The sequence below is a fragment of the Anguilla rostrata genome, chromosome 12, assembly GCF_018555375.3.
Source record: "Anguilla rostrata isolate EN2019 chromosome 12, ASM1855537v3, whole genome shotgun sequence".
NCBI lineage: Eukaryota > Metazoa > Chordata > Actinopteri > Anguilliformes > Anguillidae > Anguilla > Anguilla rostrata.
Genome location: NC_057944.1, coordinates 7,632,138 through 7,702,754, shown reverse-complemented (window position 1 = coordinate 7,702,754; position 70,617 = coordinate 7,632,138). Strand labels below are relative to the sequence as shown.

General features: G+C 47.0%; 3 protein-coding genes and 1 long non-coding RNA gene across 4 annotated transcripts; 2 read left to right on the top strand and 2 right to left on the bottom strand.

The window, feature by feature from the left end:
- Positions 1 to 11,329: 11,329 nt before the first annotated feature.
- Positions 11,330 to 31,157, top strand: brip1 (BRCA1 interacting helicase 1). Its single transcript, XM_064303260.1, has 19 exons — positions 11,330 to 11,486; positions 12,400 to 12,525; positions 12,964 to 13,075; positions 13,453 to 13,626; positions 13,739 to 13,884; positions 16,754 to 17,059; positions 20,075 to 20,296; positions 20,942 to 21,141; positions 21,665 to 21,797; positions 22,692 to 22,846; positions 23,278 to 23,446; positions 24,490 to 24,685; positions 25,013 to 25,116; positions 26,379 to 26,538; positions 26,775 to 26,896; positions 27,571 to 27,581; positions 28,338 to 28,429; positions 28,658 to 28,906; positions 29,770 to 31,157. The coding sequence occupies exons 2-19, from the start codon at positions 12,433 to 12,435 to the stop codon at positions 30,660 to 30,662; spliced, it is 3,537 nt and encodes a 1,178-aa protein (XP_064159330.1). The 5' UTR covers positions 11,330 to 11,486; positions 12,400 to 12,432; the 3' UTR covers positions 30,663 to 31,157.
- Positions 31,158 to 35,756: 4,599 nt separating this feature from the next.
- LOC135236744 (uncharacterized) lies at positions 35,757 to 43,422 on the top strand. The gene is made up of 6 exons (XM_064303258.1): positions 35,757 to 36,195; positions 36,449 to 36,516; positions 36,651 to 36,789; positions 37,673 to 37,876; positions 38,445 to 38,599; positions 43,051 to 43,422. The coding sequence occupies exons 1-6, from the start codon at positions 35,757 to 35,759 to the stop codon at positions 43,114 to 43,116; spliced, it is 1,071 nt and encodes a 356-aa protein (XP_064159328.1). The 3' UTR covers positions 43,117 to 43,422.
- Positions 43,423 to 43,691: 269 nt separating this feature from the next.
- LOC135236885 (uncharacterized) lies at positions 43,692 to 45,022 on the bottom strand. The gene is made up of 3 exons (XR_010324696.1): positions 44,819 to 45,022; positions 44,626 to 44,735; positions 43,692 to 43,990 (listed from the first exon to the last, which is right to left on the bottom strand). It is a non-coding gene; the product is annotated as an uncharacterized LOC135236885 (long non-coding RNA).
- A 6,817-nt stretch (positions 45,023 to 51,839) lies between these two features.
- Positions 51,840 to 62,283, bottom strand: LOC135236008 (T-box transcription factor TBX2b-like). Its single transcript, XM_064302128.1, has 8 exons — positions 62,147 to 62,283; positions 61,428 to 61,880; positions 60,024 to 60,291; positions 57,983 to 58,129; positions 56,431 to 56,507; positions 56,016 to 56,179; positions 54,335 to 54,939; positions 51,840 to 53,361 (listed from the first exon to the last, which is right to left on the bottom strand). Exons 2-8 carry the CDS (start codon positions 61,787 to 61,789, stop codon positions 52,924 to 52,926), a joined length of 2,061 nt encoding a protein of 686 aa, XP_064158198.1. The 5' UTR covers positions 61,790 to 61,880; positions 62,147 to 62,283; the 3' UTR covers positions 51,840 to 52,923.
- Between the last annotated feature and the right edge of the window lie 8,334 nt (positions 62,284 to 70,617).

Sequence of the window (70,617 nt, the reverse complement as noted above, 5' to 3'; positions counted from 1 at the left end):
GGTGCATGTGTGCGTGTGTGTGTGTGTGTGTGTGTGTAGAGGGGGTGGGGTGAAGTGTGTGTCTGTGTAGAGGGGGTGCATGTGTGCGTGTGTTGTGTGTGTGTGTGTGTGTGTGTGTGTGTGTGTGTGTGTGTGTAGAGGGGGTGGGGGGAAGTGTGTGCCTCCTCTGTGAGATAGGAGCACCTTCCAGTTAGGTGACCCACGGTGATGACAGAGATTATCTGCTGTTTGTAATCAAGCCTTCTTCTGCTCCAGTCAAATCAGCCTGTTTCACTCAGCACTAATCTCAGCATTAGAGGGGAAATGGTGCTACTGCTGCCATCTATCCACATCTATCGCTGCCCTCTCCTTCTTCTCCTCCTTCCCTCTCCTCCTCCTTCTGTCTCTCGTCTCTGTCTCTTTCCCTCCCTGTGCATTTCCCAGGTGTCCTGGATAATGAGGACGCTTCCAGTGTTCATCTGCTGTTCCTCACCTGTGTTCACCTGCTTCTCTCAGTGTCACCTGCTGTCTCAAGTGTTCACCTGCTGTTCCTCAGTGTTCATCCTGCTGTTCTCAGTGTTCACCTGCTGTTCTCAGTGTCACCTGCTGTTCTCAGTGTTCACCTGCTGTTCTCAGATGTTCACTCTGTTCTCAGTGTTCACCTGTCTAGTCCTGCTTCCTCAGTGTTCACCCGCTGTTCTCTGTCACTGCTTTCAGTGCTCACCCCTGTTCTCAGTGTTCACCTGCTGTTCTCAGTGCTTCATCTCGCTGTCGTTCCTTCTCAGTGTTCACCTGCTGTTCTCAGTGCCACGCTGTCCTGTTCACTGCTGTTCTCATGCACGCTTCTCAGTGCTCACATGCTCTTCTCAGTGCTCATCTCGCTTGTCTCAGTGTTCACCTGCCGTTCTCAGTGTTCACCTGCTGTTCTCAGTGCTCACCTGCTGTTCTCAGTGTTCACCTGCCGTTCTCAGTGCTCACCTGCTGTTCTCAGTGTTCACCTGCTGTTCTCAGTATTCAACTGCTGTTCTAAGTTCCAGCTGGTTTGGGCAGCACAGCAGGTTATTTGGGCCAGCTGAGGTCCTCTGTTACCCACGGCAACCTGCCGTGCACCCCTACTCTCCTTGTCCAGTGAACCCCACCACCTGTACGGACGTCAGCGCCGGACGCGAACTTCAAAAGAGCCCATTCATCAGAGAGAGGGGGCGCCATGGCGACTCTCCACTGCTCCCGAGGACCAAACCTTCTGTCCCCAATTTAACAGGAAGCACAGCAGCACAGTGCGGCATATCAAAGGGGTGGCGTCTGGCCTGGCAGGTAGCGGCCCCGCCCTCCCGCTCTCTCACTCTCGCGCGCACGTCCGCGTGCGTGCGAGCGTCTCCGCGCGGCGAGGGATTGGCGGCCGGGGACGGCCGAGTGGGGATTTCCAAAATATATGATCGACGTACATTTAATGAGCACCGTCTTTAAAATGGAAAACATACCACGCCCCTTGGTGGCTGATCGCGGGAGGCGAGAGCGGCGGCAGCCAATCCCATCAGAGGATGTGTGGCTGTACCCAAATAGGGGAGGGGGGGGAGGAGGTAGAGGCGAATGGGAACGGACGAGTGTGGGGGGGGGGGTGGAGAAAGCGGCAGCGGCGACGGCGACGATGTCGGGTCTCATTAGTGTAGCGGCGTTGCCCCTCCCACTCCCTAAAGCGCCGCTACGCCCGCCCAATCTCCCTCCGTCCCTCCCCACGCCCCCCCTCGGACACGCTCGCCGGGACCCGAGCGAGCGGCCAATCTGCGCCCGTCTGATTGGAGCCTTCTACGCCCGTCTTCAAATTGCCTTTTCACAATTTCGAGCCCTCTGCAATTTAACCAATTTGGGGGGGGGGGGGGGGGGGGGAAGAAAATGGCCGTCGTTAAATGTTTCATTTCCTCAGGAGCTCCGGGAAAAAGAAAAAAAAAAATACACATAAATCCTCCTCATCAAATTCATTACACATCGTGACTCGGGAAAGAACGATGAAAAACAGCCGAGGAAAGAAAAAAAAGAAAAGAAAAGAAAAAGAACACAGCTTTTATTTTCATGTTCTCCTAAATATTGACGGCGGCGATGATGAAAATCGTTATGAAAATGCTATTAGCGAGAACCGCCGGCCCGTTTTTTGATTATAACCACGGAAACGAATGAAAATGAAATCATCGCGTATCCTGAATTTCGTAGAAGACTGTAGGAAATAATGAATTGCCCCTGCGTCTGGCAATCGTTGCTTTATTGTGTAGTGAACGGTTTGCGCAGAGTGTTTGCGGAGTTAGCGGAGCCCGCGGGCCCAAGCCGTCTGTCCCGCAGGGCCCAAAATCCTCAGAGAGCCTGTCTGACAGAACGTAAACCTCAGTGTTCTAATGCGGTGATGGGGACACTGTAGTGTAGGAGGCGCTGTATTAGAGATGAGATGTTAAAACAGGAGTTACGGTTTCCCCCAGTGGCCTGACAAAGGTTCCCAAGCTGGCTCTTCCATTCTGGCGACCTGATCATCCCCTAGTTTAACTGACTCGGTAATTCCTTCCCTCTCCACCAACATAACTGCGTTAAAAAAACACAAAAGAAGCAACTGATTTCCATGCAAATTAAACAAAAACAGGCACTGCATTATGTACGCTCACCCCAGCACAAAACAATACATTACTGAGCAGTCTGTAAGTATTTGGACAAAGACACAGTTTTTGTTGTTTTGGCTCTGCACTCCAGTGCATTGGATTTGAAATGCGCAACGGATTTTAAACAATGAATATGAGGTTAAAGTGCAGACTGTCAGCTTTAATTTGTGGGTATTTATATCCGTATCTTATAAAACCTCTTTTCAACTGTTGAACAGATCAAGAACACTCTCCAGCATGTAGCACAGATTTATCAAAGACTAAAGACAAGACTACATTAGCATAACCTCACAGGGAGATTATGTGAGATGCAAAACACTGGTAAGCCTCAGAAACAGTTCGATAAAAAAAAGTACATTTTAAAAACTGCAGAATTCTGGAACAAATTCTTATGGCCAGGTGAGATGAGTATTAACTTGTACTAAAGTGATGGAAAGAGAGGACTGTGGAGAGAGAAAGGAACTGCTCATGATCCAAAGCACTCCCTCATTTGTGAAACATGGTGGTGGGGGTGTCATGGCTTGGGCATGTATGGCTGCTGCTGGAACTGGCTCACTTGTCTTCACTGATGATGTGACTGCTGACGGCAGCAGCAGGATGAATGCTGAAGTGTACAGAAACGTCTTATCTCTTCAGATCCAACCAAGTGCCTCAAAACTCACTGGATGGTGCTTCATCTTGTAACAAGGCAATGGGCCTCAGTCACAAAACTTTTCTTAAATAATTCTTTTTTTTTGTTCTTAAAAATGTTTCTATGAAAAACCAATATGGGATTCATGACACATGTGCAGATCTTTGTTTTGGTGTAAATCTCAGGTTTATGAGATGATGAATGCTGGCTGTTTTTTGGCTGTATATTTTATGCACAATGTGCATGTGCATGTGATTTGCATAAGTTAACAGTCATGAACAAATACAGATAAGAAAGAAAGATGAATACTGAAATGTTCACGGAAACGTTCTTACACATAATTTGCAATCAAATGTGATTGTGTTTTGTGAATGAGGCCCAATGACTCCAAACACACTGCTAAAGCAACCAAGGAGATTTTTCAGGGCCAAACGGTGGGATGCTATTGACTGGCCAAGTCAATCACCCGACCTGAATCTAAATGAACATGCGTTCGCTTTGCTGAAGACAAGACTGCATGCAGAAATGAAAGCAACAGGAACTGAAGGAACTGCAGTACATGCAGGCCTGGCAGAGCATCACCAGGGAAGATTCTCAGTGTCTGGTGATGTCTATGGGTTGCAGAATTCAGGCAGTCATTGTCTGCAAAGGATTTCCAACCAAGTACTAAATATGCCAACCTTATTGATATATGATTGTGTTAATTTGTACAATTGCTTTTTTTTGTACAAAGGGGGGGGGGGGGTCTATGTATAAAAAGAGCTGTACTTCCTACATGGATCGCTAGATATGCATGTAAATACTGTATGTGTAAATGAAAACTAATGGTCTGCACTTTAACCTCACGTCGTTTCATCTCAAATCCAATGTGCTGGAGGACAGAGCGAAAACAACAACAACTGTGCTGCTGTCCAAAGACTTAAAGACTGCACTGCATATCCCAGCCATGGGAACGGCAGACCCGCTTTTGACCGGTCGCTGCCGACGATCTCTCATCGCCCAAGCCACTTTATTTTTGTTTTTTTTTGTCGAGAATATTTAAAAAGAAAAAAAAATTACAATCCAATTTCCTGAGTCCCCGTGTAATCGCCTTAGCCCGGCTCACGAGCATCGGTGCCGTACCTGGCTACGATTTCCTCTCTCTGTTACACAGCCGTTGCTGTAATCGCAGCGCGTTCGCTAGCGCTGGCCCGTATTGGAAGAATATGCGCACAGCGCTAGCAAAAAAAGGTGTCTTTGAAGGGTCTACTTTCTCAACGGGGAGGAAGAGGAGGGAGACCAACCCCAACAACGGGCGCAATGTCACCTGCGCCGCTGACCGCGACAAGCAGCTGTGACCCGGCTCAGCGAGGTAACACCTTGAGCATCTCCTCACTTGCAGTACATAGCATGCAGTACGTGGGGCGACATAGCTCAGGAGATAAGACCGATTGTCTGGCAGTCGGAGGGTTGCCGGTTCAAACCCTGCCTCGGGCGTGTCGAAGTGTCCCTGAGCAAGACACCTAACCCCTAACCCCTAACTGCTCTGGTGAATGAGAGGCATCAATTGTAAAGCGCTTTGGATAAAAGCGCTATATAAATGCAGTCCATTTACCATTTACCATGCAGTACATTTGATGAGGCTGTTTCAGAGGGTATCTACCCCAGAAGACTCACACGGTGTTTGAGGTGGGATTGGGGGATCGGCCAATGACTTCTGGGGCAGTTGGGGTATTGGCCTGTGGTTTTGCCGAGGGGGTCAGAGGACTGGCCTGTCATATTGGGGGTGGGTCTCGGTTAAATAAACAACCAACTTTTTTTTTTTTTTTCAAAGCATAATTGAACCGCTACATCAGTTAGAAACCTTTCTCTTCTGTCTCTTCCCTCTCTCCCTGTCCTCCCCCTCTCTCTTTCTCTCTCCCTCTTTTCCCCTCTCTTACCCTCTCTCCCTCTCATCCCATTCTCTCTTTCCCTCTCTCTCTCCCCTGTTTCCCTCTCTTCCTCTTTTTGCCTTTACTTTTACATTTTCTCTTTCCCTCCATCTCCCTCTTTCCACATCTCTTTCCCTTTCTCCCTCCCCTCCCCCCTTCCCTCCCTCTCCCTCTTCCCTCACTCTATTTTCCTTTCCTTGTCCCGGCACACTGTCCTGCCTCCATCCAGGGTTCCATCTATCTTCCTCCTCCTCTCAACTTTACACTGGAAAACTTCCAACATATGGGGACAAACACAAGACAGGGAGTGAGGCAAGGACTCACCTGACAGATAGAGTGTGTGTGTGTGTGTGTGTGTGTTTGTGTCTGCATGTGCGTGTGCATGTGTGTGTGTGTGTGTGTGTGTGTGTGTGGCGGGGGGGCGACCAGAGCAGACGCAAACACACACAGACTCACACACACACACACACACACACACACTCACACACTACCTGTCAGGTGTTGACGTGAGACAGGAAAAATGGGACAAATAATAATAATAATCCCATTTATCATATTCGTACCATGAACTGGACTGCACGAGTCTGCCCCTTGACCTCTCCCCTACGTAACCTTTTCATAAAGATCCTTCCGGCAGCTTTTCTAACCAGTTCCCCTCAGACTGGCGTGGACCGTTAATAACTCTAATGTGGAACCATATTTCACGTCGCCCTGGCCGTAGCTGCCACCGGGGTGATTGATGGCAGCACTGAGCACAATTAGTATGTAACCGCACTGAAACAAAAAAAGCACTAAAGTACATAAAACATAAAAAATGGAGGGGAAGTTAAAGGAATAGAACTTGGTAACGGGGGAGCGGGATTGGGTTGGAGGATGGGGCTGCTGCTCTCACCTGCGGGGGGTAGGTGGTGGTGCTGTTGGGGGGGGGGGGGGGTGTGCGGAGGAGGCAGGTGGTGAGGGGGGTTGCGTTCGGGGGGGAAGGCGTCGCTCTTCCAGGACACGCAGTAATTACACACTCGAGTGGCGAAGCTGCAAGGGCCTGCACGAGAGCCCAGCTGTCTCTCGGCCGCCCCCGTCACGGCGCGCCCCCCCAACCCTCAAAGGAGCCGGCGCTTTGTGTCCCGGTAATGAGATTCTCCCACACCCCGTCTTATTTACAATGCTGGGCGGGGGGGAACTCTGCTAGCGCCGCTGCCCAATTATGACTTCCCAAAATATCGGGGGCTGAAGTTGGCCTGAAAGTGGAAAGGGGAGAGTGCGGTGTGCAGATGTGAGCTGCCCTGTTGGTTTTTCTGAAGTGTTATCGATTTTTAGTTTTGCAGTGAAAAGGCTGCTTTTCACTTTCTTTGTTCTGCGTATCGTTTAAAAATGACCGCATCTTTTTCACAAAGTTACGATTACACAACGAGGGCTTTCGCCCTAAACGGATCTCGGAATCGTCTGTTGGCCCTAAGGTAACGTGGCCTCGGTTTCCGCCGCGAGGACCCCTGGTGTCTGCTCCCTGGCGATCAGTACATCCTCCTGCCGAGTCTTCTCGGTGACCTGAGTGCGCTCGTGCAGCCCTCGCGCTGTGCGAACACGCGCTGGCCGTTGTGTACTGGAGCCGCAGACAATTAAACACGTCAGCGTGGGGCGTCCGCGGGGGAGCGGGTAATGCAGCCGGCGACCTGCGCCGGGGCCGCTAAAACAGGGCAACGCGCTCGCTAGCTGATGCTCGCGGCAGAAGGGTGATGATTAAGAAGTCCGTCGCGCTGGGAACGGAGTAAATCTTCGCTTAAACTTGAATTTCACGCAACATACTTCCTTGAAATCTTTGCATATAAAATACATCCCGTTTAAAAGTCCTGGTAATGGCATCACATTGTTTGGTAATGTTGTGGGGATGTCGCAATACGGATGGAAAAATAGTTTGAAAAACCGAGGTCTAATAAACCTCCTCGGGGACATTTGATAGAAAATACGTCTGTGTGGCTCCAAGAAATGTCCAGACAGCGGGTCTGGCAACCAAACAGGAAATGTATAGTTACCGCCACGCTGATGAGAACAGGTGTTTCAGTTACTGGATTAAACAGGAGTCAACCAGAGTCTGTCTGCACGGCTACCAGCAATGTTATTCTTGTTTGTAATAGAAATTGAGACGGAATTACCTCCGAGAAGATTATATGTGTTGAAAAAACTCAATTAAATTAACTGTGAAAGGCTATTTATTTTAACCCGAGGATACGTTTTTTTCTCTCTTTTTTTTCTTAAAAAGACATTTTAGGGGAAACAGCTAAGCCAAGATATTGGCAAAAGAACAAAGGATGGAGAAGAGCTGTCAAACTCGACTGTGTCATACTGCCATCATGTGGTTGCAAGAAGAATTACAACGCCGGGTGACAATGGGAACGCACAACACTGGGATACTTGGCTCACAGCGGAATGACTCATCCGTGCGTGCGCTAAGCAACGCGATCTGTTTTCATTGATGAGCAGAGGTTCTCAAACTCGGTCCTGTGGACCCCTGTCTATGCTGGTTTTCCTTCCAATCTCATCTACCTGTTAATGCTGTTCATTTTTCTAAATTAGATGCTTTTCGTGATTTGAAGGATTATTTTACCCTCTTTAGGTACATTATGTCAGTAATACCTATGAATGCCATGAAGAATACAAGTCCCATGTTCACATTGTGGTAGTTTGCAAACGATTATGTAAAAAGAGAAAATATTTTTAACTGATCATATTATGTGACGATGAGGTGACTCAGTAAGCTCCTAATTATTAAAAATGTGGAAACCTCACCTGGCCACTAAAACGAACCACTTGATCGATAATTGCGCACTGCGACGAAGACCATACTAAACACGCAGCTTACCCTGTGTTAGTACGGTACTTTGGAAACCCGTCTTAATAAGCGGCTGCGTACTAAAAACTGCGCGCGCTGCAGTCGACCGCATATGTTTTGATTTTCAGTGGGATAGTTGTTGGTGAGCGCAATGGCAGTTAAGCAATAGGCCATGCAAACTCATACCACGCTAGTTATTTCCTGATAGTGAACTGGCTGACGAAAGACAGTCCGCATTTCTTCTTCGGACTACAGTTTAAAGTTTACTGAGGCTATTGTGGGAAGATATTTACTTCTGACTTGGTTCTGTCCATTAAGCTCATGATTTTGAAAAATAATCATTTTAAAATCAGTGTGAAGGACAGAAGGGTGATTTTGAACAGGTTCCCAGGGACCTGTCCTTCAGTGAAAAGAAAGTCTGTTATTTAGTTCCACAGAACATAAGGAGATATGAGTACATAATGATGAGAACAGGCTATTCAACACATCTAAGCATGTAATTTGCCTGCAGTCAAGAGAGTATCCAGCCCTGTGTCAATCCTGGACTTCACCTGCAGACCAGCTATTCCATGTTTTGGCAGTGTACACTCTCAAAAACGATGTGTTTTCCCACATACTTTTTGTGTTATTACTTTTTGTGTTACTTTCAACAGAAATTTGAGTCTAAGTTGTTACTTTTGCATTACAAATATAGTTTTTGTGTTTTAAAGAGAGTCTTTTAAACACAGACGCTGTTGACAGTAACACAAAATGTGTTGTCCTTGACTAGACATGGAGGTGTGTTAAAAAAAATGACACACTGATGGTGTTGTTTTTATCTCGTCTGCTTTGAGAGCGTAGGGACAGGAGTGGCTCATATAGGGGGCTGGGCTGACAGCTGAAATGCTTCACGCTTCGATCTCAGGTAGGGCACTGTTGCCCCAAGCTTGGGTGAGGTACCCTACCTGAATGAATGAATGAATGAATCATTACATTTATATAGGCTAGCGCTTTTCTGAATGCTCAAAGTGCTTTACAGTGAGGAATAGGTACTCACTTCACCCACCACCAATGTGTAGCACCCACCTGGGTGATGCACAGCAGCTATTTTGCGCCCGAACGCTCAGCACACATTAGCTAAGGTGAAGAGGGAGAGAACATTTTTTTAGCCAATTAAATCAAATTAATTAAACACCCAGTTATAATAAGCAGGACTGCCGAGGAGTCACGTTAGATTAATGAATTGTTTGATTTTTCCTGTTAATTAAAATGATTTAATAATGTAAAATGTATTTCATAAAATGGATACGACTCTCCAGCATTTCCAAACGGTGAAAATCCATAAAGCCCCATTTATTTTTTTCTCTTTTCAGGACCGCTAGAATGCATCAGCTGTCAATCAAATTAGTCAATGCAATTTTATAGAAATGAGTCAGTAAAAGTGGACACAAACTAGTGATGGTCAGAGCGAAGCTTTCCAAAGCAACGACACATTTGAAGCGATTGTGTTGGTTGACGCATCGGTGTCAGGAAGCGTTTGACACCTGCCTCTCTAGTGACATCTCCTGGTCAATAAATATGCCTGTCATCACTCTTCACATCAGTGATGAATTGAATTAGTGAAACGCTACCATTTGACTTTTGACTGTAAAATTCAGTTTTTGAATATTAATGCAATTGCCACGTGTTCTCAAAACCCTCTCCATCTGAGTCTATTCATTAAAAAAGAGTTGTACAAGTTAATCTTATAATGATGATGATGAGATGACAATAATCTTTATTGAAGTGAAATGAAAATGTGTTGTGCATTTCATGAGAATAATGTAATCATATCGACCAATGCCTCATTTCCTCTCGCATGCCTGGTTAAGGCATATTGCAACAATATTTTCTAATGATTAGAAAAGAATGTTCACCGTTTATTGGAAACAGGTATCATCCAGCTTTCCCCCAGCTCTTTGTAGAATTATGGAAAGGAAATACACACACACACACGCATACACGCACGCACGCACGCACACACACGCTGACATGCACACATGCACAAGCTGCTTAAAAATGCTAGGAGCAAAAGCCGTTTAGTAACTGTTACAGTTGCCGTGACTAAAAATAGTTCCGCACTTAAGCCCGGAGTCTGCTGAAACATCAGAGCAGAATTTGGCGACGGGAACATGAGGTTTGCTTCACCTGCAGCATGCTAATGCTGCTAATCCTGGGATTACGGACATGCGTTCGAGGTGCAATTACATCACGGAGGGTGGCGATCACCATAATTAGGGATCCCGCCTGGCACCTCCGGATAATCCCCTCACACTTCCTGTCAGGTGGGGCGGGGCTGCGGCTGCGGCTGCTTTTCCATGCCAGGGTGGAGGAGTTGGGGTGCCAGGCAGGAGGCTCACACCGCCTCCCTCCTCCTTCCTCCTGGCCTGCGGGTTCCCACGGCAACAGCGTGGGACATGAAGGGCAGCCGTACGTACTGTCGCCTTGGATGCTCCCTCTTCCTTAGAAATAGCTGTCTGTAACTAGGCACTTTTCTGCTGGCATAACATTCCTTAAGATTTTTGAGTAGATGAGGTTGATGGAACTGGCAGCTGGGCAGTGAACAGTTATAATTTTCTGCAGTAGACTGGCGTGAGTGGCATGGAGCTGGGCAACGCAGTAATCAAGACCGCTGGAGATGAGAGTGGCAGGGGAGGGAGGGATGGCCTATGACGATGTTTCAAGGGTGGATAAGGGATGGTTATACCACGTTACTGTTTTCACTATCTGTTCTAAAATATTATAATTAGTGCGTATGCGGTTCTTATTGTTCTGTTTACATACACTTACATAAGTGTTTCCTCTTTAAAAAAATTAAAAAATTAAAAAAAGCTTGTTACTGTAATTATTATTATTATTATTGTTTGTTTTGCTGTTACAGTTCTCTGTCTGGTGCTGTACAGTGCACTTGATGCTCGAAGTACATAACACAAACACCTGATTACTTCAGTAGCAAGATTTGGCTGGTAGCATGGTTAAGGTGACGTGTGTGGACACCCGCTGTGGCCATGCAAAGTATTAATTCGGTTTCCAGATCAGTTATTTCACTTCTTTCCGTGGAAGTGCATTGTTGCCACTGAAAAAAAAACAAGACCAGGCCAAAACCTAGTATATGGCTTGACCGAACCGGCCAACCAATGGTTTAACTTCATCACTCAGTGAGTCCAGTCACAGACATTCGCGTTTATAGGGCTGGCCCAAAGGGGGTGCATCCAAAAAGATTTCCTTTTTACATTTGTATCCATGGAAGGCGTTAAATTTAGGTTGCTTCGGTAATTTCCATTGGTTATTTGTATAGCCATATTTGGTTGGCTAAATCACCACGTCCCTCAACACTTTCTTAGCTCTGATTGGTTTCTAGTATTGATTTCCAAGGCGGGAATTTAATTTGTGAACTAGTTAGCTTGCTAGCTGATGTTCAGTTTGTTTACGTCTCCGTCCAGAAGCTGAAAATAGGTAATAACGTTAACAAATCGACTAACGTAAGTTATATTTTCTAGCTATAATATTAGCTTGCTATGTGCACGCTGTGCATTATACCTTGTTTGATAGCTGACTTTTTTAGTAAGTCGAAGTTAGCTAACCGCCATTGCCATCTATATGTACAGTATGTAAGTTATAGCTAAGTCTTGCTAACCTGTAGTATTTATATAATGACACAGAAAGCTAATGTTGGCTATCTGTCGTTCTAGCAGAGAAGATGTGGTACCACTTGCTAAGTTGTGTACTGTTACCGACTTTGTTTTGTCCGGGTGAACTTTGATGATTAACATTCAGCTTGCTAGCTGGTTAGTGTAGGGTGCCGAGATGACATGTCTGGCTAATGTGTCGTTTGTAGTCTACAGTGTGTATTGATCAACACTCAACGAATATCATATGTGATAAACTATTGGACAAAGCTCGCTAACATTGTCAACTGCCTAAAGAAAAAATGCTTGTTGAATATAGCTTGCGATGAATATCTAGACACAACATAGCTAGCGCTTCCTAGCCAACCAAATCTCGCGAGCTGGATGGCTGGCTTCCAATGAACGTTTCTTAAAGCATTTCCTGCCGTATTCACCGTCATTGTTGACGTAATTTACTAACAAAGTGCCCGGATGCCCTCCCTTACAGCTGGAGGCTAACGTTATAGTGTCCATACTTATTTTTAAGAAAGTTCATTTCGCGAGCTAGCCATCTTGGAGAGTTTACCTCCCAGTTAGCTGAAATTAAGGTGGCTAACATCAATATTTATCTATATTAGTTACATTCTTTCTGTTCATATTTCAGCATCTTAGTTGAGTTACATTTTATGTTAGAGTACAATATGCAATATACTTAAATATGTTTTCTATATATATATTTTTATTCCCAAATTAATAATTCAGATAACATCCCTGTACGTTCTCACAGCCTGTTTCCACTGTGGTGTGTCCTGCGGTTGCCATGGCTGCACCCTCAGTGGAGTACACTATTGGTGGGGTGAAGATAGGCTTCCCCTGCAAGGCGTACCCCTCCCAGCTGGCCATGATGAACTCTGTAAGGACCCTCTTTTTTGCCCCCCCCTCCGCCTTGTGTCTTTTGAGCTGTGTCATATGTTACTAATGAGTAGCACATAGTCACAGACAGTCAGTGGGCGCTGAAAAGAACACCACATTTGAACTTTTAAGTGAATGTGTTTATTCCAAGCTCACCGTGCCTTTAACTCTTTAAGGTGTGAGGTCACAAATGTGTTATTAGAATGTTGTTAACTGAACATTCTAATGCTGATGTCACAATCACAACTGGTAGCTGAAAGCAATGGAGTTCTAGAACACTGTCTCTGAATGTTGAAAAACATTCCAAATGAAAACCTGCTCTTGCAAGGCTTGAGGTAAGTGTCAAACCCTCCCAGTACAGACGAGCCTGTTTCCAGCTGTGTCGTGGGAAGGGTGTTGTTGTTGTTGGGCTGACCTCTGTCGCGCGTGTCCCCTGCAGATCGTGCGGGGCCTGAACCACGGGCAGCACTGTCTCCTGGAGAGCCCCACGGGCAGTGGCAAGAGCCTGGCCCTCCTCTGCTCAGCCCTGGCCTGGCAGCAAGCCCAGCACGGTACCGGCACCCCCGTCATGTGATCACTTCTCTCTCCCCCTCATCATGTGATCGTCTCTCTCTGCCCTTGTGTGTGATTGGAGCGTGCGGAGCAGTGATGACCTGTGATTGGATGGTGCGGAGCAGTGATTGCCTGTGATTGGAGCATGCAGAATCATAGTGGTTTGTGATTGGAGCGTGTGTTGCAGTGATGGTCTGTGATTGGCATGTGTGGAGCAGCGATGGCCTCTGATTGGCTGGTGTGGAGCAGTGATGGCCTTTGATTGGCAGGTGTGGAGCAGTGATGGCCTCTGATTGGCTGGTGTCGAGCAGTGATGGCCTTTGATTGGCGGGTGTCGAGCAGCAGTGTTAGTGACGCCTGTGCACGCTGTGTTTAGCTAAAGCTCAGGAGGACGGCAGCCCCAAGGAGGCGGGCAAGAAGCCAGACATGACCACGCCCTGCCAGTGCGCCTGCCACGCCACTCCTCCCAGAATTCCCAGCGTTCCCGAGCCGCGGCCGCCCGTCGTGGATCTCACAACCCCGGACAAAAAGGAGGGGGGCGCTGCCGCAGGTCAGAAAACCTGGACCGGATCGGCCATCGTGGATCAGCACCGACCCTTTTTTTAAATGTCTCTCTCTATGACTTTAGTTTCCCTTTTTAAAATTTGGTTTGTGGGTCACAGACGCCCCTCCCGAGGAGTACACGCCCCGAAGAAGCTCCCTGGCGTCCCGCCTGGCCCAGAAGGTCCAGGCCTCACTCGCCGCCGAGGATGACGACGACTTCCTGCCCGACAGGAAGCGCGTGCGCACCCCTGCCGCAGATCAGAAGGTAATGGCGTGTGTGCCAGTCATCTTCTCCTTTTACAACCCAGTGTCCTTCATCCCTCCTGACTGTTCCAGGATCAGTGTATTCTGCCCAGTCACAGTCCCATGCATTGTGTGGGTAAAGATGTAAACTGACCCAGGATCAGTGTATTCTGCCCATCCGTCCCAGGGCAATAGTGCTTGGGAATATGTAAACTGGACCCAGGATCAGTGTGGTGCAGACCAGTCCACAGTCCCTGCACTGTGGGGTAGAGATACACGACCCAGGATCAGAGCTCCGCCCCCTCCCTGCTCTCTCACGGTCAGGAAGCTGAGGTGCTTGGAGAAGGCGCTTGGTGGTACATGGACTGTAAGCGCTTCCGAGGTTCAAGAGCCTCCTCTCCCGAGCCGTAGGCTGGGGTTGTGTCAGCTCAAGCACCCAGGCCCAGCGGCGGCGCCCTGACTCGCACCCTTCGATGCTGTTACACGCAGCCTCCAATGAGCAGGTGAGGTACCTGCTATCGCCGCTTTAATTGTTTAATTGTTACGTGCTGTGTAACGATGAAAAGCAGCAGATGCTGTGGGTCCATGGGACCTGAGCTGTAGACCCCTGGAGTCTGTGTAAATCAGGAGTACTTATGTTTGTCCAGTGGGGGGCAGCAGAGTCTGCTCTGGCACAGAGTGTTTTGTCAGTGTTTGCCTGTGCCGGTTCTGACTATGACAGCAGAGCAAATAGCAGCTTAATATCTTTCGCTACCGTCTAACATTACTGATGCATCTGATTTATAGACCTTAGATCCTACTTGTCAATTAGCACTTTTGGATCTGTTGATATGTCTCAACCCCTTTAAGGAACACATTTTTTTAAAATGATTTTTCAACATTCTAAGTCAGTCTTCTTGAACTCCACTGCTTTCAGTCACCAGTAGTGATTGTGACATCAGCATTAGAATGTTCAGGCAGCAACATTCTAATCACGTACTTGTGATCTCACAGCTTTGTTTTTAGTTGGAAAGCCTGCATTTGTATACTTTTAATGATAAAATTTTGTTTTTCGCTTCTGTAAACCCCTCATATATGAACACCCCGTTATGGGAGTGAGACGGCACTTTAGGCAGAACCTTTAAGCAGGTGCAGTGTTGGAGACTTCCTGGTTATAACGCACTGGGTTGAATGTGTGAGTCTGCTCTCCTCTCTTGCTCACAGCTTACACACTGCTGGTGACTTGTACAGTGGAGCAGGTGGGGGGTGGGTTTGTTACAGGTGATCAGAGGGTGTTTCTTACAATGGGGGCCTGTGGGGGGGGGGGGGGGGGGGGGGGGGGGGTGAATCTGCTCTAGTTTTTCCTGTCATTTGACCTCCCCTCCCAATGCTGAGTGACAGCCTGAATGGTTCTTTGAAGTGAACTCCAGTTTAATTAAGAGCTGCACTGACCTCCCTGCGCACCTGGGGGAGTCACGGGTAGGGTTCACCTGCTGCTGACCGGCCGGGCTGTGTGTGTGTGTGTGTGTGTGAGTGTGAGTGTGTGTGTGTGTGTGTGTGTGAGTGAGTGTGTGTGTGTGTGTGTGAGAGTGTGAGAGTGTGTGAGTGTGTGTGTGTGTGTGTGTGTGTGTGTGTGTGTGTGTGTGTGTGTATGTGTGAGTGTGTGTGTGAGTGTATGTGTATGTGTATGTGTGTGAGTGTAAGTGAGTGCGTGTGTATGTATGTGTGTGTGTGTGTGTGTGTGGATGTGAGTGTGTGTGTGTGTGTGTGTGTGTGTGTGTGGATGGAGTGTGTGTGTGGTGTGTGTGTGTGGTGTAAGTGATGTGTGGTCTGTGTGTGTGTGTGTGTGTGTGTGGATGTGAGGTGTGTGTGTGTGTGTGTGTAAGTGAGTGTGAGTGCGTGCGAGTGTGTGTAAGTGAGAGTGTGAGTGTGTGTGTGTGTGAGTGTGTGTGTGTGTGTGTCTGTGTGTGTATGTGTCTCTGAGCAGGGTGAATTTCAGTGCTGGGGGCTGCAGTGTGTCTGCCACTCTTAAGAGGCCTCATCCTGACCCTCACTTTAACTCTAACCCATGTGTCATTACCCCCCCCCGCCACCCTAACCCATACCCCCCCTCTGGGGTGGTCTGGGACGTGGACCCACGCTCCGCAGGTGAAAACTGAGACGCCCGGGTTATGAATGACTTCTGGAAACTTCTGAAGGGTTCGGGTAGCGCTCTGTTGCAGTTATTGATGTGTTATGAAGCTGTGAAGGACAGAATGTACAGGAGCTGAAGTGGCTTTGAGGGGCATTTACGGGACACTGGGGGGGGGGGGGTGGCAGTGTTGGGGTGGGTGGTGGGTGGGTGGGGGGACAGACCCTCTAGGAGCTGGGTGGGGGGGGCAGACCCTCTAGGAACTTGGGCTACTCTGTGGGGGTGATCTCTAAAGGGGGCCATTGTGAAAGACTGGGGGAAAATGAGGTATTGTACTGCGGTGTGTATTAAGGGTAATAATGAATATTGGCCTGGATCCACAGGCGTGGATTAACCCACTAAAGATTCTGTTCTATGGAGATCTTCATTGAATTTTTCTTTTAGACTCGGACTTGGCTTAATCCATGTCTGGGAAACCAGCCCATAACGTTTGTAATGCAAAACTATAGTATTTCAGAAAAAGAATACAAAGCCAATTTTTTCGGATTAAAAAAAGTAATTTTTTTTTCATTTGCCAGCACAGCGTTGTTGTTTAGTCTTGTTGGGGTTTATGAACAAACGTTATGAGTTTTTCCGTTTTCAGCTTACGGTGTACGGCTGGATGACAAACTTGATTAACCGACAAAATGAAAAAAAATGACCAGTAGATTAGCAGGCAAAAAAAAAGCAGTGCAGCCGTAAATGCCCCTGACAGATCTGCCCCTCTCTGTGTTCGGCACAGGCCCCTGCGGCCTGCTCGCTGTGCCCCTGCGCCGCCTGCCCGGCGGGGCGGAAGGCGCCGGAAAAGGGCAAGGACCAGGAGACGGAGGGCGGGGCCACGAAGAAGAAGAAGAGCGTCCCCAAAATCTTCTTCGGGACGCGAACCCACAAGCAGATCGCGCAGGTGGCCCGGGAGCTGAAGCGCACGCTGTACTCCGGCGCGCCCATGACCATCCTGTCCAGCCGCGACCACACCTGCGTCAACCCCGAAGTGACCGCGCGCCCCAACCGCAACGAGCACTGCAAGGAGCTGCTGGACGGCAAGAACGTGAGCTGCCCCGCCGCGGAGCCGCCAACGCGCGCGCTTCAGCGGGGTGGGGGAGGGGCCTGGGACAGGGAACAAACAAAACAACAAACGAGTGCGTTTAGCGGGGTGGGGGAGGGGCCTGGGACAGGGAACAGACAAAACAAACAAACGTGTTTAGCAGGATGGGGAGGGGCCTGGGACAGGGAACAGACAAAACAAACAAACGTGTTTAGCAGGATGGGGAGGGGCCTGGGACAGGGAACAGACAAAACAAACAAACGTGTTTAGCAGGATGGGGAGGGGCCGGGGACAGGGAACAAACAAAACAAACAAACGTGTTTAGTGGGGTGGAGGAGGGGCCTGGGACAGGGAACAGACAAAACAAACAAACGAGAACATTTAGCAGGATGGGGAGGGGCCTGGGACAGGGAACAGACAAAACAAACAAACGTGTTTAGCAGGATGAGGAGGGGCCTGGGACAGGGAACAAACAAAACAAACAAATGTGTTTAGCAGGATGGGGAGGGGCCTGGGACAGGGAACAGACAAACGAACAAACGTGTTTAGTGGGGTGGGGAGGGGCCGGGGACAGGGAACAAACAAAACAAACAAACGTGTTTAGTGGGGTGGAGGAGGGGCCTGGGACAGGGAACAGACAAAACAAACAAACGGTGTTTAGCAGGATGGGGAGGGGCCTGGGACAGGGAACAGACAAAACAAACAAACGAGTGTGTTTAGTGGGGTGGGGGAGGGGCCTGGGACAGGGAACAGACAAAACAAACAAACGAGTGCGTTTAGTGGGGTGGGGGGAGGGGCCTGGAACAGGGAACAAACAAAACAAACAAACGTGTTTAGCAGGGTGGGGGAGGGGCCTGGAACAGGGAACAAATAAACAAACAAACGTGTTTAGCAGGGTGGGGGAGGGGTCTGGAACAGGGAACAAATAAAACAAACAAACGTGTTTAGCAGGGTGGGGGAGGGGCCTGGGACAGGGAACAGACAAAACAAACAAACGTGTTTAGTGGGGTGGGGGAGGGGCCTGGGACAGGGAACAGACAAAACAAACAAACGAATGCGTTTAGTGGGGTGGGGGGAGGGGCCTGGAACAGGGAACAAACAAAACAAACAAACGTGTTTAGCAGGGTGGGGGAAGGGCCTGGAACAGGGAACAGAAAACAAACAAACGTGTTTAGTGGGGTGGGGGAAGGGCCTGGGACAGGGAACAGACAAAACAAACAAACGTGTTTAGCAGGATGGGGAGGGGCCTGGAACACAGACTGAACAAAACAAACAAACGGGTCTGGAATGGAACGAAAAAAAGAACAAGCACATTTAGCGGGACGGGGAGGGCCTAGAACAGGGAACAAACAAAAACAAACAAGCTTGTTTCGTGGGATAGGTAGGGCCTAGAACAGAGTCTACATTTCGCCCACTATCAGCGCACGGCTGGGTTAAGCAGAGAGCAGAGACCGTGCCATCATCAGCGTCGCGACTCACAGTAGCGCTCTTCACACGAGTGTCCTTAATTTTGCGAGCCGTAGTGGGTGCAGAACGGAGATCTAGGATGCGCTGCCTGAGAGTGGACTAGAAGGCGTAGAGCACTAGCAGGTAGATTTTCGCTGTGTCCGACTGGCCTCTTAAGTGGGCCACGCCCTCTGCCCACGAGAGGTCGCTAAGGAGGACCCCGCCGCCCGCGGGGTCGAAGGTCAGCTCCGCTGTAACCGGGGGCCTGGGAGGAGTCAGACGCGGTCCGGCGAAAGTGTTTGGGCGCGCGGGCAGGTGCAGGTCGATCGGAGCTCGACGAGTGCGTTTTCGGTGGGACGCCTGCCCTCCTGAGGGGGCCGTCCGTAAGCGTGAGCCGGGGGGGGGCGGGGGGGCGTTTTAAGAAGGCCTCAGGGGGGGCTCTGACTGACGGGCGGAGGCAAGAGAGCCCCGCTCACCTTGGGATCACCAGCGACCTGTAACCGGACCCCCCCCCCCCCCCCCCCTTAATAGCGCAGTGGCCACGGGTGCCAGTTATCCCCCATTAATCCCCCATTAAACCCCCGATCGGTCACCCAGAGGTCTGCGCTGTAGCCTGGTGTCAGAGGCTCACCTTGGCTTTGTCCTGTCGGGGAGGTTGGGGGGGGGGTATTCCTTTGGTTCCCAGGCCGCCTGAGGGAAGTAATGAGCCTCGGTTACTCGGTTACACCCCACCCCCCCGCTGCCCCGCCCTGTCTGAGGGGTGTGCTCTTCTATCACCCGACATCCACACCTGAGCTTTAGTCTTTTAGAAAGGACTTTGCTCTTTTAAAAAAATGTGTATTGACACCCCTGAGCTTCCCTCTTTTTAAAAGTGTGTATGACAGGTGTGTGTTCCCACCCCTGGGACCGATGACTAATTGCTTTGTTTTACTAAGAAATTGCTGTTCAGTTGTGTCACTGAGTAGTGTAATAACTTATTGTGTCCTGTGTATAGTGTGAGTTGTGCTGTTGAGTTGTGCCACTAAGTAGTTTAATAACTTATTGTGTCCTGTGTATAGTGTGAGTTGTGCTGTTCAGTTGTGTCACTGAGTAGTTTAATAACTTATTGTGTCCTGTGTATAGTGTGACTTGTGCTGTTGAGTTGTGTCACTGAGTAGTTTAATAACTTACTGTGTGCTGTGTGTTGTGTGAGTTGTGTCACTGAGTAGTTTAATAACTTACTGTGTGCTGTGTGTTGTGTGAGTTGTGCAACTGAGTAGTTTAGTAACTCTAGTCCATGTGTGCTGTGTATAGTGTGAGTTGTGCTGTTGAGTTGTGTCACTGAGTAGTTTAATAACTTATTGTGTGCTGTGTGTTGTGTGAGTTGTGTAACTGAGTAGTTTAGTAACTCTAGTACGTGTGCGCTGTGTATAGTGTGAGTTGTGCTGTGTGTAGCATGAGTTGTGCTGTTGAGTTGTGTAACTGAGTAGTTTAGTAACTCTAGTACGTGTGCGCTGTGTATAGTGCAAGTTGTGCTGTGTGTAGCATGAGTTGTGCTGTTGAGGTGTGTAACTGCGCTGTTGCTATGCGCAGGGCCAGACGTGCAGGTTCTACCACAGCGTGCATAAGATGCAGGACCAGAACACGCTGCAGTGGGTGCACGGGCTGCACCAGGCCTGGGACATCGAGGAGCTGGTGCGCCTGGGGGGGCGCCTGCGCGCCTGCGCATACTACGCCGCCCGCGAGCTCATGCAGGACGCCAGCATCGTCTTCTGCCCCTACAACTACCTGCTGGACCCGCTCATCAGAGAGAGCGTGAGTCTGTGTGTGTGTGTGTGTGTGTGTGTGTGTGTGTGTGTGTGCTTCTGCCCCTACAACTACCTGCTGGACCCGCTCATCAGAGAGAGCGTGAGTCTGTGTGTGTGAGTCTGTGTGTGTGTGTGTGCACTTCTGCCCCTACAACTACCTGCTGGACCCGCTCATCAGAGAGAGCGTGAGTCTGTGTGTGTGTGTGTGTGTGTGTGAGTGAGTGAGTGTGTGTGTGTGTGTGTGTGCGCTTCTGCCCCTACAACTACCTGCTGGACCCGCTCATCAGAGAGAGCGTGAGTCTGTGTGTGTGTGTGTGTGTGTGTGTGTGTGTGTGTGTGTGTGTGTGTGTGTGTGTGTGAGTGTGTGTGTGTGTGTGTGTATGTTATTTTCTGTGTTTGTGTGCGTGTGTGTGTATGTTATTGTGTGCGTGTGTGTGTGTTAGGGTTAGGGTTAGATATTTAAGTGGAGCATTTATACTGTGTATTTGTTTGTAACACTTTGTTGCATAAAACTGATGAACTTGTAGCTCAGCCTGATGAGAGTCAGAAAGAGGTGTGGCTGTGTCTGCTTCCGATTGGTGCTTTCCCAGATGAGACCCACCCCTAAATGTAATGGTGATGGGCCCGGCACCCCGCCCTGTCCCCCCTGCAGATGGAGATCAACCTGAAGGGGCAGGTGGTGGTGCTGGACGAGGCCCACAACATCGAGGACTGCGCCCGCGAGAGCGCCAGCTACACCGTGGAGCAGGGCCAGCTGCTGGCCGCCCGCGACGACATCGACGCCATGGTTACCTACAACGTCCGCCCCGCCCACCACCAGCCGCTGCGCGCCTTCTGCTGCAGCCTGCTCAAGTACTGCTGCACACCTCACCCTTACTCACACACACACTTACACACACACTCACATACACTCACTTACACTCACTTACACACACACACACGCTTACTCACACACTTACACACACTCATTTACACACACACACACACACTCACTTACACACACACTCACACACACTCTACACACACTTACTGACTACTACCACACACACTTACACACACACACACACCACTACACACACACACTCCACTCACACACAACACACACACCACTTACACACACTTACATCACACCTACACACACACACACACTCACACACCTTACACACACTTACACACAACACACACAACACACACACTTACACACACCTACCACACACACCACACACACTACACAACACACCCACCACCACTTACCACACACACACACACACACCCTTACTCACACACTCACTTGCACATGCACGCACATACTTGCACACACACAGTCACTCACACACACTTATGTGGCTGTGTTTGTGTGTATCCCATGGTGCAGCTGGGTGCAGGACAGCTGCAGTGCTCTGCAGGAGAGGGAGTATGAGAGCTCCTGTAAGGTGTGGACTGGGACAGAGGTGCTGGGGATCTTCCACGGCCTGGGAATCACACCTGCCACCTTCCCCATGCTGCAGGTGAGTCCAGCCGTCACACACACACACACAGGCCACAGGCGTCAGCTCTGTGACATCACCACTGTGGGAGTGTGTGCATGTCACTCTGTGGGGGCGTGTCTCTGAGTGTGGGCGTGTCACTCTGTGTGGGCGTGTCTGTGAGTGTGGGCGTGTCTCTGAGTGTGGGCGTATCTCTGAGTGGGCGTGTCACTCTGTGGGCGTATCTCTGAGTGTGGGCGTGTTTCTGGGTGTGTGTGTGTCTCTGAGTGTGGGCGTGTCTCTGGGTGTGGGCGTGTCTCTGGGTGTGGGCGTGTCTCTGGGTGTGGGCGTGTCTCTGCGTGTGGGCGTGTCACTCTGTGTGGGCGTGTCTCTGAGTGTGTGCATGTCACTGTGTGGGCGTGTCTCTGAGTGTGTGCATGTCACTGTGTGGGCGTGTCTCTGAGTGTGGGCGTGTCACTCTGTGTGGGCGTGTCTCTGAGTGTGAGTGTCACTCTGTGGGTGTGTCACTCTGTGTGAGCGTGTCTCTGAGTGTGGGCGTGTCACTCTGTGTGGCGTGTCTCTGAGTGTGGGCGTATCTCTGAGTGTGGGCGTGTCACTCTGTGTGGGCGTGTCTCTGAGTGTGGGCGTATCTCTGAGTGTGGGCGTGTCACTCTGTGTGAGCGTGTCTCTGAGTGTGGGCGTGTCTCTGAGTGTGGGCGTGTCACTCTGTGTGGGCGTGTCTCTGAGTGTGAGTGTCACTCTGTGGGTGTGTCTCTGAGTGTGGGCGTGTCTCTGAGTGTGGGCGTGTCACTCTGTGTGGGCGTGTCTCTGAGTGTGAGTGTCACTCTGTGGGTGTGTCTCTGAGTGTGTTCGTGTCTCTGAGTGTGGGCGTGTCACTGTGTGGGCGTGTCTCTGAGTGTGGGCGTGTCTCTGCAGAAGCACCTGGCGGCTGTGCTGGAGAAGGAGGAGCGGGTGGGCGTGGTTAACGGGCGGGAGGACACGGTGCAGGTCCCCACAATCAGCTCCCCAACGCAGGCCGTGCTCAAGAGCCTCTTCATGGTGCTGGAGTTTCTGTTCCGCAACAACTGCAGGTGAGCAGCCATTCATACCCTGTCCCTCAGTCCTGCACACACACACACACACACACACAAACCCAGTTATACCCTGTCCCACAGTCCTACACACACGCACGCACACACACACCCATGTATCCCCTGTCCCTCAGTAACCCCCATTTATACCCTGTCCCACAGTCCTGCAGACACACACACGCACACACACACCCATTTATCCCTGTCCCACAGTCCTACACACACACACACAAACCCATTTATACCCTGTCCCACAGTCCTACACACACACACACAAACCCATTTATACCCTGTCCCACAGTCCTACACACACACACACAAACCCATTCATACCCAGTCCCTCAGTCCTGCACACACGCTCTCTCTTGCCCTGGCTGTTGTGTTTGAGTGTGCGCTGTGTGCGGTTACTGAGAGGGGGCGCTGTTGCGCAGGTTTGCGGAGGACTACCGCGTGGCGCTGCAGCAGACCTATGCCTGGACCACGCAGCCGGACCTGCCCGACGCCCACGGCTTCTTCGCCCGCCCCCAGCGCCGTCGCCGCAGCAACCGCACCAAGACCCTGGTGCACACGCTCAGCTTCTGGTGTCTGAACCCTGCTGTGGTGAGCTCATGGGCCGCTGACCACCAGGGGGCACTGTGTGTACATGCGCGTGCGTGCGTGCGTGCCTGTGTGTGTGTGTGCATCATGTGTGCACGTGCGTGTGTGTATGTGTGTGCATGCTTGTGTGTGTACATAAACGTTATGCACATGGAAAGTGTAATAATACGGATGGGTATGTCTGAGTGCTTATGATGTTTGCTTCTGTGTAGATGTATGTACAGGTAGCTGTATTGATTGGTCTGTAAATGTAAATGCCTGTAATGTAATGTCTGCCTCTGTGCCTGTATTGATTGATCAGGTCTGGCTGTGTGCCTGTATTGATGGATCAGGTCTGGCTCTGTGCCTGTATTGATTGATCAGGTCTGACTCTGTATCTGTATTGACTGATCAGGTCTGGCTCTGTACACATATTGATGGACTAGGTCTGACTCTGCCTGTATTGATTGATCAGGTCTGGCTGTATGCCTGTATTGATTGATCAGGTCTGACTCTGTATCTGTATTGATTGATCAGGTCTGGCGCTGTACCCGTATTGATGGATCAGGTCTGGCTCTGTGCCTGTATTGATGGATCAGGTCTGGCTCTGTGCCTGTATTGATGGATCAGGTCTGGCCTTCGTATATGTGCGCCTGTATGTATGATTGATCAGGTCTGGCCTGTGCCTGATTGATGGATCAGTCTGGCTCTGTACCGTATTGATTGATCAGGTCTGGCTCTGTGCCTGTATTGATTGATCAGGTCTGACTCTGTATCTGTATTGATTGATCAGGTCTGGCTCTGTGCCTGTATTGATGGATCAGGTCTGGCTCTGTACCTGTATTGATTGATCAGGTCTGGCTCTGTGCCTGTATTGATTGATCAGGTCTGGCTCTGTGCCTGTATTGATGGATCAGGTCTGGCTCTGTGCCTGTATTGATTGATCAGGTCTGGCTCTGTGCCCGTATTGATTGATCATGTCTGGCTCTGTGCCTGTATTGATGGATCAGGTCTGGCTCTGTGCCTGTATTGATGGATCACGTCTGGCTCTGTGTGCGTTTGGGCAGGCTTTCTCAGACCTGACTGACTCGGTCCACACCATTGTCCTGACCTCCGGCACGCTGTCCCCCATGGGGTCCTTCTCCTCCGAGCTGGGCGTCCACTTCTCCATCCAGCTGGAGGCCAGCCACGTCATCAACAGATCCCAGGTCAGTAGGCGAAGCAATTGTGATGTCACAGGTGAGTGTGGGGTCGCTTGGCACTGATGCGATTGTGATGTCACAGGTGTTTGTGGGGGGTCATTTGGCACTCATGTAATTGTGATGTCACAGGTGTGTGTAGGGGTCATTTGGCACTGACGTGATTGTGATGTCACAGGTGTGGGTGGGGTTGTTTGGCACTGATGCGATTGTGATGTCACAGGTGTTTGTGGGGGGTCATTTGGCACTCATGTAATTGTGATGTCACAGGTGTCTATAGGGGTCATTTGGCACTCATGTGATTGTGATGTCACAGGTGTGGGTGGGACATGGGGCGGGCCTCAGGGTAGCGGAGAGCTGTGAGCACAGGCTGTGCGAGGACTGGCGGCAGACGTGCGCACCTTCCAGGACGGGTGCGTGCGCCCGCGGTGGCGCCTGCTGTGGGTGTGCCAGACCGTGGGCCACGGGGTCCTCTGCTTCCTGCCGTCCTACAAGGTGAGCCTGACTTCCTGCTCCTGTCTGGCAGTCTGTCCTGCCAGAGGCACTGCCCTCAGCACGGTGCCAAAAAATAAGTGTAAAAGAGGAAGACAAATGATAATGTCGAAGAACACGAGGTAAAAAAATAATAATAAATAAATACATTTTTTTAAAGCGACAGTGTTTTAATGAGAAGTGTAGCACGGACGGAGTGTAGCACAGTGGGTAAGGAATGGCTTGTAACAAAAGGGAGGTCGATTCCGGTAGGACATGCTGACTGAGCAGTACTTACCTGCTGTCAGTCATACGCTGATAAGTCAATGTAAATGCTATGAAAGTGGAGCGCTGGATAGAGCGTTGTAAATGCTAATGTAAAGAGCAAGCGTTTTGGAAGGCTGGGTCTGGTGACTGCCATCTAACTGACCCCAAAAATTCAAAACTGAGTGACCTGTGTTGTAAGTTTTATTAGAGATGTTGCTCTAACTTTGGTAGCCCTTTGTTAAAGAAAAAAGACAAAACATTGTAATTACTATTGTTTGTTAGTTTAATTGGATTGTGAAATGTGTTTTGTTTCAGTGAATTTAATTTTCATGTTCGTGCGGAGAAAATATAGTGCCTGTTAAAATGTCCGAGTGTCTAAGTGCATTTCTTCATCCACCGACGGACTGGTATAGCAGAAAGTTAGTTTCAGACCCTGTCTTTTCCTGTGCATTTGTGTTTTTTTTGTTTGTTTTGTTTGTTATGGGCTGCACTTCCATTCAGTCCCCACTAGGTGGCCCTGTAGACCACAGTGTACAGCTGGCTGCTTGTATTGGCATTATGGCGTTTTTTCTGAGCGTTCAGAACACAAGATGAGAGAGGCAGTTTGTGTGATCTGGCGGCAGTCACATGATTATGGATTATGGTACAATAGTGATTTCTCCCCAATGTTTTGATCTGTATCTCAACCCAGTAAAATTGAGCTGTATTGTGTTGTATGTACTTCGCTGTGTAATACAATGTGATTTTAGTTGGCTGCTGTGTCCTATTGCTGCATACAGGGTATATGTGTGTGTGTGTGTGTGTATATGTATGTGTGTTTGTGTGTGTGTGTTCATGTGTGTTCGTGTGTGTATGTGTGTATATGTATGTGTGTTCATGCGTGTATAGTGTGTATTTGTGTTTATATGTGTACGTGTGTGTATGTGTGTGTTTATATGTGTGTGTGTATATGTATGTGTGCTTATATGTGTGTATAGCGTGTATTCGTGTTTATATGTGCATGTGTGTGTGTGTGTTAGATGCTGGATAAACTGCGTGATCGCTGGACTAACACAGGCCTCTGGGAGAAGATGGAGGAGCGGAAGACTGTGATCACCGAGCCCAGGGGGGGGGCCAAGGGCGACTTCGACGAGCTGCTGCAGACCTACTACAGCGCCATCCGGAGTCCGGGGGACAGGGGTACAACACAGGGGCTCAGGGGGGAACAGCAGAGTCTGGGGGACACTCAGAGGGTGGGGGAGGGCTGGGGCGGGGGAGGGGGGGACGGGGTACATTACAGGGGCTGTGGGGGGGGCAGGGGTACATCAGAGGGGTTGTGGGGGGGGGGCAGGGGTGTGGGAGGGGTATTGTGGGAGAGGGCAGGTGTCTTTATTGCCTGTTACGGTTGAGTGTTTACGGTGGCGTTGTTTGTCCAGAGGGGGCGCTGCTGATCGCTGTGTGCAGGGGGAAGGTCAGTGAGGGGCTGGACTTCACGGATGACAACGCCCGCGCCGTGGTGACCATCGGAATCCCCTTCCCCAACATCAAAGACCTGCAGGTGAGAGGCGGGACGCACTGCCAGAGCTCCGCCCCCAGCCACGCGTCTGATTGGACACTCACGCAGCCTTCACCGGAGTGGCGGCTGCCTCTACCATCAGGGGGTGGGGGATGAGGGCCTGTTAGCCTCTTTCTGTGCGGTGTGGTGATTAGTGTGTTTGTGTGTGCATGTGTGTGTGTGGTTGCTTGTGTGTGAGGGGGTGTGTGTATTGGTGCAGTGGCTGTGGCTCAGGTGTACTGATTGCTGTGTGTGTGTGAGAGAGTGTGTGTGTGCGTGAGTGTGTGAGAGAGAGAGTGTGTGTGTGTGTATACGTGCAGTGGCTGTGGCTCAGGTGATTGTGTGTGTGAGTGTGGTATGGCAGCTGAGTGAGTGCGATGTGTGTGTGTAGAGAGGTGGTGTGTGTTGTATTGGTGTGAGAGGAGTGCGTGTGTGTGTAGTATGGGCGTGTGAGGCTCAGGTATGAATGCTTGTGTGTGTGTGTGTGTGTTTGTGTTTGTGTGTGTGTGTGTGTGTGTGTGCGTGTGTGTATAGGTGCTGTGGCTCAGGTGTATTGAATGCTGTGTGTGTGTGTGTGTGCATGGATGTGTGCGTGGTGCAGTGTATGATGCTGGTGGTGTGAGTGTGTGTGTTGTGTTATGTGTGTGGCTCGTGTGTATTGATTGCTGTGTGTGCAGGTGGAGCTGAAGTGAGTATAATGCGCCTGTAGGACGGTGTCCTGCCGGCGTGCGTGTAGAGATCAGGCTACCGCGATCGACAGTGGCACTGGGAGGACGAGATGTGCTGTGTGCTAATCTATGCTATGCTGAGCTCTAGTGTATGATTGCCTGTGTGTGCAGTGGACTGATACGTGAATATGCAATGACCACGCTACTGTGACACGCCCGTGGGTACTCCTGCCTGACGCGCGGCTCGCTGTACGACGATCCAGTGCCTACTACGCTGCACTCAAGCACGGCACTGGTGCAATGACTGGTACCGCTGCTGACTGCTACATGCTATGCTGTACTGCTTACTGCTATGCTAACTACTGCTACTGCTACTGCTAATGCTATGCTGCACTGCTACTGAGCTGCTACGCTGCTGCAACTGCTTCTGCTGCTGCAACTACTGCTACTGCTAATGCTAATGCTGCTACTGCTAATGCTAATGCTACCACTGCTACTGCTGCTAATGCTAATGCTACTGCTGCTACTACTACTGCTAATGATAATGCTACTGCTGCTACTGCTATTGGTCCTGCTACTGCTGCTATTGCTACTGCTGCTGCTACTGCTGCTATTGCTACTGCTGCTGCTTCTGCTGCTATTGCTACTGCTGCTGCCAATGCTACTGCGAATGTACTGCTAGCTGCTGCTACTGTGCTATGCTACTACTCGGTCTTTATCTGTCTCTCTCTCTCACACACTCACTCACTCCCATGCTCCCACGTGTGTGTGTCCTCTCTATGCAGGTGTATCCGACACAAGAACGACTGGGGTGCTCTTATACTGGTTGATGACCGCTTCAGATGTAACCCCAACAAATACATTACAGGTACTGAACAGCCAGTGTAACGTCAAGAAGCGCCAAGAAACACGTGTGTTTGAGTGTATGAATGTGTCTGTGTTTGTGTGTGTGTGTGTTTGAGTGTATGAATGTGTGAGTGTGAGTGTGAGTGTGTGTATTTGTGAGTGTGTGTGTGTGAGTGTGTGTGTTTGTGAGTGTGTGTGTGTGTGTGTGTGTGTGTGTGTGAATGACTCACTGGTGTGCTGGGCTTCTCAGGTCTGTCCAAGTGGGTGCGTCAGCTGGTGCAGCACCACAACACCTTCAGCGACGCCATCCAGTCGCTGGCGTCATTCTCGCAGTGCCAGCAGGGGGCAGCGGCTAGCCAGGCGAACGGGCCCGGCCCTGAGCCCTGCTCCGCCCCCCTCCCCCCTCCCTCGAGCAGTCCTGCCGTGTGCCCGCCTCCCCAGCTCGAGCAACGGGACCCCCCCACGGCAGTAGCCCCCCCCACAGGGAGACAAACCTCAGGTAGAGTGGCCCGGTGCACCGACAGTCCCACACACCTCAGACTGGCCGAATAAACACGAAACATCCCGTGCTGTCATCGCTTTGGAGCGCAGCACGTTAGCGCGCTGTCATCGCTTTGGAGCGCAGCACGTTAGCGCGCTGTCATCGCTTTGGAGCGCAGCACGTTAGCGCGCTGTCATCGCTTTGGAGCGTAGCACGTTAGCATGCTGACATCGCTTTGGAGCGTAGCACGTTAGCGCGCTGCCATCGCTCTGGAGCGCAGCACGTTAGCGCGCTGTCATCGCTTTGGAGCGTAGCACGTTAGCGCGCTGCCATCGCTTTGGAGCGTAGCACGTTAGCGCGCTGTCATCGCTTTGGAGCGTTAGCGTGCTGCGGGGAGGAGCAGAGCTGCAGTTTGCGGTCCTGCGTGCGGTGTTTCCATCTGCGCTTCTCTCCCCGTCAGCGTCAGAAAGCTCCTGGCGCTCCGCAGTGTGTCCTCCAGTCTGCGGGAGATTCATCAAAGCAGGAGAAACGCTGGAGTGTGAAGCATTACATTACATTACAGACATTTAGCAGACGCTCTTATCCAGAGCGACTTACACAACTTTTACATAGCACTTTACATTGTATCCATTTATACAGCTGGATACATACTGAAGCAATGCAGGTTAAGTACCTTGCTCAAGGGTACAACGGCAGTGTCCTTACCCGGGAATCGAACCTGCGACCTTTCGGTTACAAGCGCAGTTCCTTACCCACTGTGCTACACGCCGTCCGAAGTGTTAGCGATGAGCCGTGCGTGATCTCGGGGAACGGCGCGTGTGTTTGTCTCTAACCTGCCCACCGCTCTGCTGTGGTGTGTGTGTGTGTGTGTGTCTGCGCAGGTGACCCGGCGGCTTCGGACGACTGTCACGCACGCGAGCGACGCCGAGCGCCACGCCCGGCCCGCGGGGGTGGGGCCAGCGAGGGCGGGGCTCGGGCCCGGGCCCCCCCCTCGTCGCCGCGGCCCGTCCACCCCTTCTTCACCTCCACGCCCGTCTGCACTCCCTTCAGGACGCCCCTGTTCAAGGCCTGGGGGGGGCCGGACTGCGGGCAGGGCGGGGCCCCCCGCCCGGGGGACAGCGGGACAGATCGGGTGGGAGGGGCCAGGGGAGGCAGCCCGGCAGCAGACAGGGATAGGGGCGGGGACTGTGGGGGGCAGGAAGGGGCGGGGCCGGACCCATCGTGTGCAGACTTGGGTCTCTCCCCTGTGAGGGCTCCCCCTTGTGGCCAGCCCCAGAAAGACACCAGCGCGGTGACCGTCCTCGACGAAGAGGAGGACGAGGATCAGTCCGTGTGCTTCACGCCAGAGATGTTTGAGGATGAGGAGGAGGAGAAGGAGGTGGCGGGCGATAAAGAGGAGGATAGACCCCCCCCACCCCGCCAGGTTCCCCCCGGGGCAGAACCGGACCCCCCAGGCCTGTCTCCGCCCCTCTCTGACGGGGCGGTCCGGGCGTCGTCCGAGGACCTCTTTGGAGGCGCGCCGGCCACTCCCCCGGCTGTTGCTGATGCGGTTGCCGCGGTATCTGTTGCCGCGGTATCGGGGCAGGCCGGTGTGAGGGATAGCTCGGGACAGGAAGTCCCCACGCAGCAGCCGGGCAGGGAGGCCAATCGCAGGACACACAGGCTCTCCAGGTCTAGACAGAAAGGTGTTCCCCCGTCCGCAGGTAAACTCACCTCTTACTTCCCCTCTCTCTCCCCAGCCAGCCCCTCCCACGTCATCCACATAGAAGATTAGACCACGGAAACACGCGTGCCCTCTTCTGGCCCTTAATGCCCCAGCCCCGGGGCAGTTATACTCGGGGGTGTCGGAGGTAGTAGAGCGCATCAAAATGGCCGAATTGCATTGTTTTTTTTTATATCATGCTCTTATTCAAACGAACCAAATACTCCATCTTGTTTTAATACAAACAAATGACCTCACGGTGATTGTTTCTGATTGGACCTTTTTCGAGAGGGGGTTTCGCACGGAGTCGTAATTCTAATTCGAAATGAAGCGCTTTTGGGTTCGGTCTCAACCCTACGACCCTCCGCTGTGAACTGAGGGGGGGTCCAGCCGGGATTCGGGATGCGGATTGCTGAGAAGAGGAGACCGTGAGAAACGTTTAAGCACCTCTCCTGCTGAGAGGAGGGTGAGAAGCAGCAGCTTCATGCTGGACTCTCCTGAAATAATGTCCCCACACGTGTTCTTAAATGTGTGTCTGTTCCAATAAAATATTCTGTGTTGTTTTAATATGTTTGGTGTTGGTCATGTGTGGCTGCTTTTATGCAAGTGGTGCCGGTGATGTTGTGCTGGTTATATTCAACAGGTTTAATATGTGCTTTGTAGGTTATGTGCGGTTCTGGTTGTATACTAGTGGTTTGTTGTGTGTGGTGTTGGTTAAGCATGCCGCCCTGCCAAGGCGCAACTTGGCTGGATGGCATACCTGCCATCCCAATGAGGCTGGGTTAATGTGTGTGGGGTGGGTTATGTGCGGCTGGGTTAATGTGTGTGGGGTTGGTTATGTGCGGCTGGGTTCATGTGTGTGGGGTTGGTTATGTGCTGCTGGGTTAATGTGTGGTGTGGGTTATGTGCGGCTGGGTTCATGTGTGTGGGGTTGGTTATGTGTGGCTGGGTTAATGTGTGTGGGGTTGGTTATGTGCGGCTGGGTTAATGTATGTGGGGTTGGTTATGTGCGGCTGGGTTAATGTTTGGGGTTGGTTATGTGCGGCTGGGTTAATGTGTGTGGGGTTGGTTATGTGCGGCTGGGTTAATGTGTGTGGTGTGGGTTATGTGCGGCTGGGTTAATGTTTGGGGTTGGTTATGTGCGGCTGGGTTAATGTGTGTGGGGTTGGTTATGTGCGGCTGGGTTAATGTGTGTGGTGTGGGTTATGTGCGGCTGGGTTAATGCGTGTGGGGTTGGTTATGTGTGGCTGGGTTAATGTGTGGGGTTGGTTATGTGTGGCTGGGTTAATGTGTGTGGGGTTGGTTATGTGCGGCTGGGTTAATGTGTGTGGGGTTGGTTATGTGCGGCTGGGTTAATGTGTATGGGGTTGGTTATGTGCAGCTGGGTTAGTGTGTGGGGTTGGTTATGTGCGGCTGTGTTAATGTGTGTGGGGTTGGTTATGTGCGGCTGGGTTAATGTGTGTGGGGTTGGTTATGTGCGGCTGGGTTAATGTGTGTGGGGTTGGTTATGTGCGGCTGGGTTAATGTGTGTGGGGTTGGTTATGTGCAGCTGGGTTAATGTGTGTGGGGTTGGTTATGTGCGGCTGGGTTAATGTGTGTGGTGTGGGTTATGTGCGGCTGGGTTAATGTGTGTGGGGTTGGTTACGTGTGGCTGGGTTAATGTGTGTGGGGTTGGTTATGTGCGGCTGGGTTAATGTGTGTGGGGTTGGTTATGTGCGGCTGGGTTAATGTGTGTGGGGTTGGTTATGTGTGGCTGGGTTAATGTGTGTGGGGTTGGTTATGTGCGGCTGGGTTAATGTGTGTGGTGTGGGTTATGTGCAGCTGGGTTAATGTGTGTGGGGTTGGTTATGTGCAGCTGGGTTAATGTGTGTGGGGTTGGTTATGTGCAGCTGGGTTAATGTGTGGTGTGGGTTATGTGCAGCTGGGTTAATGCGTGTGGGGTTGGTTATGTGCGGCTGGGTTAATGTGTAGTGTGGGTTATGTGCGGCTGGGTTAATGTGTGTGGGGTTGGTTATGTGCGGCTGGGTTCATGTGTGGGGTTGGTTATGTGCGGCTGGGTTAATGTGTGTGGGGTTGGTTATGTGCGGCTGGGTTAATGTGTGTGGGGTTGGTTATGTGCAGCTGGGTTAATGTGTGTGGGGTTGGTTATGTGTGGCTGGGTTAATGTGTGTGGGGTTGGTTATGTGCAGCTGGGTTAATGTGTGTGGTGTTGATTATGTGCAGCTGGGTTAATGTTGGTGTCCCTGGTGGATGCTGTTGCCCTGGATACATTGTGTCCTGAGCCCGTGTGCAGAGCAGTGGTAGATTAGTGCTGGAATCTGAGCTGACTGACTGGAGCTCCTGTCCATCTGTGTGTTCATTAGTAAGTCACTCTAACGACGATGAGCCTGTGGGTGTGGGGGGAATATTTCACTGGCGTGGGTGTGTTCTTTTTTTATTGTGTACAATACACAAATCGGATTCACTGATGATGATTTCATGCATTTTGCATGTAGTTGTCGGGAAAACGGATTTGAGCCTGAGGGTTGCTGGTTCATGTCCCAGGTCGTGGCACAGCTGTATGCAGCCATATGGATGGAGGACAGCTATGTCATCAAGCAATTTGAGTATTTCAGGATTCGACCAATCATTTTTGTCTGTTAATCCATAGAGGGATTCCCTTGCGCAGCAAGCAAACACAGCATTGCCACTAGTTCTCAGATCGCCCTCTGAAATCCAGGCTTACGCCGGGCACCCACCGCACGCGTCGCGTATGCGTCGCGTAAACAGCAGGGCGAAGCAGCACGGCGCGACGCGTAGGGTGTCTCCACTGGTTCCGTTTGTGTCGCGCAAAGGCTTGCGTAAAAGCTATATATTCCTAGTAGCTCTCGCAGTCTGCAGTGGGCTTTTACATCGTGTATTTCACGTTTGTTCACGACTGTTGATTATGGGTTAAGTGAATACTTTGGTGAGAGACCTTTTTCAGTTTGTTAATTTGGTAATATTTCGTTAACTCGTAAATAGCCTACGTGAGAAAGTAAACGCTTTCAAGAAGTACCATAAACTTAAATCGCAACGTAGCCTGCATAACAATCAATCTCAAACTGTATTAATTTATTTGCTTGGTTAACAAGCGTGCCAATTTCATGAAGAATATGTAATGATCATAATAATAATAAATAATCCGTAAACAACCATTGGGAATTCCCGTGTTGTCTTGCCATTCACGTCAAAACATTTATAGGATCAGATTTAGTAAAATCAGCTAATCATGAAAAAGTCAGTAACAGTTTTAATCTTGAAGGGATATGAACACCACAACGCCATGAACACCGGAAGCTTTGAAGTACAAGTGCAATAAAGGCTTGCTTACAACTTCATTTATAAAATAGGTGCATTTTCATCGGCAAGACCACTAAATAATCTGATTTTTTTAAAGCTCTGTGGATTATCTGATTTTTATTAACAAGCCCTTTTTGAAAGCACGGCGAACGAAGACATCGGAGAAGTCAAATAGGCTGAGCAATGGTTGGTTAAAAACTATCTTCCAATACTCGAGCTAACAAACCGCTGCTCGGTGCATTCCCTTCTACGTCACTCAATAGCCTACGTCTTTCTGTGGTGTATTTTCAAATTTACCCCACCCCCTCCGCAAAATAAGACAGCGAAACTAAGTTTGCCTTTCCCCCAGGTTCCAGTTATTTATTTATTTTTACAAAACGAAAAGACTTTAGCTGCTTAAAAAATATCTGGGAGGTAACTAGGGACACACCCCCAGTAATATAAGAATGAAATATAAATCAGAGCATGTATACCTAGCATTTTAGAGCATATTTCTGTGTATAAACAGGCCAACGTGACGCGCGACAAGCCGAAAAAATAGAACAGAAGCGAAAAACTACGCTTCAGTTCGCTTGTGTCGCGCGAGCTTCGCAGCCGGTACGCGACGCGTTCGCATCTGGTGGAGACGACGTCGCCCGCTGCCGTTGTAATAACAGTACTTCAACTACGCTTCAGTTACGCGCGTAATACGCGCGTAGTGCGCTCGCGGCCGATACGCGTGCGGTGGGTGCCCGGCTTTATTGTGCTAATATTCGTTCATCTTTGTGTGAATCAGGCGTGCCCTGTATTGAGCCGCATCTGTGTATAAAAAACAGCCATTTTGGCTCAGAGTTTATGTCGGTAACTTGATTTCAATGCAGGACTCTGACAGCAGACTGCTGTGATTTCAGGTACTTGCAGCTGTTTGATGGGCCCTGAAACATTGCGGTCCCTTCGTTGATTCCCCCCTGAAAGTTTATTGTTGTGTTTCATAATGACGCTGAGCTGTCCTGTACAGCTGTGGTGTTCACTGGTCCTGGGTGGGCTGGTGTCTGCAGCAACTCAGGACTTTGTTCAAGCCGGATCATTACCCACCTTGTCCGGCTGTTTAGGGCTGTACAGGTTTAACCTCCAATGACCTGGCATACGATCTCAAGAACCATATACTCTACTGTGTTGAAACATCGAACTATGTTGGACATTCAATAAAAAAATATATATTATTTTTTTTTTAATTAATATTTTTGAGAATATCATGTTTTTGTCATCTGACAAACGTCAGATTTGAAAATACTTTCGCTTTTTTTCTGCCTCAGAGGTTAAACTGACACCAGCAAACCTTCTGGCTCTCCACGGTGTGACTGTCATTGCAGTCCAGCATGTGTTGCTGTATCTTCATTGTACCAAATTGAAAGCCTCCTTTCTGCCTCCACCCTGAATGATTTAACCCTTTGAAGAGTTAGGGGCGACATAGCTCAGTAGGTAAGACCGATTGTCTGGCAGTCGGAGGGTTGCAGGTTCAAACCCCGCCCTGGGCATGTCAAAGTGTCCTTGAGCAAGACCCCTAACTGCTCTGGCGAATGAGAGGCATCAATTGTAAAGCGCTTTGGGTAAAAGCGCTATATAAATGCAGTCCATTTACCAGAGTTGTTTTTATTATAATTTTTTTTCCAACATTCTAAGTGAAGTTGCTTTCAATTACCAGTGGTGATTGTGACATCAGCATTAGAATGTTCCGTTTACAACATTCTAATCACATATTTGTGACCTCACACCTTCAGAGGGTTAAGTGTTTGACCCAGGAAAAAGTACTGCCATGTGCTCCGTTCTGCAGGCAGCACTGTGCAAGCGAGCGGGGCAACAGTGATGCATGCTGGGAGGAGGAGGCATGGCGCCAAGGTCACCCAGAGAGGCGGAGACCCGGACGGAGTCGTCCCGAGCCGCGTGGAGGGAGAGGAAAGGGCGGAGCTTGGAGCCGGCCACGCCCTCGAAGAGGGCAGGGTGGGGCCGGGGGAGCGGGCCTCCGTCCTGTCCCGGCTCAGGGGTCGGAGGGGGTCGGGTGAGAAATCGGAGGTCCTGGTGAGGGGAGCACAGAGGGGATCTGTTCCAGAACGTTCCTCCCGCGGAGGCGGCGGGGGTGGGGAGCACGTGGTGGGGCGTGGTGCCAGCGCAGTGCGTGCCCCTGGGGTCAGCCCAGCGGAAGGGAGCAGCGCTGACCTGCAGTACCTGGACAGGCTGGCAGGGGGCAGTATTGAGCCTGTAGGGCAGGCCAAGTGTGACAGTCAGGAGGGCTCACAGGGACAAGGTAAGAGCTTGTGCCCAGGAAACCTACTGATCTCAGCTCAGTTACAGAACTATTATACTACTATAAAGAGGCAGTGCATTTCAGAAAAGTGTGTTAGAGGCTGGCATGCTTTCAAATCTAGAGTATTCTGTAGTTAGAACATTCTGTAACATTGTGTAATGCTAAATTATGGTCAGGCAGAGTTACTACAGTATTTTTATTTTTACTTTTTTTTAAAACTTGTTGGGAATTGTCTTTGTTTCCCATGGCTTAGGGGTCAGAGTTCAGCGGTCCAACCGAGGGAGGAGGAGGAGGAAAGGTAGAGCCCCTAAGAGGGGACAGGTAGGGGTTTGGGGTGATAAGGGGTTGCCTTGAGGTTCTTGCTATTTTTAGGGTGCTGCTCCGCCAAGAGCAAACAGATTTACAAACAGGGAGTCCCCAGAGAGGGACTGTAATCCTGTCTCTTCATTATGCAGAGAGGCGGAGACACGAGACACCGGGAGGCGGAGCCTCCGTGGGCGGGGCCTTTGTGGGCGGAGCCTCGATGGGCGGGGCCTTGTCAGGCAGGGCTGTATTGTGCAGAGTGTGGCTGGGAGCTGCTGCCCCAGGCTGAAGGTCAGACTCTACAGCAGGGTTACTCAAACCTACTGCTTTTCATTCTTCCCCTGTAATCAGGACCGATTTACACCTGGGACACCAGGTGAGTTAAAGGCATACTATGCAGGATTTTTTTTTTTGCCTTGCTTTGGTTCCCTGTTTACAATCAAATAAGTCTCTTCCTCCATCTTCACACCTGCCCACTCACCCTGAGTAGGCTCCCTGACGAGCCACAGACATGCAAATTCATTAGAAAACTACCAGTAAATTTCTCTCATCAATTATTTGGGACCACAAACATTGCAGTCAAAAACTGGACATTTGGCAACGCTAGCTGGATAGCTAGGGTTGTATCTGAGCAATTGCAGCGGCTAGCTAGCTAGCAGCAAACACTCCACTAGATCTAATCCCAAACTACAGGCTCTGTAGCCACACCCACCCCTCCCCAGGGAGAAAAGAGCACCACACCCAGAAGCATCCCAAACACGTTTTCGAGTAACAAGTACAGGTGAAGGTGCACAAATTCAGTGGAAGTGCACAAAGACAGAGATTGACTGCTTTATAGATATGCTTTAGCATGGTTATTTTAGGGTAAGAATTAAGGTTATTTTACGGTAAGGTAAGAATTCTGCGTAGTATGCCTTTAAATCTGGGCAATCAGTGCCGAGGTGGAGGCTGGGTGTAGTGAGGGTGGAGGCTGGGTGTAGTCAGGGTGTAGTTAGGGTGGAGGCTGGGTGTAGTCGGTGTAGTTAGGGTGGAGGCTGGGTGTAGTCAGGGTGGAGGCTGGGTGTAGTCAGGGTGTAGTTAGGGTGGAGGCTGGGTGTAGTCAGGGTGGAGGCTGGGTGTAGTCAGGGTGGAGGCTGGGTGTAGTCAGGGTGGCGTACCTGACGGTGTTTTTCAGGTGCGGTGCACAGCGCTGTGTGTGAGGGAGAGCTGGCCTCCCGGCTGAGGGGCGGGTGTCCCGGGACCAGCGCGGGCGCGCACCCCTGCTCCTGCACGTCTCTGCCCCAGGCCCTCCCCCGTGAGAGCGCCGCCCTGCTGGTGGTGGAGGGCGCTGCAGCGCTGCAGGCCTTGCGCTGCTCCACGCAGGCCCACAGGGAGTCAGGTGAGGGTCAGACAGACCGACGGACAGACGGAGGGTCTGCCTGAGGACTGAGCGACGGCCAATGTGCTGAGGAAACAGGGCTGTTTGTTTTTAACGGATAACAACCCACAACATCCCCTGTGGCTTTATGTCATCATTATGCTCCTTTTTTTTTTTTTTTTTAAATCCTAGCATTTCAGTCCTCCACTGTGTGAATGTAATAAAAGTCTTGTGTTCATTCAGCATGTGTGTGCAGGTATGAGCTGTACACGTGTATAGGTGTAGCACACAGCAGGGTGTACAGTGTGCGAGTTTCCGAAGGAACCAGCAGAAAAGTATCCCAGTTTCAAACTGAAAAAAGGGGAACTCCATCGCTTTCAGTCACCAGTAGTGATTGTGACATCAGCATTAGAATGTTCAGTTAAGAACATTCTATGTGACCTCACACCTTAAAAGCTTAAAAGAGGCTCAGGAAGTGGAACACTGTTGAGTGATTTCCCATGAGGCATGCAGAGAGGGCTTGCTGTTGGGTTCAGTACTGTGCTCTGCTGCTGGTGGCCCTGACCCCCCCCCCCTCCCCCCCACGCAGGTGTGGCGTCGGGGTCAACCCTGTACAACGCCGTGTGGAACCCGGAGCAGGGCTCGGTCAGCCGGCTGCTGCGGTGCAAAGCCTGCCCCGCCTCCGGCCCCCCCGTCGCCCTGGCTGTGGAGATACACTACCCCCGCGAGCCTGCCAGAGACCAGGTAACACCCCCCGTCCAACCCTGCCACAGACCAGGTAACACCCCCCCCAACCCTGCCACAGACCAGGTAACACCCCCCCCCCCAACCCTGCCACAGACCAGGTAACACCCCCCCCCAACCCTGCCACAGACCAGGTAACACCCTCACCCCTACCCCAAACCCTGCCACAGACCAGGTAACACCCTCCCCAACCCTGCCACAGACCAGGTAACACCCCCCAACCCTGCCACAGACCAGGTAACACCCTCCCCAACCCTGCCACAGACCAGGTAACACCCCCCAACCCTGCCACAGACCAGGTAACACCCCCCCCAACCCTGCCACAGACCAGGTAACACCCTCCCCAACCCTGCCACAAACCAGGTAACACCCTCCCCCCTACCCCAAACCCTGCCAGAGACCAGGGTTGAGGATGTTAGGGTTTGAGTTACGATTTGGGGTGTAAGTATTAGGACATTTGCAGGACGGTGTGCAGTTTAGGGTTAGTGTTAGGGTTGAGGGTTGAGGGTATGAGCAGGACGGTGTGCAGTTTAGGGTTAGGGTTGAGGGTATGAGCAGGAAGGTGTGCAGTTTAGGATTAGGGTTAGGGTTGAGGGTATGAGCGGTGTAGGTAGTCCTGGGCCTGTGTAAATAGCAGAAGTGCTGAGTCTCAGAGTGTGTAAACACACACACAGGGCTCTGAGTCTCAGAGTGTGTAAACACACACACAGGGCTCTGAGTCTCAGGCTGATTAATGTGGGGAGAGACGCCGGTTTGTTTTATCCAATGAGAGTGCTGACAGAGCGCCGCTTTAATGGGCCAGCAGGGACTGCTCTGTCTCACACACACACACACACACACACACACACACACATACACACACACACACACACTCATACACACACCCACACACACACACACACACTCTCATATACACACACACGCACACACACTCATACACACACACGCTCATACAAACACACACACTAATACACACACACACACTCACACACACACACGCACACACACACACACATGGGCATGCACACTGTTACGACCTGGTCTAGGATCAAATCGTAACAGGGTGAAGGATAAGGGAAATGGGAAAAGGGAAGCGTACTGCAAAGCAACCAGTAACTCCGGTCCCTATCTGCCTGTCCAAATCTAACTGAATGCTGGCTGGTCTTCGAAGGGTACTGGGCGCGGGGCGGCTTTAAATGCCGACAGTCAGCCAATAGCCAGTAGACGGAGTGTAGCACAGTGGGTAAGGAACTAGACTTGTAACCGAAAGGTCGCAGGTTCGATTCCCGGGTAGGACACTGCCGTTGTACCCTTGAGCAAGGTACTTAACCGAAATTGCTTCAGTATATATCCAGCTGTATAAATGGATGCAATGCTCAATGGTATGTAAAAGTTGTGTAAGTCGCTCTGGATAAGAGCGTCTGCTAAATGCCTGTAATGTACTGTAATGGAAGGATCTGTAGTCCAGCTGGGAACACACCAACTGACCGGAGCGCTGTCCAGCGAACAGAGGGCTAAACGAGAGAGGAGGTTGAGAACAAGCGAATGGCCAAACACAACATCCAATCAATGTGCGTGTGTGTGTGTGTGCGTGTTTGCGTGTGCTTCGCTTCAGTGATTGCATGTGTACATAATGAGCTGAGCATAGTCAGACCCTGTAATGTGTGCCGGTTGCCTGTAGATGGCAGTGTGCTCCACAGTACGCCGAGCAACTCTGCCCCATTGCCACGCCCCCCAGTGTCCCTCCCACACAGCAGGCAGCTGTCAGTCATGTCTGTGAAGAGCTTCCTGTAGATTCCTGCATACTCACAGCCCCGCTGTGCTGCTACAATAGTGATGTCATGCCATTCCGTGCCGGAAGGTTCCGCCCTGTGCCAATCGCTGTTCCTTTACCTGTAGGCTGATAGTCGAGTGGGCGCTGTGCTGCCGGTGCAATATTTGGGGCACCTCTGCCAGCTGAACCCAATCACACGCAACCCCACCCTCCGTGACCCCGTGTGGGGAAGCGTGCGCCGGTGTGCGTCAGGCGCTGGTTGTGACAGACTGACGGGTTGCTATTGGGCGGGGTGCGAGCGGAAGCGGGCGTTAGCCGCGCCCGCGCGCGGCGCATAGCCCTCATACCTGTCGCGCCAGCGCCCCGCGGAATGCGGGCTCCGCCGTCTCCATCGGCGACGGCTTCCTGTCCCCCCACGTCCAGGTGAGAAGATCGACACCTCTGACTCATATCAGACGTCTACACGTCCGTCCCTCTCTATCTGTCCATCTCCCTCTCTATCTGTCTGTCCATCTCTCTCTCTTTATCTGTCTGTCGCACACCGCGACACCCTTTTTCTGCACTGAAGAGTTGGAGACACCGGGAGATGCGAGAATCCGGAAATATTCCGGTCTTTAGTTAAGCAATTCAGAGAGAGAGGGAATCCGGTCCCTACAAAGCAAACAAAACAGCTTCGCCTATCACCCTCACGGGATCGGGGTAAAATAATAAAGCAACACAACAAACTGAGATAACAACGACAAAATAACGAAATGACAAAATACTTTCCAGCCTTTTCCGTGCTGGTACGTTCCTCTCTCTCTCTCTCTCTCTCTCGGCTTGCGTCTTCCTCGGTCACAGACCCCTACTGGGAAGAGAGCACACTTTAAATACCTGGATTAATTACTGACGCACTCCAGGTGCGTGTGCCTACTTTAACCAGTAGGCGCGGTCCTCAGACTGCCCCGAACCTCTCCCACAAACCGAGCCCTGCCACACTGTCCATCCCTCTCTCTCTATCTGTCCACCTCAGAAGAGATGCAGTGTAGCACAGTGGGTAAGGAACTGGGCTTGAAACCGAAAGGTCATAGGTTCGATTCCCGGGTAGGACACTGCCATTGTACCCTTCAGCAAGGTGCTTAACCTGCATTGCTTCAGTATGCATCCAGCTGTATGAATGGATACAATGTAAAATGCTATGTAAAAGTTGTGTAAGTCGCTCTGGATAAGAGCGTCTGCTAAATGCCTGTACATATATATATAGATGCTTGGGGAGGGTGGTGCTCTCTGTGTGGGTCTCTGATACAGCTGCACCCACTCTCCCCTCCCCTGAGTGCAGCTGAGATGGTGTCTGAGGTCGGAGATGTTGTGCACGTGTCCACTCAGATTTTTTTATTTTGGGCCTGTCTCAGATATAAAATGAATATTTTTTGTGATTTCATTATTTATAATATGTATGCATGATGATCTCCAATTATCCGAGTCAAAAGTATTCTTCTATGTATGGCTGAGAGCACCCTTAGGTAAAACCCTATAATCCCTTTTTCCCTGTGTTGCTTGTTCCTCCAGTCAGTTGGTATCAGAGATAATAAAACAGTCACAAGATCTTCCCTCAGAGGGTTGTACCTTATGGGGTGCCTGTTTGCAAAAAGTTGTACACCCTGAAACCCTTCTCAATTTTTTCACATTTCGCATCATCAAGTGTAAAACAATGCACCATAATTTTGAAATGTCACTTCTTTAAAAAACATTTAAAGGGAAATTGGTGCAAATAAGTGTAATAGCTTTTTCAAGAGTAATGTTTTTCATTAATACGTGACTTCAAAATGATATATATAAATATAAACATAAATGTTTAATGTATATGTTAAATATAACTAAAGGGACCAGGTGAAAGTTTGAATCTGTCTTTTTAAGAGGACAGGCTTATTAACGGGAGACTCTTGTCTGGAATATCTTGTCTGGCATAGAAGGAGATTGCGAGCGATCTGCCAGTAGTGTGGCTCTGTATGGATTGTAACTATGCAGGCTACGCGTGCCAGAGGCACGTCTGTGTCTGCCATGATAGATAGTGATCTGTATATCACACTTAGTGGCTGATCACTTGCAGAACTTTTATAAATATCTGTTAGTGCAGAGGAGCGGGTGAAACATTATTTTGGAGTCAGATAAGCGAGATAAATTATTTCCGTTCCAGTAGCTCCGGGTAAGGCTACACAAGTTCATTCACCTCTCAGATACTTCTGCTGTTTGGTGCATTTGAGGAGTTTATTACACTGCCAATGGAGGCCTCCATTTCTTTCAAAGCTTCATTATAATGTTGCTTTTTTTCTTCTTTCCTTTTTTTAACATTTTGCACAATACTGATACTGATAATTATTTTCGATAAAGTCGTTTATTTCAGAAGGACTGATTGCAGAAGTGCACTGTTTTCAGCCCGTTTGTGTGTCACTTTTAATTTAGCTCACGGGTCTCTGTTTGTGTTTGAGATCTTTTCACAACCACATGAATTTGGCAGCGGTCTGATGATAGTAACTGCATTGAACAGTGAATGCACTGATGGAGGAGGGGTCCATGTCAATAATTACTCTCTCTTTCTTTCTCTCTCTCTTTTTCTCTCTCTTTCTCTCTCTCTGTCTCTCTCTCTCCCTCCCTCACTCTCTCTCTCTCTCTGTCTCTCTCATTATTCTTGTTTCAGATTTGGCTGGCCCCGTCTGCTGTCCGGTTCTGTGCCAAGATGTGGACCCTGGGCCTGGTTCAGTAGAGGTCGCACCCCCCCTTCCCCCCCAGGCATGAATGCTTCGCCCCCAACAACAGCAGGACAATGAGAAAGAAGCACTCCTCCCACCCAGCCTGACTGCGTGGGAATCACAGCGCTCTCTGATTGTCAGATACCTGCGTAATGCAGTTTTCCTGGTGTCGTAGCTGCTGGTGATATCTATAACGCGTGTCACAGGCATGTGGGGTGCATGCGGCATCACGCACCTGGTTGTGTTGCTGCATACTTGCATGTACAGTACAGTGTGTGGGCGTGTGTTTGTGTACATACAATAAATCACTTCAAAATTAAATTAAAGCGTCTTTGAGTTCATGAAAAGTGCTATATAAAATAAATGTATTATTATTATTATTAAAATGGTTTTCATTCATGCGAGTCCAGCGTGGTGTGGGTGTGGGTGTGGGTTATTAGCAGCTGAGTGCAGGTCTGGCTGTGGTGATGATAGAACTGGAAATGCCCAGGGGGAGACTCAGTGGGGCTTGAATGAATCCTACTTTTGAGGAGCCAGGTGGATGCAGGGCGCTGGATGGTGGCATGTTTGCCACCATCCAGCAGGTGGAGGGGCAGCGCTAGCTGTCCATCCAGAGTGTCCCCATGGCGATGAGACCCACATGGTGCTGGTCAGGGGTGTCCCATGCTGCCTTGGGGCTCTGGGTACGGATGTCAGGGGGGCAGATGGGGCTTACAGTGGGAGACGCAGGGATTTGGGAGGGGCAGTATGCAGCTGGGTAATGTGACCCAGGACCAGGTGAGGAGGAGGAGGAGGAAGATGATGTGTGTCCCGGGCCTTTCTGTGCAGCGGGGGGGTTGTAGGCTGGCAGATCAGGGGGTGGGGGCAGTGGGCGGGGTCACCATGGAGCTGGGGGGGGGTTGGGAAGTGGGCGGGGTAGGGCGGTAAGGATTCATTTAAATGATTTGTACAAAAGATTCATTAAAAAATTAATTCAAAAGATTTGTTCAAAAAGAGTCATTCAAAAGTTTAGTTTAAATGATTTGGTAAAAAGATTTGTTAAAAAGATTAGTTCATAAGAGTCAATCAAAAAGAGATGTTCAAAAGATATGTTGAAAAGATCTGTTTAAAGGATTTGTTTATCTGTGCAATCTCAAATCCTCTATGTTTGATGCTTGAATTAACTCTTTTGGCGAGTAACATAATTATGTTTTTTATTATAGGATATTCGTCATCCAAATCGCCCAAGATTATATTGTAAAGGTCCAAATTATGCATGTCCTGAATATATGATAGCCAGTTCTGTATCTCCATCCAAAAGGATGCTATGACAGGACAGTAACAAAACAAATGCATCGATGATTCAACCTCCTCTTTGCAGATTCTACATAGGTCATATCTTTAATATTTTTCTAGTAGGTAGAAATTAATATAGTAATTTGTACTGAAAAAATCTTGTAAATTTATCTAGTCTTGTTTTATATATTAAATTAAAAACACAAAAGCTACCAATATAAAAACATGAATAAAACAGTCTACGTTACCGGATGGCTCTCAATGGCTGTATGCGGTATGGGTAACCAACGATGGCCACGCCGTCTCCAACCGTGGCTGCACAACCTGCACAGTCCTAACACACGGGACCGGCGCAAACCTACGATGCGACAAACGTTCTATAACATACATCGTATCACTCAACTTGAATCAGCAAAAAAAAAAAACAAGAAACAGGCTTACCATTTATTAACTCTGCAAGCAAACCTTCCACTCCACAACACTTTAACCGTCCGGTGTAGGATTGTGAGGACCCAAAGGTTGACGGCTTGCAGCCTGCCTGTTTAGGAAGTGCTTATCTGCATTTTATCGCTCATGAGATGTACTTGCAGTATTGGTTCATTTCAACAAACCGTCCCAAACTGCAATACCCCTACATAACCAGTAGGAAAAGATAAGATCATTTCCACGTCAAAGTAAGGTTTTATAAGTAACTACTTATACGTGGTTTTCTGCGTAAGTCATACTTAAGATCAAAATTGATCGCAAGTCCGTTTTATAAATGAGGCCCTGCTGACTCCACTGTGCTGAATGTCTGATAGGAATGTCTTTTCACCGTTACTTATTTCACCAGATTTCAGCAGCAAAAGATTGGCCTGAAAATAACTCCAGTCTCTGTCGTTTAGCCCAATGCTTTTAATATTATAATGATATGGAATATGAAGCACAGACCCTAGGCTGTATAGTGACACTCTTATGATTCACACAAAACAAAAACAGACTCCAGCAGCGTACACTCTCAAAACAGATGTGTTAAAAACAACACGTAACATGTCATTTTTAAACACATCTCTATGTCTCAACCCTAGGACGACACATTTTGTGTTACTTTTAACACAGTCTGTGTTAAAAGGTCTCTCCCCTTGCGACACATAAATTGTATGTTTGTAACACAAAAGTTGTAACTTTGACGCGAAATGTGTTGAATGTAACAAAAGTTGGAAGTAATAAAAGAGTAATAAAACCAGCCAGATCCCACATCCACTGCTGCTTGCTGAAGGGGCCGTTTAACGCCTGAGAATATTCCTGAGAATATGACTCGTGCTGCAGTCAAACACCTGAGGCTTTTTTATATGGCTCTTCTGTCGCGTTCATCAATCTCTGAAATTGGATTGTATTGTATTTATCCCGTCTTCGAAATCATCTGTAGGTTTAAAAATAGATTGTCCGATTTTTCTCTGCGAGTATTTTAAATATAGAGCATTTGTACTGTCATTTTACATGCTAAACGTGAAGTGTCTGATTTTCAGTCCTCTGAAATTGCCAGGTGTAAACATATTTAAGACAGTCATGAGCCGCGTTTCCACCGAAATTACCCGGAACTTTCAGTCCCAGGAACTACTTTACCAGGAACTAAAAGGTTCCTTCAGCCAATGGTTGTCTGCGTTTCCACCGGGGTCTAAAGTACCGCGAAGATTAGGTAAATTAGCCCACTGACGTTGTCGTCGGTCCATCTGTCATATGAGTTCTTCTGTAACCCCATACTACCACCGAAGTAGCCTACATTATTTTCTAATAACCGGGACAGCCCGGAGGGGTTTATTCCACTTATATACAACGGGTTACCAACAATGACTATATATGGTTACTTTTGTATTTATTGATTTTCATATATCCTCTCAAACACATTCATTAACAGCAGAAAACATGCACACGTTGTAAACAATTAGCTGTTTTATTACTTTCTCGTCGTCAATTCCATATAGGCTAATCGCAAAATGACAAGAATAGAACGAAAACTCGGACTTGCGTGAAAATGTAAATTAGTAGTGGTACAGCCACCGTTTGCTTTCCTTCGAAGTTACTGCTAGCCGAGCAGCGACGTGTGCCCTCCAGATGCGAACCATGCACCATAAATGAGTCCATAGTCTTCCTGGTCTTTTCGTGGAATTGAAAAATGGCAGTAAAATTGAGTAAAATTACGGCAGTCTGAAAAAGCTAAAGGGAAGATTACTAGAATTAACCTGTTATTTTACCCGGATAAAAAGTGCGGAAGGTGATTTCCAGTTTGCTTGTACTGTATCACCAATGTTAATCGTGCAGAACTACCGCATACCTCACATAACTGTATCAAACGTTTTGAGTCAATTACAACGGGCTAACAAAGAAAATCCGGAAGAAAATATTCAGCAACCGAATTAATCCGTTTGAATGTTTTGGTAGCCTACGTAATATGCTGTCCCAGCACGAATGCTTAGCATTTTATAAAACGAATACTAAAGCAAGAAAAGAACAGAAGAGCACACGTTATAATTCCAAGACGTTGACAGGTTATAACCAAAAGTAGGCTACTGCGCCGCATAACATACAAGTTTGATTTGAAGTTATTATGAAAATTAATTGGTTTGCGCTGCATATTTTCAAACATGGCGGGTAATGGCGGAAAATAAATACAACACAAACGCTACGAGTACTCGACCAATCAGAAATGTTCAGCGCAGCAAGCTCCACCCAAAAGGTTCCTGTACTTTCGGAAAGTACTACCCCCCGAGCAGGAACGTTTTGGGGGGTAAAACAAAGCCCCCAGAACTAAATTTAGACCCTAGTTCCTGCGGTGGAAACGCACTGAGTTCCTCAAAAGGTTCCTAGTTCCGGGGTATAGTTCCTGCGGTGGAAACGCGGCTATGCTTGCATATGAACATGTTAGTAAAATCCTGTGTGATGAATGTGGCCGCCAGTGTCATTGTGACGAAGACAGGATCGATTTACGCGCCCCTTGCTAACGTGTAACTGTGTCATAAGTATTTGCGTTTAGATACAAGGCTGCATTGTAATTTGTTCATGAATCAGTTGTCAGTAACCTTAAAAGTAAATGTGAATTTGAGTCTTTTGGGGGTAATGTCGAGTGTAATCATACATGTGGAGGCACATCAAATATGCTATCAGCTCATGAAGTATACTTCATACGTTTAAAATTTATGCAGTACCCGGATTGTGGAACATTGATGTTAATTGGACAGTGACATTCATTGTTGATTATATTTTTTAAAGGGAGTTATTCCACCATCTAGTGGTCGGAAGCGGTATTTCAACCAAATATGTGCCTGTCTGCCTTGTGCTTTCGTTAAATGATTTGGATGCGATTTCGTGCAATACCAGACGTGGAAAGCGCAGGGGTCAGAAAGTGAAAGTCCTGCCATGTGTTTCTTCCACCCATAAACCCAGTCAGCTGATTTCACTAATCAGTTCTACCTCCTGGCTGCTGGAGGACGGAGTGTGGCACAGTGGGTAAGGAACTGCGCTTGTAACCGAAAGGTCGCAGGTTCGATTCCCGGGTAAGGACACTGCCGTTGTACCCTTGAGCAAGGTACTTAACCTGCATTGCTTCAGTATATATCCAGCTGTATAAATGGATACAATGTAAAGTGCTATGTAAAAAAAAAAAAAAAGTTGTGTAAGTCGCTCTGGATAAGAGCGTCTGCTAAATGCCTGTAATGTAATGTAATGTAATGGAGCACTGTGAGAAGATCCAGGCGATTGGAATGGAGGACTTTCTGAACCTGCATTTTTCACCTTTTAACAATGACGAGTTCATCTAGAATTAGCCTATAGTTAATAATAAGCAACGCTGTCAGAACAATTGACACCCTATGAACTTTTAGCTGTATGCCACCACCAAGAAAACACTCTCACACACAAACACGCACCTTCAATGGGCAGAATTTCGATATGTGCCCTCTACCTGTGGCGCGATTGACATAGGGGCAGCGTAGTAATTCTATATCTCTGTCTCCGGGAGGGGGCGACGGCTCGCTGGTTTTTATTCTACTGTACATTGTGCAAGATCGCCGAGCCCACAGACACGAAACCATACTTGTCAGACAATGTTCCACTGCTGATACGAGGTGATAGTTTCCATATCGCTAACCCACGATCAAACTGCAGCCCTATGGCTGACTACTACAGTAATGATTTCCCCTTTATAAGATATCTGTTGGCTCTGGTGGGGACGTGGCTCTATAGACGGATAATATAGCCTGGTGCGTGTTACAATGAAACTTCGCTTGGCAGCACACAGGTAGTCAGTTACCAGCTGAAATAGGCCGAGTTCCCCTAGCGTGCAATGGGACAGGCTCCGCGTTTCTATTTTTGGTTACAATCTGCTTCCTCCCCGGGTTATCTCGGTCAGGAGATCTGTCTCCAGTCGAGAGCTGGGTTGTCTGTATTCTCACCCAGCTCGTGCTTTCTGGGGGCGCGCCCAGTGTTCGAGATAACCGCGTCTCCCTTCGGGCTGTGGCGCGGCGCGCGATCTGCGATACGTTGAGATAGCCCTACAGGCTCCGGGCTACCTGCAGCCTGATTTGTGTACATCAAGCAAATGTCTGCGAGCCAAAAATCACAAGAAACTGATTTTTTCTCTCTCTCTCTCTTGTATGTCTACACCCGAAAATTGCTTCATAGACAATAGCCTATTATACAGGCATATTCGTGTGGCTCAAATAACTACCATTACTCTGTAGGGAATCAGATGAAATTGTTTGGCTGTTACTTCATGGTATTTGTATTTTATTTCAACAAATCAGTTATCACATTGCATATCTAAAAATAGATTATTCTCCTTTGTGTTATGCCTTGCGGTTCGTAAATTATGCGTAAATAAACGTTAGCCTCCGGCATAGCCTTGTGCCCTTGTTAGCGTAGTCCAACCTTTCCTGTGTATTTATCTTAAAGTTACCATTTAGTGCAGTTACACGTGCAACGAGGAGGCTATAGGATGGCATTATTTTCGAGAAGCCGGCGATTAAAAGCCGTCTAAAATGGATAGTGCAGGTGTCGTCGCATAGATTTAAGCGCGCAAGTGAAAGTCTTTGGATTTGTGACAACAAACAACGGTTAAAACCCTCAAATACTGGATCCTCGGATAAAGTTATAAATTAATTTGTACCTTTTTTTAACCCGTGTCCCGCTACAATTACCGATCAGTAGCTGGTAGTCTATCTAGGAGGGCGGCTTATTGATCAGCCAGTGACTGATTGGTTTCGACAGTTTTTTCTTTCCTCTGAGAAACCGCGAGCTCTAGCAGCTAGTTCTGTTAATTGGAGATAACAGAGGATAACAATGGTCCCTTAATGCAAGGCCAGTTTTGTGATTATCGTTGAAGAAAGAAAAGAAAAAAACACGAAGGGGCTCCCTAATTAGGAGCTACTGCTCTCTGGATCCCTCGCAGCTTTTGTGAGCGGGTGTGTGGAGCTTGAGGCTGCGTGGCCGGCAGGCAGGCGACAGGCGCCGGTCCCTGGACAAAGGGCTGTCTGCTGCCACAGCGGCTAGGGGTCCGCGCGCCCATCCTTCCCAGTTTCCCTGCCGAACTGCTTAACCCTTTCACTTCTGTGCAGAGTTCCTCAGCCCTTTCTCCAAAGATTTATTGCCTAATTTTGGCCGACTTCATTTACGTCAGCGCGTCTGTGTGAAATTTAACCTAACGCTTTTAATTGAACAGTAAGCAAACTTATGTTATATATTAAAACAGACTAGTGTCTTTTAATGTTCATAAATGTAAACAACGAGGCTCTCCCCAGGTGACAAAGCGTGCATTTTCTATTTAGACTGAACTGCTCTGAACTTTTTTTTCTTCTCAAATAGTTAAACGTAGGGAGTGCCACACAACGTACAAAGGAAATGGGCGCAGAGCTTCCGGTAGAAACACAACGTGTCTATAAATACCCCGAAATTACTATTCTATTCTATTTATAACAACAGTGGGACAATGCAGTTCTGCAGCGAGTAGGAAACTCCGATTAAACACATTAATCACGTAGTTTCAAAATGGACAAAGCAGTAACACAACAAGAACTGCGATAAGTCTATTCTGAGGACCGGAAGTTTAAAAAAAATATCACGATAGCAACGATTATTACTATTAACAACAATAATACTAATAATTATAACAATGCTTTTAAAGAGTCATGGTTCTTGTTGTGGGGATGTCGTGTCATGATAGAGAAAATCAAATGCCACAATTTCCCACGACGTAGGCCACTTACTGACATACAAAAGTGTGTCAAGTGCTCTTGAAACATGCCGAATTTTTCTTAACCAAAGTTTGATTTATCGGTCTGACTCCAGGGTCCTTGTTTGTGTTGCGTCCTTAATTCTAATATTAAGCAATGATATGTAACCTAAGTAATTGGGAAGTTATTCCTCCTCAACATGTTATTAAAAGGGATGGAGCAGGGGTGTTCATCTTATCCAAAAAGGGCCAGTGTGGGTGCAGAGTTTTGTTTTAGCTCAGCACTAGGACACCTGAACTCAATAATTTAACTAATAATGGTGTTCAGTCAAGACCTTGGATCCGGTACCTTAGCACTGGGATAAAACAAAACTATGTACCTACATCGGTCCTTTTCAGAGCATCCCTTCGTTAGTTATTTCCAATGATCATGGCGTAACGAATGCTGGCAGTCTTCACCATATACTGTACGTGACATGAGTGGTAGGCTGTAGGCTGCCTGCATAGGCAGGGGCACTTACAGAGATTTTGGGCCCCAAGAAGAGATCTCACGTTGGGCCCCACCAGCCCAGACCACCCCATCCCTGCACAATTACGGCACCATTTCAGCACAACTCAGAACCCCCCGAACTCCCGAACCCCGATACGGCACCCCCTGTGTGTAGGATTCGTCCAGCTGTGTCCACCAGACGAGGAAACCTTTTGACCCCGACTAATTTAGTTTTAGTCGTAGATTTCAGCCACAATATTTACAGTGTTTATTACAGTTATGTTTTTCAATGCAAATGAGCAGCTACTGCTCTGTTGAACGATACTATGTAAACGACGATCACACTAACGACAGAGGGCGCTAAACTTTATTAATCAGTGAATGAATACCAGGACTCCATGGGTCTATTAGCCAAGTTGATTGTCTCTCTAAAAAATTGACTTTCAAGAGATGGGCATTTTACGCAAGAAACCCTTAACTTATATACGCCCGTTTTGTTTTTGTGTAGGAAAACGCACCCCCTTGTTTAAAGGTTCCCTTAAATGCGTTTTTATTTTTATTAATTTTGTGATATGCATTTGACATCATATCATAAGGCACTAATTTTTCCGTTGACTTTCCTTTAGCCTACAACGAAAAAATAAAATATTTTTGCTTCATTAGTTTAACGACGTGATTGTGGTTCCACCAGAATATTTAAATATACAGTGACAACTAATTACTAAATAATACATTGATAATAGCAGTAAATAATCCAAAGCAACAGCTTTACGTATATTTTTTATTTGAAGTGTGATGGAATAGAACATTTGAATTTACCCGAATAACCAGCAATGAACGGTTGCGCTTTTTAAAAAGCGTATACTTTCAAGAGGGGTGTAAAACGCCGCTCTCCTGTGCTGGAGTTGAATAAAAACCTGAGGTGTTCGTGCCATCACGCGCTCCGCCAGACACAGCAGCCGTCTTCGTAGTAGCTAATAATGTCTGCAATCGCGAGAATGCAACAGTGGCGCGCATTTTTTCCTTCACGCGTCTCGTGCGGGATATACAGCAAATGCATCACAGATACAGAAACATTTTATTTTCTGTTTCAACCCATCAAGCGCTAAATAGGTTTAATTAATTATATATGTTCATGTAAAATGAAGTTTTACAAAATGAAGTTTAACAAAACAAAATGAGTTTAACTCTTATTATTATATACACGCCAATGTACAGCTTTAAATAAATTAATACTAATTTGCATATCCTGGGATACGTGTAGCTTATTTACAAAATTGATGTTCTTTCAATTACATAAATAGTTCTAATAGTATTGTCCGTCAGATATTTCAAGCGATTGTCAACATCTATTCAAGAAATTACCGTAGTGTGGCGTTATTTTTATTTACGACTGAACGTTGGTCTCCCTCAAATCCCTTTTAAAATATTATTAGAAGCTCGGATCCCGTTTGATTTCCCAGGTGTCCTCCGTGATGCACCGTCGTGTTTGTGCTGTTGCGAGATATTTTGAAGAAAAAAAACATATTCCTTAATGGGCCTTTGATCTTCTCAGCCGTGGAAGGCTTGGCTTTTCAGAAACTCAACATTTTGTTTGTAGGCCTCCTTGAAATCCTTGTATGTCCTTCCTGTCTAAAATGGATATTACTGAAGACCCGGTGCGTAATTTTCAATAGGCTAATGGGGAATTTTTACTGTACGGATTTTACAAAGTGTACCACTTAATTACCCGAGCATCCCGTCAGCCATTTCGTTCGCCCATGGTACGCTATGTCGCGTGCAGCACAACCGTCAGCTCCTAAGAACTGATGAATACTTAAAGTCCAGCCATGGATTGATAATTTCCCTTTCTCATTTCGGAGAGTCACTGGACGGGGAGGTCATCCTCTCCCGCTGAAGTCCACTGACTAGCCTCTGTATGTTGTGGAGTTCGTTGATAGATTCCTTTAAAGTCCTTCTAGGAGAGCGAGTCGCTTGACTGTCCCCCGCTTTGTGGTTATGGTGATCGGGCGCGGGGCTCGTCTCCCGGCTGCACGACTTCGACGACTCGGATCCCGCGTTGAGGCTGCCAGGCAGTCCTGTGGCCAGCAGGTTAGCGTTTTGATGGATGGACACGGGGAGCTGGTACGGGCTGAAGCGCAGCCGGGACGCAGCGCTACCCAGGAAGGGATTCCTGGAGATCGAGGAAGCCGCGCTACTGGAGGGAATAGCTGAGGCCGCAGCGGCTGCGGCTGCCATGTAGGTGTAGGGGTACGGGAAAAGTCCACCGAATGTCGACATAGGAATACCCTGCAATGAAAGAAACACATTTATGGAGTGATTAGAAGGTGAGCGTATATAGGCCTGTATATCTATTATTTTTTGCTTTTGCGATACAGTCTCTGTCGCTGCTATTGTACCTTGGAATTGTGAGTTTCATGCGAACTCTGATATATCGAATTTAAAGACTGATAAGTGGAGACTACCCATTTGCTCAGAGCAAGCACGCACCAAGTGGACTGCTGATCTTTGCACGTGCCTCCAGTCAAACGCAAGCAAGCAGTCGCCAGAAAGGCTTATCGAATTCAACATTTATTTCAATAATATTTTAAATCAATATTATCCTGCTCTGAGTGTAAAAATATGTTATTTCTTTTAGCATTGTTTAGCTGCTCACAATTTTATGGTATCGTTATATAAATAGGCTAACATGAGTTATTGCATGGAAGCCAAACCATACATGTTAAGGAATAATGAGGAGTTGTCAATAGCATGATATAGCCTTTTGTCACTTCCTTAAATCAATATATGAAAAAAACCGAGAATACATTTTTATTACTTTCAGCACATTTTCGGGTAGGCTACTCAGACTGACGCTACACCGTGACAGGAATAGACATGTTTTAAAGCATTGATGTCGCCGAAAAGCTGCTTTGTTGTAAATATTAACGCACACAATAGCCTAGTATTCTATTTGGTGACGGTATGCCTACAAGTGAAAATAATATAGAAACTATTCTGTGTTGCGGGAACGGACCTGGGCCTATTAAGCCGCTGCAACTTCACTGTGGGTGAAGTAGTGAGAACATGAGCCGAAAATAACCCCTGCCTACAACGATGAAAGCCTAGCCTACTAGCTTTCTGGTTCTGACCTAATTCAGTGTAACAATTACAACCGCAGGTGATTCATTTTATTCACATTTACTGATAAATATGTGGGCCTAACGTTTTAAATCATCCGAGGAACCGAGCAGAAAGCAGCAGATGTAATGGCTCCATTTACCTGAGAGGCCAGCACGTGCTGAGACAGGTGGAAGGGAAAGGGGCTTGGCGTGCCGCCGACTCCCTGCGCCGCCAGGCTGCCGTTCTCCAGGCCACTCGCTCCGGATACCGAAGCCAGGAAGTGTCCCATGCCCATGGCGGAGAACGCCCCAGGGGCCATTGCGAACTGTCCCGGGTGGATGAACAGGGGATGCCCCGCGTTTAACGGGTTAAAGAACTGCTGGCCGTGCAGACCAGAGAGGGCCAAGCTCTGTAAATGTCCCGCGGTGAACTGCGAAGGGCTGTCCGTCTGCACCATGAGCGGGGAGAAGCTGTCCTTCACCCCGCCGAGGTTTCCGCTGTCCGTGTCTATTTTGGAAGGTTCCGTCTCTTTCCTCTGTCTGTTTTCCGACTTATCCTTTTCTGGGTTCCTGGTGCTGAGTATTGAATCGCTCTGTTTCCGCGAGTCCCGGTAGTCGTCGTCCTTCTCCAGCCTAGGCTTGTCCTTCACCCCGTCACATCTGGGACTGTAAGAAGATGGAGGCCGGGGGCCAGGGTTGCTTGCTCGCGCGCAGCGCTCCTCGTGCGGCTCCAATTCCTGATCGCTGTCAGGGCAGTTTTTTTCGTCTGTTCAAACGGACAGCGACGAATTATAGGTTATGTTAAAGTTGACTTTTTTTCAAGAATATTTCACTCGCACATGAAACCACTGAAGGCCATTCATTAAAACTGATAAAGTGAATGCAAACATAATAGAGGTTCAAGAATGTACATATTATCATTACGTGCGTTTTAAGACAAACGTACTAGCCCTTAAAACATTCTAAATCACACACACTTTGTAAGCGATTATAAAGTGATTTAGTGTTAACATGCCTTGCCTAACCATTTCCTTCCGATCTGTCAGCGCGAAGGCCTAGTCAGGAGAATTAAGATTTTGTATTTTTGCTTTCTTGAAGAGCCAAAAAACAGTAAAAAATAATTAAAGGTCAGTGCAGCCAAGGTTCTCGTGTTGGGGCGGGAGGGGGTAAATTTAACTCTTTAGCCGCTGCTGTGCTCATGCCTGTGAAAATAAGACTTTAGCTTCTGGCGGCTAAAGCTCGGTATGTAGGTCAAAGGCAGCGCGTGTTGTTGAATTGCAGCCACGATTACATCCTGACTTGACTGTAGGGCTGGAGCCAAATTAATTTCCTCTCATCATATCGTGCACAGATTACCATTCAGATTATGTATATCTGTAGTCCCTTAATGTGTTCTGTTAATGCTCATATCCGCGGCTACAGATCACTGCGCTTCGTGTTTTCCAGCTTTCAACACTGCAGCCCTGTTCAACATAGCCTAATATACGTCCTGTTTCATTTAAAAGCCAGAATTTTATACAACTAGATTGATTTTTGAGTAGAGTACGTTGAAGGGCACCTGTCTTTCAGTATCATATTGGTATAGGGTTAACTACAAAGTCAAATGATAACCACAAGTCTACGCACAGTAATTAAGATTTTAAAGATTTTTTTATCGAATCTGTGAATAGACTACCGATATCCTTAGTCTCAGTCTGTGTCGTTATAAAGTTATGGAATCGCTCTCTCTAATTGTACAATTGCTCTCTCTAAGTGTGACTTGGCACAATCTTTTTTGCGTATTGTAGTATTTATTTAGGCGAACACAATGCAGGTTCAGATACAGGAGTGTGCTGTTCTTACCTCGGCTGAGCCGACTGAACCGCAACGGGCTAGAAGCTGATCCCAGCGGGGATGCGTCCCTTCCTGGCGTGGGTTCACTGGAGGAAGCGTCCGATTCGCCGCCGTCTCGGTCCACTTTGCACGGATCCTCATACATACGCAGCGACGGAAGGGTCAACTGTTTCCTGAAAAGACAACTCTCCGTTTTAACAATATATTTACATTTTTTAATTCGTCCAAAACGCATGCGTACATAACAATGCAATTACAATGCATGCAAAACTTATTCGTATTGTGTGAATGTAACATTGTAACGTTTTTGCGTGGATTAAGATGAATAATTTTGGCATATTTATAGTTAACACAGGATTTTGCGCTCATGATGGCGCCATACGCGTTGGAATCACGCACGGGTATGGTTGGTATTTTAGCCTACCTCTTCTCCCGTCGCCCATTCCCGGTGTCTCTGAATCCTTTGGCAAACGGGTTGTGATCAATTTTCAGCTGTGTGATCTGGAGGCAGAGGAAGACATTGCAAATACTCGTATACACTGGTGTGTGTGTGCGCGCGCGCGCGTAATGAATTTGAAATACTACCCAGTGTAAACATTCATGCACGACATAAATCAAGTTTAATGTTAGTCTGTGCCAAGTGTGTTGATTGATCTAACATTGATCTTTCAGAGAACGACATGCATACTCTGTCAGCATGTATGGCATCATAAGGGGGTCACGTGGCAGCCGTGATCTGCGTTATTATACTCTGTTTAACACGGAGCCTGATTGTACACAGTGATGTCACGGTGAGCCTTTCATTATTAATGACACTCTTAATGATCGGAAGTTATTTTCACGGGCCTCAGGAGGACATTTCGAAAGGCAACGTTGCTGCGTTTGTTATATCGTACTTTTTCACTGAGGAAGGCAGAGCGCGAGGGAGCGATGTGCAACGCTGACCAAGGCCCATCAGTTATTGATTTCGTGCCTTCAATCTTCGCATTTCCATGCTAGTGCCAGATGTAATTCATTCTGCAATGAGTCCATTTGTAATGACGGTATTTGTAATGCTGAACAGTCCCACGGAATATAGATTTAAATATATTTAATGAATCAGGTTCCATTGTTTTATGTGTGACCGAGTGTATATTTCTTAGTCTCAATGTACAGAACTCCTGGGTTGTTCAGGGACTGACCAATCAGTGTAGATCTTACTTTGCGTCAAAGTCACGCTTTGATTGCGCTACGCAGTCCATAGCTCGCGGCATACTTCTAAGTGCTTTCTAATGGATTGTGACTCCAGGTCATAAACTTTACGAAGCAACAGGCTCAGCAGGCCCCTCGGACACAGACGCCAATTAGTATCAGAGGGATTGGGTGGGTCTACACAGGAGTGAATTAGCAAGGGGAACATACTCCTAAAACGGAGTTACGGGCACTCTGGTGTTCGAAAGAAAATGGTCTGCATTATAAAACGGACTGATAAGATGCAGTTAAAGTCGACCTGGGTATCACGCATTTTATCTTCACCAATCTGACGAATTGCCGAGACTTTTTCCTTTTCCAGACCAACGTGAGTGTTAAGTGGGACTAAGTGGTGAAACGGTGAATAGAACAATTTGTAGGTCTACCCATGGACATGCATACTGTTACTGTGAAAACGTTATTAGAAAAGATCACCTGTGCAAAACAGTTCTCTCCAGCGAGGGGTTAGGTTTATACATACCGATGTATTCGCAATTGTTGTATATGGACGTTACAATTATGGACCAACTAGGCCTCTTAACAAAGTTACGTAACGAAAAGCGTCAATGAAATTCTGTCATCGAATTCGCGCTGGTACAGAATGAAGAAAACGTAATGGTCAACATGAGACTCCAAACTACAAGGCTGGGCATAAGCATTATTACACCGACTGTGGTGTTGTGCGCAGGCACGAACAAAGCACACGACGTGTACATAGTGGTCAATATATTCATTAAATGACTTACCTTGTCATTTTGATAGGCAGTGACGCCAATGAAATCTGTCTCCGGAAATACGTAGGTTCTGAAAGTGCTGTATGGTAGCTTCAGAATGTCGTTGGCTCTTACGATGTGAAACCTGGGCTGGTATTTGTGCATCGAATTCAGGATAGTCTAGAAGCAAGCACAATTATTATTATTATTATTATTATTATTATTATTATTATTATTATTATTATTATTATATATCATACGGCATTTTTCCCCGGAGCACACTAATGTATTCCAATTAGAGGAAGGTCTCCTAAATTATTTTTCCAGTTAGCGCATATAAATGTTCAGGAGTAAATGCTACTAAAATGGGAGCATTGTAGAGCCCGGTATTATTATTATCCATTCATCCATACATTGTCTATACCCGCTTATCCTGGTCAGGGTCGCGGGGGGTGCTGGAGCCTATCCCAGCGTGCATTGGGCGAGAGGCAGGAATACACCCTGGGCAGGTCGCCAATTTATCGCAGATTATTATTATTGTTATTATAATTATTAATACTATTAATAGTAGTAGTAGCAGTAGTAGTAGTAACAACCGTAGTAGTAGTTACAATATTGTTTTATTATTAACCGTTTTTTTTTTTTCATTTTTAAAATGTTTTTCACCGTCGGTATAGATGATTGTCTGAGTAGGCTTATTTAAGGTCATTTTGAATAGTTTGAAGTGTCAGAATGTACTGACCCAATAGTTGATGCCAGCTTATTCTGCCTACTGATATTTTGCGGTTCAGGTAGGCCTATGCAAATGTAATGCACCCACTTTCAGAGCGCACTAAATCCATATCGCTCTTATAAATAATACCGTACATGATTATAGAGAATGATTTTAGAACAGAAATCAAGCTTCCTATAGCTAATACATATATTAAGAGAACCATGAAAATGGTGCCTCGTTTTTAAAAGAAAAGAGGAAAGTGGCGAATGAAGAATGAAAAAGGATCGTTGCAGGGATCCACTTTTTGATCATTACAGGGCGCATATTTATAAAGATAGTCTGTAACAGATTGCACGTGCTGGTGCTTTGTGCGTCGGTTTTAGTGACTTCGCTTTAATACACAGTCAAGTGTCCGTCTTTATGATGTTCACATGTCTTTCTTTCCCTGTTATCGTCCATCGCGAATTAGAATTGCACCTGAGATTCACAGCACAACACACAGCCAACGAGCAAATATTTACCAATTGTCCCTACTTTTGTTACTCAAGCCACTTGCGGTGGTTAATGGATTCATACAGACGTTTAAGGTCGCGCTGCAAAACATTTCCGTCTCCCAGACCCAATTTAGAACACAATGTATTGCCAAACGAAGCCTCTCTCGTGTTAGATTAATATTCTACCCGATTGAATGCTTTCAAATGAGAAATAGAGTAGCCAGCTCGTGGCTTTCAGTCCTTAGCAATGACAGATCGGCCGAACCCCCAAAAACTCTTAATATTATTTGAAAGTGTATCAAGTTACATAACCTTATATGCTTGGAAGGAATATTATTAATATTATCCTATTAAAAATACCAAAACGGAGCAATTTGTAATTCCTGCATGCGAACACATATTTAAATATTTGGGAGGAGAACACATCTGCAAATATTTGGCCCAGTAAATCATGATGTGTAATTATGTAATCTGGTCTAACATTCAGAACATTTACACACCGTCAATCACTTTAATTTTTTTTAACCGGTGGCAATTACGTATTTGTATAATTACAGATAACGTGCTGTTCTCCTTGGACACAAGCAGAAAAATGTGTTCTTTAAATGCTGAAATGAGAAACATAGTCCCGTACGTTTCAAGAAACAATTGTATTACACTATAAATGTGTTTATTTTTCTTCCATATGCTAACTGAATAAAGCAGCCTATCAAATGTAATAAACGATTATTTGGATGGCACGTGCCCAAATACGCACACTATTTAGAAAATGCACCGTAGCCTAGCAATCATGCAAGCAAGAATCTGTCCAAAAACAAAAATGCATTACATCGTAAATATAATACGCAAAACACAATGGACTTACAAATCCATGCTTGTCCGATATATTGTTGGTCAGTTTGAGTTTATGAAAAGCAACAGGCTTCGCCATCCACTGCTCTCCCGTGGCAGGGCTGTCCGGGTGAATATACATCCGTTTGGGCATCTCCGGGTCGGCCTTCCCCGCTACCATCCATCGGGAGTTATGGAATTTATAGCGGCAGTCGTCGGCAGCGACAATATCCAACAGCAAAATATACTTGGCTTTTTTGTCAAGACCATTCATTCGAACTTTAAAAGGAGGAAACATTCTCCTGAAATAGACAGAAAAATATGAGAGAAATTAATAAAACAGAAGACCCCTAAGCTCCCGACACATTTCATTTTAATAATAACGTTCAGTGCTGCATGACAATTTACACTTAATTTGCTTCTTAGAAATTCAATAATAATGGTAAGTTTCAATATAAATGAGTTCGGGGTTTCTGAGACTGACATTCTTTGCTGCGCTCGAATAAAAAACTATTGCTTATGAATCAACGTAAATAATTTAGCTGTACTGGTTTCAGATGTGGTCATAAAAAGTTATGTATTGTGTTTACGGAAGTTGGTGAATAAATATGGCTTTATTTGCATGCGGATTACACAGGAAAACAGCATTCTTGATGCAAACATTTCGGTTAATGTTGGCCTGTCTAAATTATTTCTTCAGACCTCGCTCAGAAATCCACGAACGATCTTTGAAGATAATTTACGACATGGCCCTATCACTTAAATCACTGGCCTCTTTTTAAAGTGACAGCCTGTTTACAAAAACCAGAAGCTCGCCAGTCACGACAGAATGCGCGGTTTGATCCATATTCTGTGTTTAGTTTTGTGGACTAAATTCCTTGAATTCCCACCCCCACCCCATCTATGCATAATTCGTCTTTACAAAACCAAGGAGTTAGTAAAATATAAATGACATATTCTTAACACCAGAGGGGTTACATCAGGATAATAACATATTCAAAATGATTCGAAATCGTGGGTAATTCTCCAGACAACAATATTGATTTCATCCCCTTCTGTCTCAACTGAAAGATAATTGTGTTATCAGTCCCAGATTATTTCTGAACTAGCCTATGTTGCACTGACCGAATAGAGGATTGCAGACAACGTGTAGTCTAAAAATACAGCTCCCCATTTCTATGAGTACACGGTAAAATCTTTAATCTGCCTCGTGGATTGTAGAAATAGCCGACGTGTACAATTTGCCTGCATAGTAGTCTGCTCCATGTCGTTACATTTTCAATAATAGTAGCGTCGCAAAAAAAAACAAAGTCTAATCCGTGACAAACACAACGTAATATGCTTCTGGTTTGATAAAGTTAAAAAATGAAAAAGAAAAGAGGAACGCTTTGAACAAAATGAAAGCAACCGAGATAAATTATCATATAATTATCCTTACCTTCCAGATTTAGTTATAACCATCTCGGTCCCGATTTTGTGAAATTGGTCCCACAGATCTTTGGCATCCAGCGTTACTTTGGGGTCATCCTCGACGTCCTCCTCCGGCTCCAGGCTCTTCAGAGCGCGGAGGTGGGCCGCCTGGTGGTGGCGAGTCAAAGCCGGATGGAGCCCCGCTTCGGCGGCTCCGGCCAGCGCGTGGTCCGCGATCGTCTTGTTGAGAGCTCCGGGCGGCAGCGTCAGCGCCGGGAAGAACGAGGGCTGTGCGGCCGCCAGGAACGCTGACATGGGGAAGTCCGCCGGCCGGTGCGCGTGGAAGGGGTGATAAGCCATAGCAGTCCCCGTGAAAACTGGATCTCTCATCGGTGCATCCAAATCTCGAGATGAAAGTGTCGTGCGTTTTCAGGCTTTCCACCAGCGAGGACGATACGTCTCCGGTTTAATGAAGTATCGCCTTGAAATAAAAATACAGAAGCAATGCCAACTCTTGGTGCGAAGTATGACAAGAAAAGCGACTGTTGCCTTTATTAGAGAAAGTAGAGAAATTGAAACAACTGTGAGCGAAAATAACTGCCTTTCAAATAGGCTACTCCCGATTCTGACGTTTCCACGAAGTACAGTAACAATGTAAGTCAAAAAGACTTAATTGCCGATTCGAAAGCTGGAATTTTGGTTGCTGTTAGGTCCAAAAGCCGTTTTCGGGAAGAAAAAAATTCTTACACTGTGGCAATCGCCGTATCCGACGCGGAGCTGAAACTGGTGCGCTCTGCCCAGTTCTCCGTGAAGCTGTGACACTCCTCGCGTGTCCTTCCTGCTCCGGTCCCGACACTAATGAACCAAGCCCCTTTGATTGCAGATTTTACGCTTTCTGGACCAATTGTGGGCCCCTATAGGCGTGGTTTTGACAGCTCCAGCCAAGACTTTTAGGGAAGGGGGTGGACAACAAGGTGTCGGAAGCATTAGCAGTAAGAAAACATGTCAGCGGAATAAAATATTAACCAATGACAGAAAAGATCGAGAAATCCCACCCCGTCCACAAGCCAAACAGCGGGCCAGCCCTCGCTCTGTTGCCGGTGGAGAGAGCACCTCGGCCGGCTTCAGTTTAATAATTTCGTCGTCGTACTCCTGTCCCTAGTCTGGAGTGACTAATGCTCACCATGAAAAGTAAAATTAAGCTTACTATTAAATTGACACATTGGGAGTCTTTCATAATTTTGTTTTTTTTTTGCTTGTTCGTTTACGTCTGTATTATGTCTGTATGGGTGGGTATAGGAAACATTAATTTAACACTTACATGTTTTCAAATAGGCACTTCACTTCATGTCGGCTTTATACTCAACTATTCAGTGTTCCTTTTGTCGTTTTAAAAGCTCACTATAGACATTTTGCATTGCACGTCTTCAGTTAAATGACTGAATACCTGGAGTGTAGTATGATTATTCTTTAGTTCACCTTGTATCGGCATTTGCCGGTGGCAAAATTTATTGCAATGCGTAGCATATGAAATCTCCTATTTTACATACTTGCGGGACGAGGGTGTTCAGTCACAGTTCTCAGTACTGAATTGATTTTACATCCCGATCTATAACTGGTCGTTTCAGCGATACACCCTACTCGTGGCCACTGATTTCACTGGAAAGGACAGCTGCGCGTGAACCGGACGTGGCCACTTTAAGTATAGCCCCGGGTCATTCGAAAAGCGCGGCGTCAGATGCGACTCCGAAGTGGGGAGAAAAGAAAACAGATGAGAGAAAGTCAGGGCAGAAATGAAGCGAGGAAATGCGGTGAGTGCTTTCTTATTGTCCGCACAGCTTAAGTTTATTCCACTTTCGGGAGAGTGGATCACAAGAACCCAGCGACAGATTTTCGAGGAAACGGCTCGTCCGTAAAGACAAAACATATAGCCTAGGATAAATATGAACAGTATGAAATTAAAGTGACAATGTCGGTGCATTGTTCGGGAGTACAGTGATTCTCAAGCAAACCATATATAATGTGTTGTGTTCTTAAATGTTTATCAATTATTAAACTCTGAAATAAAGATTACACAATTTGACCTGTAATATTACCCGAACCAAATAATGCGGTTCATAATGCTAAATGAATGTTTTGGCTGGATTTACAGAGGTGCACGAGGGCAGGTTTAATTCCTTCCGCGCGATGAATGAAGAGCCATGGCATGAAAGCGCCTTGCTGCCCTGTCCTGAATTACACTGACAGATTGTTGGATATTTTTTGCGGCAAACTACACGCTGCTTCCTCTCCACGCTCAGTCCGAGTCCTACAACGAAGTCTCAGCCGCTGAGTGTGACTTTAGGAAGTCCAATCTTAGACCCGTGATTAACTTTAGATTCCGTTTGTTTTAGAGCCACTTGGCGCCAGTCGGCTGACGCTCCCACAATGAGAGCTTTCTCTTGTCACTTCATATTTACCCTAAAATACTCAACCGGCGGTCTCTGATCCAATCGCTATTCACGCCAGAACTACGTTTTACGATGGAGTCTGCAGGCTGTTTAAGCTCCCTTGCTGCGACACTGCCTTGCAGTCTACATTCAGGAATAGATAAACACTTAGTCGCGCGCAGAGTTTCACCCAGGAAACAGTCTCTGATCCTCCATAGCCCCGGTGCTGCATTATAAAATTAGAATCTTGTCATTTTGACATGAACTGAACTGAAACAAAAACGAATAATTCAGCAGATGCAAACAACACGCACACATTTTCGATTAACCATTGTCATGCTGTCTTGGATTGGTTGTTTAATTTGGAAAATTACACTGTAGGCTCTCTGGGTCGAATGTCCTCAGTGCTTCATCTTCCTCACTAAAATACACTTCTACTCAACAACCCACGTGGACTTTGCAGAAATTAAAAGCATTCTGACTTGCAAAACAACAGGAACATGAAAGCAATGCGTAAAAACGACGTGATGGACAAAGTTAACAGCTCGTTGATTCGTGCTTTGATTGCATCGTCTCTTTGGTGATAAAAGTTGCATGGTTGTTTCTGTAGATTGAAGTTATCCCCGGTGCAGTGGTTCACGTTAATTGATAGACTCAGACGTAAATAAAGTTGGGTTTGAACTACTGAAAGTGCAGATGATTGGCAGTTCATTGTGTACTCTCTTGCGCTTTAAGTGTAGAGGGTATAGACTCAAAGCACTGGGGTCTAAAAGAGGTAAGAACGTGAAAGCTTTAAAGAGAGGAAGCACCGAGACACTTGCTGCCTCTACCTGTTTGCAGAGTTTAATTAACCGCACAGAATGAAGGGCGATTGGGAGATTATGTCTCGAGTTTTTGAAGTGAGGTTAGAGCGAGGCGTCCTGGGGCCTCTGTTAGCAGTGGCGCCGTGCACGAGCCGCTTGGTCTGTAGTGGAAATGGAACCTTAACTGGATTCATGCAGTAGGGTGTTCCAAACGAACTTAGTATTTTTGTTATGCACATTGGAAAAGAAACAATACATCGCATTTATACTATTTACTTAGTGGCATTTTATGTACGCATTTTGGTAACTGGCGTTTACTTGAAACATCACTTTGTTTCCATTAAGAATTAACCTTTACTACAGATGACATATCAGTGGCATGAACATTTTTCAGGTTCTCTGATATTTCATCGTAATTCTAAAGCGTGGGTGATAAATAATATATTCTTACAAAATAATTAACAATGTAAATTCTCAATTTTAGTGGACAAAGTTTTATTATTCTAGGGTTGCCGAGTAGTGATTTTGATTTTCGTTTTTATTTGCTATATTTTATACTTGTGACCACGTCAGTGTCTTAATGGGTTCTCTAGTATACTCGTGATCTAAGGAAAAGAGGTTGTAATGGGACATTTATCCGTTGGAGAAAAAGGACCTCAATATGAACTGTCATCCGTTGTTATTTTTCTGTACAGGGCTAAAATTAGTCTGCTCCTTTATGTAGGTGCCATCATTTATTGTTAATACATGATTTAATGAATAGGCGATACATGTATAGGTGTATAAATTTAGAAATAAATACAACTAAGTCATATTTCTGGTTAATGTCAAAAGCGTGCAAAATGTATTTATTTTTTTTATTTTCTTAGATTATATCCCCTATCACCTGTACAACGTTTTAAGGTTTATTTTAAAATTTAGTATTTTAGATCCAACTGCAGTTGTGAATTATGCAAATGTACGACGGTTACGTGTATATCTCATTTATCACGACATAATATATATTAGAAACGTCATGCTATTACTGATATTTTTCTTTGTGGGTTCTATATTTTGGAAATAAAATATATTTATAACATGTGCACAGAGACCTAGAACCTTCTTGTTCGCAACTCTTAAGTCTTGCAGATTATGTATACACGTTTTTAATTGATAAAATGTAAATGTCCGCTGTACCAGCGGATATTTACATTTTAAATATCTTTACATTTTATCTGAATACGACCTCTGATCCACCCTTACACAGTCAGATCAGTTGGTTTTAATTGAATAATTAGAATATAGATTATACATATTTTACTATATATATATATATAATCTATCGTAGATTCGTTGGCTGTGTATAGGCGATTTAAAATATGAATTCTATAAATTATAATACATATTTTATACATATTTTAAAACATCCGTATATACTGTATATATAGAGCCGTTGGCTGTGTGTGGGTGTTTTGAAATATGTATAAAATTTGTATTCTAATTAGTCATTTTGAGCGCTTAATTACAATTGCGTTTAAACTAATGGATTTGGTTTCCAGGTTATGGATGCACCTAGTTATTGCATAGTGTGTGTTGATTGTAAGTTTTGAATGGGAAAACATCTAATTGACACGGAGAATGTTAATAATGTTTAATTGTGAGTCAAAGCAATTAGATTAACAAATATTTGCTAATTCCGTTTTGTGGATTCTAGCTGAGCGAATTTTGTAACTAGGCAAAAGAAAAGTTATCTAACCTTGCAATTGTCAAAAGCTTGCCTAGCTACAGACGCCCTTCTACACGCAGATGTTTTTTAAATTTATTTTACCTTTATTTTACCAGGTAAGTCTCTTGAGAGACCAAAATGGCAACATTTAAAAGAAGAAAAATAAACAAAACAGCACAGACATATGCAGGTACATAAAAGGCCACGCGATGTGAGGAGATGAATTTGGGGTTCAGGGGAAAAGATTGGATTGTGGGGGGATTGTTGAAAGCTGCCGGTTTAGATATATAATAACAGGATTTACCAGAGAAGTGCACGATCCGCTACAAAAGCACGTCACTGAACTATTGCAAAGTAGCTACGATTTGAGGCATGTGGAGAATTTTGCTTACCTCCTTCTCGTGTTTATAGGTGTGTAAATGTACATGTAATGTAATGTAATAGGTGTGCCGAATTAATTTGTCCCAACTGGGCTGCCCAGTCCAAATAAAATTCTGTGCCACATTTATTGAGCAAAATCCTATCAAAAGCGCATGCTCAGGGTTTTGACACGAGGAGACCATATTCAGCTAAATAAGATGATGCTCGGCTCAATAAATGTCCTTAATTCCCCGCACCACTACTTATCTTACCGCGCTTGTGTGTGTGTGTGTGTACGTAGGCTACGCGTGTTTGTGATTGTGAGTTGGAATCGGTTTACTGAACACAGACGGTTAATTGATTCAGTGTATTAATATATTAATGTGGACTCACAATGTCAAATAAAGGGACGCTACTTAGGGTTACTCGTCATTAAATTATAACTCCCCCTCCCCTCCCCTCCGGCAACTTCACGTGGTTAACTCTTTCTTTTCATCATCTCGTCCCATCTCCCTGCATCATCTCTCCCGCTATATTTAGCCAGTAGACTGAGTCCTTGGCGCCAGACCGTTTAAGACCTGTCAAAGCCCTTCATATTTCCCCCTGTCACATGTATACCGAGCGCCTCCATCAGCCATCAACCCCCTCTACCTCTGCTACTTCTCGGCCTCCTCCAGACTCCTCCGTCGCCGCCTTGTTTATATCCCTCCACATCCCCCCCCACCCCCACCCCCACCCCCCACTCATTAAAGACTGGCTGTGATCCTCCCTCGCGGACTTGTGCAATTTGGTCTTCTTCGTGCTCATGTCGTGTCATTGACCCGAGCCAGCAGGCCGGCCGGTGGCCTGTCCTTTCCGCTTTGACAAATTGCAACTGATTGATGAAAAATAGCGATTCTCACAAGCGGCACTGCTAGCTGAATCAGTGAATACTCCAGTCGAACACTACAGCCAGGCGAAGAGTTTAACTTGAAATAAACGATTACTTGATGTTAATGAAACCACGTGACATGCCGTGTTCATTTGGCATACAGTACAGAGACATTGTACGTAGCCAAGTGCCGTACTTGATGTAGTTTGAAGACTTCACTAGATCTTAACTTTCTGCAAGTCTTCATAGTTACAATGTACGGTAAATGCGAAGACTTACTGTTGAAATAATTACGGTATAATTATCTTTATTGGAAAATAATCCATAGTCGCAGAAAGTCACAACAAAATGTATTTCTCAGAAAACCATGCAAAGGAAATGATGCAGAAAACGCCATTCAGCAGTGACGCTTTTGTCAGAGCATGCGCGCTCTTTTGTCTGATTTTATGTGCGTGTTTTATTTGATTGCGCCGGTCATTTAAGATGCAAGTACCAAAACGGCATTCATTTTATCACACTGTGCCTCATGGAAGAATGAAAATTCTGTGAAGGAAAGATACCTTTTGTCAGGTAGCAGATGGGGGCGCTAAAATGATCCAGGGGAACCCCTTTGTACAAAATATAATTTACCTGGCAAAAAGAAACATCATTCTTTCACTATCCATATCCAGGTAAACCGTAGGGTGGGCCTACGTATTTTACTAAGGGAGCATTTAGAGAAAGGATCTGAAGTCATAATCTGCGTAGGATTATGAATTTATGTCATAATATATGACTAGATGTGTCATAGAGGTAGCTGAGAGTCGCCATAAATGTAACGGGTTTTTTTTTTTTTTATTTTGTTCATTTAATTAAAAAACGTTTAGCCTAGTATTATGAAAATGTACTTCAGGCAGCTTTGGCATATCAGCGGTCATCAGCCGTTGCAGTTACATTCGTAATATAATCAAGTCAGATGCAATTAAAACCAAAGTACACGCTGTCCGATGTAACATTCATACCACCTAGACGGTATGGTTGTAACAGAGGTGTACAATAATTTTAGCAGTAGCTGTTACCACCCTATAATGTGCGTACGCAGGTTTTTTTCTGTACATATTAATGTTAATCAAAGAAACACATTTCGCGGGTAACGTGAGACCATGCCACATCCTCAGATTATGAAGCATGGGGCTTTATTCGTGAAAAAAGATTGTTTTCCTGGACATTGACGCACAAGCAACTTCGTAACTTCCCAGGAAATTAGTTGTGGTAACGTCCAAATCAATCAGGAACGCTGCTTTTGTTGGTTTCAAACAGGCAAGCTCTTAGAAAGTAAATTGCATACTATACAGACCAATCTGCCGTGACCTTATTATAAATGCCTGTGATCAGGTGGCTGTTTCCTTCCCATCAATCATCACTTTGAGCATCCAGAAGATGAGGCTATGTCAACGCAGCAAGCAAATTAGCGGAACACGTTTATCATTAAACACTGAACAAGCTTACAAAGTCAAATACGTGGACGAGTAAAATTCATTTCTTTAATGAGTATTTACCATGCACCATGTAAATGCCTAAGATCTCCCCCAAAAAAGGACACTACATGTCGATTGTTTTGCAACAATACCTAGTGTCCCTAACCTCTAAATTTCATGCCCTATCCATGACGTTACTGGGTAGCGACCCTCTCGTTTTCTCTTTAGATGGCATTCTAATAAGGTACGTTAGCAGCTCAGAGGCGGCATAATTGTGACAGCTGTTGCATTTATACAGACGGGGACATCATATTTTTTTGGCCATCTAGCCCCGCTAGAATACACTTCGAAGACCATACTAACTTTTCAAGGGCAGATAACTTTTTATGTTATCTGCCCTTGTATATGATTAGATTTTTTTTTGTAAATTAGGTCCTTTCCCGAAAATAACTTCCGGGATATATTTTTATTTAGCTCTCTCAGAAACTTTTTTTTTGGAAATACTTCACGCAAAGGTGGCAGTTGACTGAATTGTACATTTACAAACTAGAAATGGCTACGGTATTGTCGCATTCTACATTACGTTATTAACAGTTTTGCATTTATCAAGCTGAACATTTATGAGGACTCGGTCCTATAAGGGAAACATTAAACTAACATACGTACAACTCCATCATATTCATATCATTATCCTTTTTTTTGTTAAACTTTCTTTCATATTTTTCAAATAGCAGATGCAGATTCTGATGTGATTAGTGTAGTCGGTGTTCTTTTTTTCTTTTACGTTTGAATACATTTACATTTCTACTCAAATGGTGACACCTTAACTGGAATAGTTCATTGTTCACTGTTGAGAACCCGACATATAATTCTTTAAAAGTTGATTGATCAATGTTTTGATTTCATAACAGATATTGTATATAATTACATATTTAATTTGTGGTACTGTTAGTTTCTCACGCAGTTGTTTTAATCTTGGTTCCAGGTGTGCACATCGCACTAAAAATATAATTATAGAATCTAAAATGGCCTGAAACACGTTAATACAGTTTTTCTCACACTTTGGTGATGTGTGACAACAGGTAGTCTGCTTCATCTTTACGTTATTTTCCTTTACGTTATGTACCTTTTCACAATTGTAGCGTTATGTTATTTATTGGTAATGCCTTAGTTATTACAAAACTATTTTTTTAAATGTCTATTGCAAAAGGTTTTTCCAGTCGTACTTTGTAGAAGTGTTGGAAACTTGAATGGCGTTGGCTATCCGTGGCAGCGGTGAAGGTTTTAGAAGCCTGTTTCTTTTCTGCGCGCGCTGTTATCGTCAAACTTAATTGCACAGGTTGAAGGTAAGCTGGCGCTTAACTCCCACGACTGTCCTGCCCGCTCACCGGCCCCCCTGCTCTTTTTTCTCCGCGGCTTTGATCAGCGAAGCCTGGCCTGTTTTCAGTCGGTTCAGCGGTGCAGCAGGTGGGTTGATTTTTCAATTATAACCCCTTCCGTGACCCTGGCACACACCATTAACCCCTGCGCCCTCGCCGTGGGATTCACGATGAAGCACGGCTCGCGCTGGCCTCCCCAATTTCCACTCCGGTG

Bases quoted from the DNA above. Each gene is read 5' to 3' on its own strand.
- brip1 (XM_064303260.1), top strand. From the start codon at position 12,433: ATGGCTGCACCCTCAGTGGAGTACACTATTGGTGGGGTGAAGATAGGC. The intron at 13,076-13,452 runs GTACCGGCACCC...CGCTGTGTTTAG, and splicing joins CTGGCAGCAAGCCCAGCACG to CTAAAGCTCAGGAGGACGGC. The intron at 20,297-20,941 runs GTGAGTCTGTGT...TCCCCCCTGCAG, and splicing joins ACCCGCTCATCAGAGAGAGC to ATGGAGATCAACCTGAAGGG.
- LOC135236744 (XM_064303258.1), top strand. From the start codon at position 35,757: ATGCATGCTGGGAGGAGGAGGCATGGCGCCAAGGTCACCCAGAGAGGC. The intron at 36,196-36,448 runs GTAAGAGCTTGT...CCCATGGCTTAG, and splicing joins GGAGGGCTCACAGGGACAAG to GGGTCAGAGTTCAGCGGTCC. The intron at 36,517-36,650 runs GTAGGGGTTTGG...TTCATTATGCAG, and splicing joins GAGCCCCTAAGAGGGGACAG to AGAGGCGGAGACACGAGACA.
- LOC135236008 (XM_064302128.1), bottom strand. From the start codon at position 61,789: ATGAGAGATCCAGTTTTCACGGGGACTGCTATGGCTTATCACCCCTTC. The intron at 56,508-57,982 runs GTAAGTCATTTA...CTCTGCCTCCAG, and splicing joins CTGCCTATCAAAATGACAAG to ATCACACAGCTGAAAATTGA. The intron at 54,940-56,015 runs GTAAGAACAGCA...CCGTTTGAACAG, and splicing joins GTTCAGTCGGCTCAGCCGAG to ACGAAAAAAACTGCCCTGAC.